This window comes from Gossypium raimondii, chromosome 8 (genome assembly GCF_025698545.1).
Source record: "Gossypium raimondii isolate GPD5lz chromosome 8, ASM2569854v1, whole genome shotgun sequence".
Taxonomy (NCBI): domain Eukaryota; kingdom Viridiplantae; phylum Streptophyta; class Magnoliopsida; order Malvales; family Malvaceae; genus Gossypium; species Gossypium raimondii.
In genome coordinates, this window is record NC_068572.1 from 62,336,732 (window position 1) to 62,405,298 (window position 68,567).

Consider the following 68,567-nt stretch of genomic DNA (forward strand, 5'->3'; position numbering starts at 1 on the left):
TATGGGTACTCACTATTCACTCTCGTAAGTTTGAGTCGCAAGCTTTGTACTTGATTTATGTCATAAGTTCCAACAAAAGATATAAAATAAATGAAAAGTATGAAACAAATCATATAATTCATATATATGTTTCACGATTCATTATGCAAGTGTTTTTAATTTAAATTTTATTAACCCTTATTCATATTTATTCTAATATAGAGTTGAATATATTTCGATTATTACTTTATTTTAATTATAAGCGGATGAAAGTGTAACCTCTTATACTTCTAAACCCCTAACCATGTTTTCATTTAAGAAACCACCTTCCATAAATAAAAAGAAGAGAAGAAGATGAAGATTGATTGGTTATTGAGCCACTAAAAGAGGCGCGGAGGAGGGTCGCCTAAAATTGGAAATTTGTATTTTTTTATAATAAAATGATTCTCCTTTGAATATTCCAAGTCATCCATTAGTTTGAATGGTAAAGTCTATATGAAGTATGGATAGTAATGTCTATGGATATTATTCCAAATCATCGACTTTATCCACCAACATAGTTGAGCTATTGACACGTGTCTATTTATTTGCTTTTTAGGTTTTTAGGAATTATTGTTAAATTGAAACCAGAAGCATCTATTTTATTGTTTTCGTAAGATGAAAATAAATGTGTGTCTTTATATTTGGTTTATTGGCTATGGGTACTCACTATTCACTCTCGTAAGTTTGAGTCGCAAGCTTTGTACTTGATTTATGTCATAAGTTCCAACAAAAGATATAAAATAAATGAAAAAGTATGAAACAAATCATATAATTCATATATATTTTTCACGATTCATTATGCAAGTGTTTTTAATTTAAATTTTATTAACCCTTATTCATATTTATTCTAATATAGAGTTGAATATATTTCGATTATTACTTTATTTTAATTATAAGCGGATGAAAGTGTAACCTCTTATACTTCTAAACCCTAACCATGTTTTCATTTAAGAAACCACCTTCCATAAATAAAAAGAAGAGAAGAAGATGAAGATTGATTGGTTATTGAGCCACTAAAAGAGGCGGCGGAGGAGGGGTCGCCTAAAATTGGAAATTTGTATTTTTTTTTATAATAAAATGATTCTCCTTTGAATATTCCAAGCTGTCCATTAGTTTGAATGGTAAAGTCTATATGAAGTATGGATAGTAATGTCTATGGATATTATTCCAAATCATCAGCTTTATCCACCAACATAGTTGAGCTATTGACACGTGTCTATTTATTTGCTTTTTTAGGTTTTTAGGAATTATTGTTAAATTGAAACCAAGAAGCATCTATTTTATTGTTTTCGAAGATGAAAATAAATGTGTGTCTTTATATTTGGTTTATTGGCTATGGGTACTCACTATTCACTCTAAGTTTGAGTCGCAAGCTTTGTACTTGATTTATGTCATAAGTTCCAACAAAAGATATAAAATAAATGAAAAAGTATGAAACAAATCATATAATTCATATATATTTTTCACGATTCATTATGCAAGTGTTTTTAATTTAAATTTTATTAACCCTTATTCATATTTATTCTAATATAGAGTTGAATATATTTCGATTATTACTTTATTTTAATTATAAGCGGATGAAAGTGTAACCTCTTATACTTCTAAACCCTAACCATGTTTTCATTTAAGAAACCACCTTCCATAAATAAAAAGAAGAGAAGAAGATGAAGATTGATTGGTTATTGAGCCACTAAAAGAGGCGGAGGAGGGTCGCCTAAAATTGGAAATTTGTATTTTTTTATAATAAAATGATTCTCCTTTGAATATTCCAAGTCTGTCCATTAGTTTGAATGGTAAAGTCTATATGAAGTATGGATAGTAATGTCTATGGATATTATTCCAAATCATCGCCTTTATCCACCAACATAGTTGAGCTATTGACACGTGTCTATTTATTTGCTTTTTAGGTTTTTAGGAATTATTGTTAAATTGAAACCAAGAAGCATCTATTTTATTGTTTTCGAAGATGAAAATAAATGTGTGTCTTTATATTTGGTTTATTGGCTATGGGTACTCACTATTCACTCTCGTAAGTTTGAGTCGCAAGCTTTGTACTTGATTTATGTCATAAGTTCCAACAAAAGATATAAAATAAATGAAAAGTATGAAACAAATCATATAATTCATATATATTTTTCACGATTCATTATGCAAGTGTTTTTAATTTAAATTTTATTAACCCTTATTCATATTTATTCTAATATAGAGTTGAATATATTTCGATTATTACTTTATTTTAATTATAAGCGGATGAAAGTGTAACCTCTTATACTTCTAAACCCTAACCATGTTTTCATTTAAGAAACCACCTTCCATAAATAAAAAGAAGAGAAGAAGATGAAGATTGATTGGTTATTGAGCCACTAAAAGAGGCGTATGAGGAGGGTCGCCTAAAATTGAAATTTGTATTTTTTATAATAAAATGATTCTCCTTTGAATATTCCAAGCTGTCCATTAGTTTGAATGGTAAAGTCTATATGAAGTATGGATAGTAATGTCTATGGATATTATTCCAAATCATCAGCTTTATCCACCAACATAGTTGAGCTATTGACACGTGTCTATTTATTTGCTTTTTTAGGTTTTTAGGAATTATTGTTAAATTGAAACCAAGAAGCATCTATTTTATTGTTTTCGTAAGATGAAAATAAATGTGTGTCTTTATATTTGGTTTATTGGCTATGGGTACTCACTATTCACTCTCGTAAGTTTGAGTCGCAAGCTTTGTACTTGATTTATGTCATAAGTTCCAACAAAAGATATAAAATAAATGAAAAAGTATGAAACAAATCATATAATTCATATATATTTTTCACGATTCATTATGCAAGTGTTTTTAATTTAAATTTTATTAACCCTTATTCATATTTATTCTAATATAGAGTTGAATATATTTCGATTATTACTTTATTTTAATTATAAGCGGATGAAAGTGTAACCCTCTTATACTTCTAAACCCCTAACCATGTTTTCATTTAAGAAACCACCTTCCATAAATAAAAAGAAGAGAAGAAGATGAAGATTGATTGGTTATTGAGCCACTAAAAGAGGCGTAGGAGGAGGGTCGCCTAAAATTGGAAATTTGTATTTTTTTATAATAAAATGATTCTCCTTTGAATATTCCAAGCATCCATTAGTTTGAATGGTAAAGTCTATATGAAGTATGGATAGTAATGTCTATGGATATTATTCCAAATCATCGACTTTATCCACCAACATAGTTGAGCTATTGACACGTGTCTATTTATTTGCTTTTTAGGTTTTTAGGAATTATTGTTAAATTGAAACCAGAAGCATCTATTTTATTGTTTTCGAAGATGAAAATAAATGTGTGTCTTTATATTTGGTTTATTGGCTATGGGTACTCACTATTCACTCTCGTAAGTTTGAGTCGCAAGCTTTGTACTTGATTTATGTCATAAGTTCCAACAAAAGATATAAAATAAATGAAAAGTATGAAACAAATCATATAATTCATATATATTTTCACGATTCATTATGCAAGTGTTTTTAATTTAAATTTTATTAACCCTTATTCATATTTATTCTAATATAGAGTTGAATATATTTCGATTATTACTTTATTTTAATTATAAGCGGATGAAAGTGTAACCTCTTATACTTCTAAACCCCTAACCATGTTTTCATTTAAGAAACCACCTTCCATAAATAAAAAGAAGAGAAGAAGATGAAGATTGATTGGTTATTGAGCCACTAAAAGAGGCGGCGGAGGAGGGGTCGCCTAAAATTGGAAATTTGTATTTTTTTTTATAATAAAATGATTCTCCTTTGAATATTCCAAGCTGTCCATTAGTTTGAATGGTAAAGTCTATATGAAGTATGGATAGTAATGTCTATGGATATTATTCCAAATCATCGACTTTATCCACCAACATAGTTGAGCTATTGACACGTGTCTATTTATTTGCTTTTTAGGTTTTTAGGAATTATTGTTAAATTGAAACCAGAAGCATCTATTTTATTGTTTTCGAAGATGAAAATAAATGTGTGTCTTTATATTTGGTTTATTGGCTATGGGTACTCACTATTCACTCTCGTAAGTTTGAGTCGCAAGCTTTGTACTTGATTTATGTCATAAGTTCCAACAAAAGATATAAAATAAATGAAAAGTATGAAACAAATCATATAATTCATATATATTTTTCACGATTCATTATGCAAGTGTTTTAATTTAAATTTTATTAACCCTTATTCATATTTATTCTAATATAGAGTTGAATATATTTCGATTATTACTTTATTTTAATTATAAGCGGATGAAAGTGTAACCTCTTATACTTCTAAACCCCTAACCATGTTTTCATTTAAGAAACCACCTTCCATAAATAAAAGAAGAGAAGAAGATGAAGATTGATTGGTTATTGAGCCACTAAAAGAGGCGGGAGGAGGGTCGCCTAAAATTGGAAATTTGTATTTTTTTATAATAAAATGATTCTCCTTTGAATATTCCAAGTCTGTCCATTAGTTTGAATGGTAAAGTCTATATGAAGTATGGATAGTAATGTCTATGGATATTATTCCAAATCATCGACTTTATCCACCAACATAGTTGAGCTATTGACACGTGTCTATTTATTTGCTTTTTAGGTTTTTAGGAATTATTGTTAAATTGAAACCAGAAGCATCTATTTTATTGTTTTCGTAAGATGAAAATAAATGTGTGTCTTTATATTTGGTTTATTGGCTATGGGTACTCACTATTCACTCTCGTAAGTTTGAGTCGCAAGCTTTGTACTTGATTTATGTCATAAGTTCCAACAAAAGATATAAAATAAATGAAAAGTATGAAACAAATCATATAATTCATATATATTTTCACGATTCATTATGCAAGTGTTTTTAATTTAAATTTTATTAACCCTTATTCATATTTATTCTAATATAGAGTTGAATATATTTCGATTATTACTTTATTTTAATTATAAGCGGATGAAAGTGTAACCTCTTATACTTCTAAACCCCTAACCATGTTTTCATTTAAGAAACCACCTTCCATAAATAAAAAGAAGAGAAGAAGATGAAGATTGATTGGTTATTGAGCCACTAAAAGAGGCGTATGGAGGAGGGTCGCCTAAAATTGGAAATTTGTATTTTTTTATAATAAAATGATTCTCCTTTGAATATTCCAAGCTGTCCATTAGTTTGAATGGTAAAGTCTATATGAAGTATGGATAGTAATGTCTATGGATATTATTCCAAATCATCAGCTTTATCCACCAACATAGTTGAGCTATTGACACGTGTCTATTTATTTGCTTTTTTAGGTTTTTTAGGAATTATTGTTAAATTGAAACCAGTAAGCATCTATTTTTATTGTTTTCAGAAGATGAAAATAAATGTGTGTCTTTATATTTGGTTTATTGGCTATGGGTACTCACTATTCACTCTCGTAAGTTTGAGTCGCAAGCTTTGTACTTGATTTATGTCATAAGTTCCAACAAAAGATATAAAATAAATGAAAAAGTATGAAACAAATCATATAATTCATATATATTTTTCACGATTCATTATGCAAGTGTTTTTAATTTAAATTTTATTAACCCTTATTCATATTTATTCTAATATAGAGTTGAATATATTTCGATTATTACTTTATTTTAATTATAAGCGGATGAAAGTGTAACCTCTTATACTTCTAAACCCTAACCATGTTTTCATTTAAGAAACCACCTTCCATAAATAAAAAGAAGAGAAGAAGATGAAGATTGATTGGTTATTGAGCCACTAAAAGAGGCGTAGGAGGAGGGTCGCCTAAAATTGGAAATTTGTATTTTTTTATAATAAAATGATTCTCCTTTGAATATTCCAAGCTGTCCATTAGTTTGAATGGTAAAGTCTATATGAAGTATGGATAGTAATGTCTATGGATATTATTCCAAATCATCAGCTTTATCCACCAACATAGTTGAGCTATTGACACGTGTCTATTTATTTGCTTTTTAGGTTTTTAGGAATTATTGTTAAATTGAAACCAAGAAGCATCTATTTTTATTGTTTTCAGAAGATGAAAATAAATGTGTGTCTTTATATTTGGTTTATTGGCTATGGGTACTCACTATTCACTCTCGTAAGTTTGAGTCGCAAGCTTTGTACTTGATTTATGTCATAAGTTCCAACAAAAGATATAAAATAAATGAAAAGTATGAAACAAATCATATAATTCATATATATGTTTCACGATTCATTATGCAAGTGTTTTTAATTTAAATTTTATTAACCCTTATTCATATTTATTCTAATATAGAGTTGAATATATTTCGATTATTACTTTATTTTAATTATAAGCGGATGAAAGTGTAACCTCTTATACTTCTAAACCCCTAACCATGTTTTCATTTAAGAAACCACCTTCCATAAATAAAAGAAGAGAAGAAGATGAAGATTGATTGGTTATTGAGCCACTAAAAGAGGCGGAGGAGGAGGGTCGCCTAAAATTGGAAATTTGTATTTTTTTATAATAAAATGATTCTCCTTTGAATATTCCAAGTGTCCATTAGTTTGAATGGTAAAGTCTATATGAAGTATGGATAGTAATGTCTATGGATATTATTCCAAATCATCACTTTATCCACCAACATAGTTGAGCTATTGACACGTGTCTATTTATTTGCTTTTTAGGTTTTTAGGAATTATTGTTAAATTGAAACCAGAAGCATCTATTTTATTGTTTTCGGAAGATGAAAATAAATGTGTGTCTTTATATTTGGTTTATTGGCTATGGGTACTCACTATTCACTCTCGTAAGTTTGAGTCAAGCTTTGTACTTGATTTATGTCATAAGTTCCAACAAAAGATATAAAATAAATGAAAAGTATGAAACAAATCATATAATTCATATATATGTTTCACGATTCATTATGCAAGTGTTTTTAATTTAAATTTTATTAACCCTTATTCATATTTATTCTAATATAGAGTTGAATATATTTCGATTATTACTTTATTTTAATTATAAGCGGATGAAAGTGTAACCTCTTATACTTCTAAACCCCTAACCATGTTTTCATTTAAGAAACCACCTTCCATAAATAAAAAGAAGAGAAGAAGATGAAGATTGATTGGTTATTGAGCCACTAAAAGAGGCGGCGGAGGAGGGGTCGCCTAAAATTGGAAATTTGTATTTTTTTTTATAATAAAATGATTCTCCTTTGAATATTCCAAGCTGTCCATTAGTTTGAATGGTAAAGTCTATATGAAGTATGGATAGTAATGTCTATGGATATTATTCCAAATCATCAGATTTATCCACCAACATAGTTGAGCTATTGACACGTGTCTATTTATTTGCTTTTTAGGTTTTTAGGAATTATTGTTAAATTGAAACCAGAAGCATCTATTTTATTGTTTTCGAAGATGAAAATAAATGTGTGTCTTTATATTTGGTTTATTGGCTATGGGTACTCACTATTCACTCTCGTAAGTTTGAGTCGCAAGCTTTGTACTTGATTTATGTCATAAGTTCCAACAAAAGATATAAAATAAATGAAAAGTATGAAACAAATCATATAATTCATATATATTTTCACGATTCATTATGCAAGTGTTTTTAATTTAAATTTTATTAACCCTTATTCATATTTATTCTAATATAGAGTTGAATATATTTCGATTATTACTTTATTTTAATTATAAGCGGATGAAAGTGTAACCTCTTATACTTCTAAACCCTAACCATGTTTTCATTTAAGAAACCACCTTCCATAAATAAAAAGAAGAGAAGAAGATGAAGATTGATTGGTTATTGAGCCACTAAAAGAGGCGGAGGAGGAGGGTCGCCTAAAATTGGAAATTTGTATTTTTTTTATAATAAAATGATTCTCCTTTGAATATTCCAAGTCGTCCATTAGTTTGAATGGTAAAGTCTATATGAAGTATGGATAGTAATGTCTATGGATATTATTCCAAATCATCGGCTTTATCCACCAACATAGTTGAGCTATTGACACGTGTCTATTTATTTGCTTTTTTAGGTTTTTTAGGAATTATTGTTAAATTGAAACCAGTAAGCATCTATTTTATTGTTTTCGAAGATGAAAATAAATGTGTGTCTTTATATTTGGTTTATTGGCTATGGGTACTCACTATTCACTCTCGTAAGTTTGAGTAGCAAGCTTTGTACTTGATTTATGTCATAAGTTCCAACAAAAGATATAAAATAAATGAAAAAGTATGAAACAAATCATATAATTCATATATATGTTTCACGATTCATTATGCAAGTGTTTTTAATTTAAATTTTATTAACCCTTATTCATATTTATTCTAATATAGAGTTGAATATATTTCGATTATTACTTTATTTTAATTATAAGCGGATGAAAGTGTAACCCTCTTATACTTCTAAACCCCTAACCATGTTTTCATTTAAGAAACCACCTTCCATAAATAAAAAGAAGAGAAGAAGATGAAGATTGATTGGTTATTGAGCCACTAAAAGAGGCGGCGGAGGAGGGGTCGCCTAAAATTGGAAATTTGTATTTTTTTTTATAATAAAATGATTCTCCTTTGAATATTCCAAGTCATCCATTAGTTTGAATGGTAAAGTCTATATGAAGTATGGATAGTAATGTCTATGGATATTATTCCAAATCATCGCTTTATCCACCAACATAGTTCAACTATTGACACGTGTCTATTTATTTGCTTTTTAGGTTTTTAGGAATTATTGTTAAATTGAAACCAAGAAGCATCTATTTTATTGTTTTCGAAGATGAAAATAAATGTGTGTCTTTATATTTGGTTTATTGGCTATGGGTACTCACTATTCACTGTAAGTTTGAGTCGCAAGCTTTGTACTTGATTTATGTCATAAGTTCCAACAAAAGATATAAAATAAATGAAAAGTATGAAACAAATCATATAATTCATATATATGTTTCACGATTCATTATGCAAGTGTTTTAATTTAAATTTTATTAACCCTTATTCATATTTATTCTAATATAGAGTTGAATATATTTCGATTATTACTTTATTTTAATTATAAGCGGATGAAAGTGTAACCCTCTTATACTTCTAAACCCCTAACCATGTTTTCATTTAAGAAACCACCTTCCATAAATAAAAAGAAGAGAAGAAGATGAAGATTGATTGGTTATTGAGCCACTAAAAGAGGCGGCGGAGGAGGGGTCGCCTAAAATTGGAAATTTGTATTTTTTTTTATAATAAAATGATTCTCCTTTGAATATTCCAAGCTGTCCATTAGTTTGAATGGTAAAGTCTATATGAAGTATGGATAGTAATGTCTATGGATATTATTCCAAATCATCAGCTTTATCCACCAACATAGTTGAGCTATTGACACGTGTCTATTTATTTGCTTTTTTAGGTTTTTTAGGAATTATTGTTAAATTGAAACCAAGAAGCATCTATTTTATTGTTTTCGAAGATGAAAATAAATGTGTGTCTTTATATTTGGTTTATTGGCTATGGGTACTCACTATTCACTCTCGTAAGTTTGAGTCGCAAGCTTTGTACTTGATTTATGTCATAAGTTCCAACAAAAGATATAAAATAAATGAAAAAGTATGAAACAAATCATATAATTCATATATATTTTCACGATTCATTATGCAAGTGTTTTTAATTTAAATTTTATTAACCCTTATTCATATTTATTCTAATATAGAGTTGAATATATTTCGATTATTACTTTATTTTAATTATAAGCGGATGAAAGTGTAACCTCTTATACTTCTAAACCCTAACCATGTTTTCATTTAAGAAACCACCTTCCATAAATAAAAAGAAGAGAAGAAGATGAAGATTGATTGGTTATTGAGCCACTAAAAGAGGCGGCGGAGGAGGGTCGCCTAAAATTGGAAATTTGTATTTTTTTATAATAAAATGATTCTCCTTTGAATATTCCAAGTGTCCATTAGTTTGAATGGTAAAGTCTATATGAAGTATGGATAGTAATGTCTATGGATATTATTCCAAATCATCGACTTTATCCACCAACATAGTTGAGCTATTGACACGTGTCTATTTATTTGCTTTTTAGGTTTTTAGGAATTATTGTTAAATTGAAACCAGAAGCATCTATTTTTATTGTTTTCGAAGATGAAAATAAATGTGTGTCTTTATATTTGGTTTATTGGCTATGGGTACTCACTATTCACTCTCGTAAGTTTGAGTCGCAAGCTTTGTACTTGATTTATGTCATAAGTTCCAACAAAAGATATAAAATAAATGAAAAGTATGAAACAAATCATATAATTCATATATATTTTCACGATTCATTATGCAAGTGTTTTTAATTTAAATTTTATTAACCCTTATTCATATTTATTCTAATATAGAGTTGAATATATTTCGATTATTACTTTATTTTAATTATAAGCGGATGAAAGTGTAACCCTCTTATACTTCTAAACCCCTAACCATGTTTTCATTTAAGAAACCACCTTCCATAAATAAAAAGAAGAGAAGAAGATGAAGATTGATTGGTTATTGAGCCACTAAAAGAGGCTATGGAGGAGGGTCGCCTAAAATTGGAAATTTGTATTTTTTTATAATAAAATGATTCTCCTTTGAATATTCCAAGTGTCCATTAGTTTGAATGGTAAAGTCTATATGAAGTATGGATAGTAATGTCTATGGATATTATTCCAAATCATCGACTTTATCCACCAACATAGTTGAGCTATTGACACGTGTCTATTTATTTGCTTTTTAGGTTTTTAGGAATTATTGTTAAATTGAAACCAAGAAGCATCTATTTTTATTGTTTTCGTAAGATGAAAATAAATGTGTGTCTTTATATTTGGTTTATTGGCTATGGGTACTCACTATTCACTCTCGTAAGTTTGAGTCGCAAGCTTTGTACTTGATTTATGTCATAAGTTCCAACAAAAGATATAAAATAAATGAAAAGTATGAAACAAATCATATAATTCATATATATTTTTCACGATTCATTATGCAAGTGTTTTTAATTTAAATTTTATTAACCCTTATTCATATTTATTCTAATATAGAGTTGAATATATTTCGATTATTACTTTATTTTAATTATAAGCGGATGAAAGTGTAACCTCTTATACTTCTAAACCCTAACCATGTTTTCATTTAAGAAACCACCTTCCATAAATAAAAAGAAGAGAAGAAGATGAAGATTGATTGGTTATTGAGCCACTAAAAGAGGCGGGAGGAGGGTCGCCTAAAATTGGAAATTTGTATTTTTTTATAATAAAATGATTCTCCTTTGAATATTCCAAGTCATCCATTAGTTTGAATGGTAAAGTCTATATGAAGTATGGATAGTAATGTCTATGGATATTATTCCAAATCATCAGCTTTATCCACCAACATAGTTGAGCTATTGACACGTGTCTATTTATTTGCTTTTTAGGTTTTTAGGAATTATTGTTAAATTGAAACCAAGAAGCATCTATTTTATTGTTTTCGAAGATGAAAATAAATGTGTGTCTTTATATTTGGTTTATTGTTTTCGAAGATGAAAACAAATTATTTTAGTTGTTGTTTAGAATGGATCGTGACTAATTTTTATTATGTAAACAAGTTTTGAATATTTTATATGATTGAGAGACTTGTATGGATGATTATATTGAATTTAGAGAGCAGTTAAATTATTCAAGTGAAAAAGTTATTTTGTAATAGTGCATTTGATTGTAAAATCTTTTGTTGTGATTTTATAGGCTAAGTTCTCGGTGATAGATCTAGTCTTCAAGGTACAAGAGTAATTAAGGATTTTAAACCGGGATGTGTTAGAATTATGTTCAATGGTTGTAATTGTTGAAAAATAGTGGATTCTTCTCATTGAATTAGGCATAGTAGGCATAGAGAAATTGAATTGCGTCAACAACCTTGTTATCCTCTATTTTAATTTTGGTATCACAATGCTTGCAGAAGTACCCACCTCTGCAATCACTTTTGCTCGTAATTGCGTAAATAACATTGTTATCCTCTTTTTTTGCCATTGTTTTTATAATTTAAAAACTTTTTTTATAACTTTAAAATGTAAATTTTAGGATTTTAGAGCTTTTTGATGTTTTTAGATTTTTAAAAAACAAAATTTAGAATTATTGTTTAAAAAATTTTAAAAGTATGAAAACAATATTTTTAGTTATAGTCAATTTTGTTATTAACCCTTTGAATTAGCGTGTCACAATCCTCTTAACAGGAGTTAAAGGATGGGTGACCAAAATATAACAATTTAATAACGGTAGTAACTATGACATAAATTTTGAAAGTTAGCGACTAAAATATAAATTTGAAGTTTTTTAGGAATTATTGTTATAAGTTGCCCTGATTTTAAATTGAATGAGAAAAAGAGGTATTAGTTATAGAAAGCAGTAGAATGACAGACAACAAGCATCTATTTTTATTGTTGGTTTAATGGCTATGGGTATTCGTACTTGATTTATGTCATAAGTTCCAACAAAAGATATAAAATAAATGAAAAAAGAGTATCAAACAAATCATATAAAAACAGGTTTATAATTCGTATTTTTCACGATTAATTATGTACGTGTTTTTAATTTAAATTTTATTCTTTATTCGATATGATTGGACAGCATATAATTACTGTAGTAACTAAAAAATGACTAAATCCCTAAACATGTTTAATTGTAATGTAAATTATGGTTTCAATTTAAGAAACCAGCTTCCATAAATAAAAAGACTGGTTGTTTATTGAGCCACTAGAAGAGGCGGCGGAGGAGGAGTCGCCTAAAATTGGAAATAAAATGATTTAACGTCCTTCTTTCTCCTTTGAATATTCCAAGTCATCCATTAGTTTGACTAGTAAAGTCTATATGAAGTATGGATATTATTCCAAATCATCAACTTTATCCACCAACATAGTTGAGCTATTAACACGTGTCTATTTATTTGCATAAATCGAGCCAATGGTTTTGGAATACTTTCTATGGGAATGGGTATATCCTTTTTTTTGGGGTCAAATAAATCTGAATTACTATTTTGGTACAAAATAATTGATAAAAATTTATAATTTAAAAAAGAAAAGAAAAGAAGTAACAAATGTTATAAATGTTCCATATCTTCAATTATTTACCTCAAAATTTGTTTTATGATCAATTTTTTAAAATTAAATAAGATTGATTAAAATATTCACCATATAATTCAAAATTTTAAACATTTTATTTTCAAACTCGTATTCCTTAATAAATAATATATTTTAAACTATCTTGTTAATACTAATTTCTTGATAAATATGTTTTTAAATTAATTACTTTTTTTTTCAAGATTATCTTAAAATTTTTTAAGTTTGTGTTTGTTTAAATATTGAAATAATAGTTGGTTCACTACTCGTGTGGAGTTTTTAAATTCCACAAGCAAGATTAAGGTTGCCTGTAAAATAAAAAAAATATTTTTAAAAAGAGACATTTGACAATTTTTTAAGGTTGCTTGTGATGGAAAATGAATCACACGCGCTTTTTTTAATTAAGTGTTATAGTCGGTTTGTTGACTCCTATTTTTAGCAAGACTGTTAGACAAATAAGTTTGTCTAATCTTTATGGGGTTATTCTATTTTCATTAGTCTGTTAGTGGAGGATCTTACTTCCACGATTTAATTGCATAATTGTTGAAGTTAACGATAGTGAGTTGATTTTGATTATCTTCCTCTCTTGTGTTAAGAATTCCTTTAAAGTTTGTCATCAATGGTATTAGAGCCAGGTTTAGCGTGTTTTGTATTATGTTCCAAATACGATGTCACAACATCCGAGTGATTACGATAAATTTGTTCAACCTGCTCTTCCTTGCTTTGATGGTCATTATAATCATTAATGGGGCATGTTAATAGAAAATTTCTTAAGGTCAAAAGAATATTGGTCTGTTGTTGAGGATGGAATCCAAGAGCTAGAAGTTGGAACCAGTTTGACAGATGCACGGAAGATGGAGACTAAATTCTTAGAAATAACAATATATGGACTAATATTTAAATTTGTAAAAAGTACAAGGACTTATGATATATTTTAACATTTTATTATGTTTATACTATAATTTAATTTGAATATTTGTTAATGCCAAAATGATAATAATAACATGACATAATAATGATAATGATGATGATGTGTGAAAATAAAAATACTTCACATTTAAATTGATTATAATTTAAATTTATATATTCCATATATCATAATATTAATGAATTTGAGTTTATATATTCTATATATTATAATATTAACAAATTTGAGTTTTTAGTATTTCTTATTCATTTAGTTTTAATTTTGGAAGTGATAATTTTGGAAGTGATTTGGTGATGGTTTTGACCTCGTCCTCTCCAGGTTTAGTGGATATTCGATTCTTTTGCCGATTTTATCTACTACTTTAGATCATCCGAGATTAATTTTCTCATAGTGTTAAATGTTTGCAATCACTCCAAATAACCATACTTGAGTTGTGATGGAGACGATTGCTAACTTGCTATATATTATCGATTTTATAGCATAATATTTAAAAGTAATTTTTTCCGCCATACTAAAATTTTAAATATTTTAAGAGTACAATTTTAAAAGCGAAGCTGGTCAACTTGCCCTAAAGCAAATGGCGAAAATGCGTCGAAATTATATTGAAGTGAGAAATGGGGAGTGGGAGTCAAGATATTGATGTCTGTAATAGGCGGCCATCGATTCATATCCGTCGTTAGATATAAATATATTAATCATTTTTTAAAATATTCGATATTTTTATGCAATATAAATATACCCTTGAGGGATTAGTTTAGTGTCAGATTGAGCTAAATCAGTAAGGATAGTCATTTTGCAACTCTCCTAATTTCTTCATCATTTAAAGAAGGAAACAAAAGCATGGATCCAAGCTTGAGAGAAGTAGCTGGAACAGGAGATACTGATGCCTTGTACGCTCTAATTCGAAAGGATCCGAACATGTTGGAGCATATTGATCAGATTCCTTTCATCGATACTCCACTTCACATAGCAGCAAATGAAGGCCAAATTAAGTTTGCAATGGAGATGATAAACTTGAAGCCTTCGTTTGGTCGGAAGCTAAACCAAGACGGGTTTAGCCCCATGCACTTGGCCTTCAAAATGGGGCATACCAAGCTAGTGCTTCGACTGTTGCAGACCGATAAAGACCTGGTTCGCGTCAAAGGAAGGGAAGGGATGACCCCTTTCCATTGTGCAGCTGCAGCGGGGAACTCTAATCTTTTATTCCAGTTCCTTGAAACTTGCCCTGAATGCGTTGAGGATGTCACGGTTCGCAACGAGACTGCATTACATCTTGCTCTGAAAAACGACCACACCGACGCTTTTAATTTCTTACTTGGATGGCTTCGAAAGAACCGTCGTGGAGGAGGCAAGGATTTGGAAAGAAAGGTTATGAATTGGAGAGATGATGATGACAACACTGCGTTGCACATTGCAGCTACAAAGCAACAACACCAGGTATAGATGCATTATAATGATAAGTTGCGTATATTCCTTTGATAATCTTACTAATGACTGTTTATAATATTCTACGCAGGCAGTACAACTGTTGTTGGATTCCTTTTATGGGTTAGATGTAAAAGCTAAGAACTCGGAAGGCTTGACAGCTCGAGAAATCATAGAAAAAGTTGGAAGACAAGGGTTGAACATGAGTAGCGCCGAAGACGATGATAAGACCACCGCCAAGATTAAGCGCATTAAGAAAAGAACTAGTCGGTCTGAAAGAGCATTAGTAAGGTTGATTCGTACAAAGAATGGGTTGTCGGAGAACATGATCAACGCAACACTGGTGGTAGCGGCGCTGGTCATAACAGCGATCTACCAATCATCTTTAAGCCCACCGAGAGGTCTTTGGCAAGGTGATAACACGAGTAACCCCACCACCACCTCAAACCTTACTACTACCACTAAATTTAAACTCTTTAACGACAAATACGCTGAAAAACATTCTAAACGTGTGTTGGGTAATGAAACAATGAAAACTGGTACGGCAATCATGAATCCCAACTTGTTTTTAGGGTTTTGGTTATTCAATTTTATAGCATTTGGGCTTCCGGTTCTTCTAACCGTTTTCCTTTTATACGATGTAGCTCGTATTCTTCTTCTCCCGCTTTATTTTCTATCCGTCTCCTACTTTAACTGCATGACAATAATATCTCCGTCCATGTTTTGGGCAAACCTCAACTCTGTTGTCATGTGGACAGCCATTATTCTCCCGTCTGTCTTAGTTTTTGGAGGCGTATGGTTATGTATGCTGCCAAAGCACCGGGAAATCAGACAAATACGCAGACGTGTCCGCAATGACAATAATATCGGAATAATTCAGTACTTGCGAATGTCAGTCTAACTTATATATTATATTTATGTACCCTTTTCCATTTTCTCTGTATTAATATCTTTTCTTTTTGAAAAAAGAAAAAACACTATGTAATTGCTTTGGATAAATTTAATAAAAACAGATATATTTGAAGTATTGTTTGTTTAAAATCCACTGATTTCTAAATGTGTTAATATCATTTTCGAGTTATTAATTAAAAATATCTTTAACATAAAGATATATGTAATAATTACATACTTATTATTTTATCTATATAATAAAAAGTTATTGATTAAAAGATGAATTAAAAATTAGAAAATAATATATTTGTTAATTAAAAAGTACTATTTTTTAAAAAATAACATGAGATAAAAATATAAATATCGTAGGAGATGTCTCAAAAATAAAATGACTAACATTTAACTATTTGATCAAATGAATTAATGCGTCAAGTTATTAAAAATATATATTTTATCCTACAAGATGCATTTTACAAAATCAACTTATTTCTATAAATATTAAAAAATCTACCTAATACTCTAATTATTTTCTAAAAGGACATATATTGCTAGTGTACCCTAAAACTAGGATGCGCCACGCTTTCTAAAGCAAATAATAATAATACATTAATCTAAATTTCATGAGCCCTTTTCTTAATTCTAAGAAATAAAATCTCTCAAATAAAAATAATAAATAAAATAATCTTAAGTCTCGTATGCGAAATTGAGTTTTTGTGTCAAATTTGTATATTCGTTATAGAAATGATAAATTAAGTAAAATTCATGTCCAAAATTAATTAAAATAAATAATAAAATATATTATCATCTATATTTTATAATATTAACTATCATTTAAATATATATTGTCTACTTTATAACATAAATATTTTATCTTTTAAAAATACTCTTCTTCTTCTTTTTACAAACAAAGACTGGACATATTTATTGAAGTAATACAACAATGAGAATAAAAACAAAAACCAGCCAAATAAATATAAACCCTAGGACTTAAAACATTTTTCATCTAAAAATAAGAATATTAAAATACTGAAAAACCTCCAAATTTACCGTTATCTACATCCATTACTAATCGTAGACAGTGACAAAGACACTCGACAGATGATAAGCAAAAAAAAAGTACTCTTTTAACTACAATACTAAAAGCGTCCGCTAACCATTTTTCTATTAAGATATTAATCAAGACGGATTAACTTAGTGTTAAATCGAGTAAGTCTAGGGGTGGGCGGTGCATTTAGTTTACTTTTTGTCTCACGCTACAGTATCGTTACAGTATCTAATCTCACCGCCACCGCTGTTTTTATACTAACCGCAGGTAAACCCACCACCCATCCAAACTCACCCTAGATTAAGTCCGTGGATGAATTTCCACATCTTTTTTTAGGCATTAAATTGAGAGCCAATCAGGACCTTCCCCTAATTCCCCTTACCAATCTATAAAAAATTGGATCTTTGGTTTGATTTTATCAATAAAAGAAATTCCTTCCTCGGTTTCTTAAATTTGATAACTTTTATTATATAATATAATTTTGTTCACTTTTCATCAATAATAGAATAGAAAATAGATAGTTGCTTCCTATTTCAGCAATATAAATAGTTACCATGTGTTTTTATGTTTTTAATTTTTAATATAATTAATGTTATAACCCTCCTTATGAAGCTAGTTAATGTAAAGAATAATAATTCTAATTATCTATGCTTAAAATTAATTCAGTTGTGCTTTCAATCAATGTATGATTTTGATATTGCAAGAGGTGTCCAGCTATGTGGTGAGATCTTGAAGGTGTGTCTTTGTAACAACTTGAGAAGCTTTTTGGACTTTTTTCTTCTTCTTTTAGGTTTATTATTAGTAAATGAATTTTTGCTGCGAAAAATTAGCCTAAAAACAAAATATAAAAATGATAGGAAATATGTTAATTTTAGACGACAATTAATGACATTGCAATATTACTTAACAACATGAACAATCCCCACCATCGTATTGTCATTCCCAAGTAATGGCGTATTCTCTTTACTCGGAAAATATCCCTCCTAACGCTGGCCGAAATTGGTTGAAACATTATGCAGCTAATTTGGTAAGATAATGGACGTGTTTATTGCATCAAAAAGATTTCGTTAGGTATGGTAGGTTGGAAGAAGCAAAGAGAGCATTGTGGAGTCTAGATGGAAGGTGGTTCTCTAATCATAGATTGACAGTCAGTATGGCGAAGTTTAAACCTAGAGATGATTTGTGGAGGAAGGCAAATGGGAGAGAGGTCAGACAACATACATAGAATATGGAAAGAAGATGTGTTGAAGGAAATACGGGGCCGCATGCAAGTGAGATTATGGCAAATAATAAACAACATGAAGAAAATGACCCAATCAAGTTGGACGAGATGGTGGAAGATTTATGAATTTCCAGAACAAAGTAGTAGAGGGAGCCATTGATGGAGAGAACTTGAAGTGGCTTGAAAAATGTATTGTGGGTAGAATGAGAAACAATGCTACTGTGGGGTTATGGGGTGATACTGGAATTTATAAAATTGGAGTCCAAAGATTATCGGGTAATGATTTGTATGAATTGGAAGCCAATGAATGGGGAGATGTTTTGCAAGTGTTTCAGAAAGTTGAACGGTGGACAACAAAGATGAAAGAGTAAGGTGGTTATCCTGTTACGAGATTCCAATACATGGTCTTCGAGGAGGAAGTAGTTAAACAACTTGCTGCTATTGAATAGTAAAATTGGTTTGATTTATTATTTTTGGTGCAAACAATCAACACTCAAACGGTCAATCGGCTGTCGGGTAGAGCACGTGCAAAACCAACCTAGCATATGAGAATATATCCAAAAGAAGAAACTTATCCAAGTCCAACCCCCCACAAGTTCCCAGTCGGCTCATCCCATTGACCTTTCCACAACTTCGAATTGATTGGTGCAATGCGAGGTCCAATATTGGAAGGAGAATGGAATCTTAACCGTGGGACCACACTTAAGCCGGCGTCCTAAATGATTAGATGCGTGGAAGACGGTGGGTATTCTTTCACCCAATAACATCACTACATATACACAAACCATGTCTGCCCATCTAGTGGGCTACTTGTGATAAAACAGGAAAGCAATGAAAAATAATAATATAAAGAAGAGAAAAACAAAATCCTACACCTAATATAATTTTTCCTAAATACAAGAAAACAAGTTTTGGGATAGAAAATCATATCGAAGATTAAACGATTCAATTCATTTAGATTTGAACGTTAATTAAATGATTAAACATTCAAATCTCGTTAAATTCATGAACACAATTTACAAGCTTTTTATTAGTTAGAATATTCTCTAATGCTTAAACGGTATCAATTCAATCGATTTAGTTCTTTTATTAAGAACTAAGAACTGTCAGAGACATTTTAAAAGGGTTACGTATAGCATGGGAGAAAAAGTTTTGTCAATTAGAGATTAAGAGTGATAACACTCTTCTGATGGAGATGATTGCAGAGAGAGGAGCAGTTGATAGTTAGTTGATGGAATTACATTCTATTCATGGAATGATGCATTGAGATTGAAAGATTTGTTTTCGACATATCCCAAGAACTCACAAGATTATAGCGACAAGATTCACTGAGGTCCAAGTATTTAAAAATCCACTTTATTTTGTACAAGATTTAGAACAAGCAGATTACATTAGCGTTACACAGACTAATACGTTATCTTAATAGTATTATTTTAATTTACGAAAATAATAATAATGGAGCCCATGCATGGTTTTGGAATCTTTTCTATGTCACAGCTCTGGGGATGGGGTCAAGACACAACTATCCTTTTTTGAGGTCAAATAAATCTCAATTAGTTTTTTTAACCCTCTGTATATTTATCTAATAAAATTTTGATATAAAATTTTCCACATTTCATAATGATCGAAGAAGTGTAAAAAAAGTTGATAAAAGTTTATAATTCAAAATTGTTCCATATCTTGGATTATTTACCTGAAAATTTGATATGTTATATAAAAATTTATTTTATGATCAATATATATCAAGAAAAAAATTGATTAAAAATATCCACCAAAATGATAAGAATGTACATAATTCAAAATTTTAAACATCTTATTTTTAAACTGATATTCCTATGTAAATTATATATTTTAAAATATGTTTTAATACTGATATTTCTTAAGAAATTTGTTTCTAAATTAAATATTTTTTTCAGAATTATCTTAAAATTTTTGAAATTTATGTTTGTTTAAATATTGAAATAATTTTGATACGCTGCTTGTGGAAAAAGATTGACAAAAAATAGTAAAATATTAAAAAAAGGACACATACTACCAATACACAAAATATATTATCTATTTTATAACATATTACTTAAAATAAATATTTTATTTTCACAACAATACTAAAAATATAAATTTTAGAGTAAAAATTTTTGAAAGCGAAGCTGGTCAACTTGCCTTTAAACAAGTGGCGAAAATGCGTCCAAATTATATCAAAGTGAGAAACAGGGAGTGGGATTCAAGATTTTGTCGTCTGTGATAGGCGGCCACCGATTTATATCCCTCATCAAATATAGATATATTAATCATTTTTTAAAATATTCGATATTTATATTCAATATAAATCTACCCTTGACGGAATAGTTTAGTGTAAGCTTGGTTTAAATCAGTTGAGGTTTCAAATAAGGATAGTTTGCAACTCTCCTAATTTCTTCATCATTTAAAGAAAGAAACAAAAGCATGGATCCAAGCTTGAGAGAAGTAGCTGGAACAGGAGATACTGATGCCTTGTACGCTCTAATTCGAAAGGATCCGTACATGTTGGAGCATATTGATCAGATTCCTTTCACCGATACTCCACTTCACATAGCAGCAAATGAAGGCCAAATTAAGTTTGCAATGGAGATGATCAACTTGAAGCCTTCGTTTGGTCGGAAGCTAAACCCAGACGGGTTTAGCCCCATGCACTTGGCCCTCCAAACGGGGCATACCAAGCTAGTGCTTCGACTGTTGAAGACCGATAAAGACCTGGTTCGCGTCAAAGGAAGGGAAGGGATGACCCCTTTCCATTGTGCAGCTGCAGTGGGGAACTCTAATCTTTTATTCCACTTCCTTGAAACTTGCCCTGAGTGCGTTGAGGATGTCACGGTTCGTAACGAGACTGCATTACATCTTGCTCTGAAAAACGACCACACCGACGCTTTTAATCTCTTACATGGATGGCTTCGAAAGAACCGTTGTGGAGGAGGCAAGGATTTGGAAAGAAAGGTTGTGAATTGGAGAGATGATGATGACAACACTGCGTTGCACATTGCAGCTACAAAGCAACAACATCAGGTATATATGCAATATAATGATAAGTTGCGTTCCTTTGATCATTTTATTAATTATGACTATTTATAATATACTATGCAGGCAGTACAACTGTTGTTGGAGTCCTTTTATGGGTTAGATGCAAACGCTAAGAACTCGGAAGGTTTGACAGCTCGAGAAATCATAGAAAGGGTTGAAAGACAAGGGCTGAACATGAGTGGCGCCGAAGACGATGATACCACCACCGCCAAGATTGAGCGCATTAAGAACAGAACTAGTAGGTCTGAAAGAGCATTAGTAAAGTTGATTCGTGCAAGGAATGGGTTGTCAGAGAACATGCTCAACGCAACACTGGTGGTAGCGGCGCTGGTCATAACAGCAATCTACCAGTCATCTTTAAGCCCACCAAGAGGTCTTTGGCAAGGTGATAACACTATCCGCACCACCACCTCAAACCTTACTTCTACTACTAAATTTACACTCTTTAACGACAATTACGATATAGCAAGTTCTAGACATGTGTTGGGTGAAGAAACAAGGAAAACTGGTACAACAATCATGAACCCCAACTTGTTTTTAGGGTTTTGGTTATTCAATTTAATAGCATTTGGGCTTCCAGTTCTTCTAACCGTTTTGCTTTTATCCAATGTACCTAGTATTCTTCTCATCCCGCTTTATTATCTATCCGTCTCCTACTTCAACTGCATGACAATAATATCTCCTTCCTCGTTTTGGGCAAGCATCAACTATGTTATCATGTGGGCAGCAATTGGTCTCCCGTTGCTCTTAGTTGTTAGAAGCGTATGGTTATGGAAGCAGCCAAAGTACAGGGAAATCAGACAATTACGCAGACTTTTCCGCAAGTAAAATAATGTTGGAACCATTCAACGGTTGCGAATGTCAATGTTGTTTATATGTTCTCTTACGTTATGTACTTTTTTCCATTTTCGGTAAAAAATTTATGTAATTGTTTTGGATAAATTTAATAAATAAGATTACTTTTTCCAACAATATCTTTGTCCTTTGCAACAGAAAAAAAAAACATAGAAAAACCAACCATCCTATTTTATAATTTAAAAGAATATTTTCCTTTTTGTAAAAGAGATATTTTCGAAGTATTGTTAATTCAAAATTAACAAATTTTTAATAAATCGATATTATTCTCTAAATATTTTCTAAAAAATACAAATTCATAAACAACAGCTATATTCTTTTTCGTTGTGATTTCGGCAATATAAGGCCGAATTAAATTTGTAAAAAGGGGTTACGAAGATTGTATCAAGAAACGATTAGAAGAATATAAAAAAAAAAACAACACAGAGAAAAATAGCAATTTGGAGAGGTGATTTTCTCTTTGGGATTTTCTTTTCATTTTTTCCTTTTGATTTACTGTTTTTTGCATAAAACAAATAGAAAAGAAAAGGAGGAACCATACCTGGGAGGCGTGCTTCCGAAGCCCTTCCTTGTTCTGTGCAGGGTGCAGAATGAAGGAGTAGAGGGCTTTTGGGAAGAAGCGGCGCACGCAGGAGAGGAATAACCTAGGGGTTTTTTTTTTTTTTTTTAAACCTTTAAATGGCTTTTATGCAGCATACAACACGGCACCGTTTGGAGCCTGATCAGTGGTTTCAAAACGGTGCCGTATAGGCCTGTACCCATGCGCGACCCGATCCGACCCTGAGAGGATCCGCGCGTTTTGTAAATGGTTTATTTTCTCGTTTGATCCTTCTTGTTTTTCAAAATGTGTTTAATTATTTTTTTCTTTTTAAATTCAATCACAAGTTTTATTTCTGTTCTAATTTAATCCCCTATCTGTTATTAGTTATTTATTATTAATTATTTTTACTATTATTTTTATTATTGTATAATATCATTTTATGGTGTTATTATTACCATTACAACCATATTTATGCATACATTTTTTGAAATATACGTACATTTTTTATAATTTATATATGTACATACGTTTTTATATTACACAATTTATATACGTATCTTTATATATATTTAAATACATATTACTTTAATTTTCATAAATATATATATACATTTACATTTTATAATACATATACATTTTCCAAACTTTATAGTCCATACGTATATACATTCATTTTCTATAATATACATATACGTACATTTTTTGAAATTATTATAAATATTTTTTTTGCATATTTCATTTTTTATATACATATACTTATATATACATATTTTAATACATGCATATACATATTTTCATAGTTTACTTATATATTATACTTATACATTTTTTATATTTTGTAAATATAAGCCGACCGAGAGGTCTTTGGCAAGGTGATAACACGAGTAACCCCACCACCACCTCAAACCTTACTACTACCACTAAATTTAAACTCTTTAACGACAATTACGCTGAAAAACTTTCTAAACATGTGTTGGGTGAAGAAACAATGAAAACTGGTACAGCAATCATGAATCCCAACTTGTTTTTAGGGTTTTGGTTATTCAATTTTATAGCATTTGGGCTTCCGGTTCTTCTAACCGTTTTCCTTTTATATTCTTCTTCTCCCGCTTTATTTTCTATCCGTCTCCTACTTTAACTGCATGACATTAATATCTCCGTCCATGTTTTGGGCAAACCTCAACTCTGTTGTCATGTGGGCAGCCATTATTCTCCCGTCTCTCTTAGTTTTTGGAGGCGTATGGTTATGGATGCTGCCAAAGTACCGGGAAATCAGACAAATACGCAGACGTGTCCGCAATGACAATAATGTCGGAATAATTCAATTCATGCGAATGTCAGTCTAATTTATATATTATATTATGTACTCTTTTCCATTTTCTCTGTATTAATATCTTTTCTTTTTGAAAAAAAAACACTATGTAATTGCTTTGGATAAATTTAATAAAAACAGATATATTTGAAGTATTGTTTGTTTAAAATCGACTGATTTCTAAATGTGTTATATTACTTTCGAGTTATTAATTAAAATATCTTTAACATAAAGATATATGTAATAGTTACATATTTATTATTTTATTTATATAATAAAAAGTTATTGATTAAAAGATGAATTAAAAATTAAAAATAATATATTTATTAATTAAAAGCACTATTTTTAAAATAACATGAGATAAAAATATAAATATCGTAGGAGATGAATTAAAACCGAGTCTCAAAAATAAAATTACTAACATTTAACTTTTGATCAAATGAATTAATGCGTCAAGTTATTAAAATATATATATTTTATCCTACAAGACGCATTTTATATTTCTTTCTCCAAAATCAACTTATTTCTATAAATATTAAAAAATCTACCTAATACTCTAATTATTTTCTAAAAGGACATATATTGCTAGTATACCCTAAAACTAGGAAGGGTGCCTGTGGTGCGCCACGCTTTCTAAAGCAAATAATAATAATAATAATAATAATAATAATAATACATTAACCTAAATTTCATGAGAGTTTGGTGTCCCTTTTCTTAATTCTAAAAAATAAAATCTCTCAAATAAAAATAATAAATAAAATAATCTTAAGTCTCGTATGCGAAATTGAGTTTTTGTGTCAAATTTTTGTGTAATTTGTATATTCGTTAGTTTCCGACTTATTGAACAATAATTGTATTTATATAGAAATGATAAATTAAGTAAAATTCATGTCCAAAATTAATTAAAATAAATAATAAAATATATCAATTAAGCACATTATCATCTATATTTTATAATATTAACTAATTTAACTATCATTTAAATATATATTATCTACTTTAACATAAATATTTTATCTTTTAAAAATACTCTTCTTTTTTAAAAAAAAAACAAAGACCGGACATATTTATTGAAGTAATACAACAACATTGTAGAAATGAGAATAAAAAACAAAAAACAGCCAAATAAATATAAACCCTAGGACTTAAAACATTTTTCATCTAAAAACAAGAATATTAAAATACTGAAAAACCTCCAAATTTACCGTTATCTACATCCATTACTAATCGTAGACGGTGACAAAGACATTCGACAGATGATAAGCATTAAAAATTACTCTTTTAACTACAATACTAAAAGCGTCCGCAAACCATTTTTCAATAAAGATATTAATCAAGCCGGATTAATTTAGAGTTAAATCGAGTAAGTCTAAGGGTGGATTTGGATGGGTGATTGGGTGCTGTGCGGTACGTTTAGTTTACTTTTTGTCTCACGCTATAGTATCGCTACAGTATCTAATCTTACCGCCATCGCTATTTTTACACTAACCGCAGGTAAACCCACCGCCTATCCAAACTCACTCTAGATTAAGTCCGTAGATGAATTTCCACATCTTTTTTTAGGCATTAAATTGAGAGCCAATCAAACCTTCCCCTAATTCCCCTTACCAATCTATAAAAAATTGGATCTTTGGTTTGATTTTATCAATAATAAATTTGATAACTTTTATCATTATCATTATTTTGTTCACTTTTCATCAATAATGAGATCAATTGTTTCGCTAATAGAATAGAAAATAGATAGTTGCTTCCTATTTCAGCAATATTATAATGGTACCATGTGTTTTTATGTTTTTAATTTTTAATATAATTAAAGGATGCATTGTAATGTAAAGAATAATAATTCTAATTATCTATGCTTAAAATTAATTCAGTTGTGCTTTCAATCAATGTATGATTTTGATATTGCAAGAGGTGTCCAGCTATGTGGTGAGATCTTGAAGGTGTGTCTTTGTAACAACTTGAGAAGCTTTTTGGATTTTTTTTCTTCTTCTTTTAGGTTTATTATTAGTAAATGAATTTTTGCTGCAAAAAATTAGCTTAAAAACAAAATATAAAAATGATAGGAAATATGTTAATTTTATACAACGACAATTAATGACATTGCAATATATTACTTAACAACATGAACAATCCCCACCATCGTATTGTCATTCCCAAGTAATGGCGTATTCTCTTTACTTGGAAAATATCCCTCCTAACGCTGGCCGAAATTGGTTGAAACATTATGCAGCTCATTTGGTAAGATAATGGACGTGTTTATTGCATCAAAAAGAAATAGAAGAGGTCGTCGGTTTTGTTTCGTTAGGTATGGTAGGTTGGAAGAAGCAAAGAGAGCATTGTGGAGTCTAGATGGAAGGTGGTTCTCTAATCATAGATTGACAGTCAGTATGGCGAAGTTTATACCTAGAGATGATTTGTGGAGGAAGGCAAATGGGAGAGAGATCAGACAACATACATAGAATATGGAAAGAAGATGTGTTGAAGGAAATACGGGACCGCATGTAGGGAAGAATGCAAGTGAGATTATGGCAAATAATAAACAACATGAAGAAAATGACCCAATCAAGTTGGACGAGATGGTGGAAGATTTATGAATTTCCAGAACAAAGTAGTAGAGGGAGCCATTGATGGAGAGAACTTGAAGTGGCTTGAAAAATGTATTGTGGGTAGAATGAGAAACAATGCTACTGTGGGGTTATGGGGTGATACTGGAATTTATAAAATTGGAGTCCAAAGATTATCGGATAATGATTTGTATGAATTGGAAGCCAATGAATGGGGAGATGTTTTGTAAGTGTTCAGAAAGTTGAACGGTGGACCACAAAGATGAAAGATTAAGGTGGTTATCCTGTTACGAGATTCCAATACATGCTTGGTCTTCGAGGAGGAAGTAGTTAAACAACTTGCTGGCTTGCTGCTATTGAATATTATAATTGGTTTGATTTATTATTTTTGGTACAAACAATCAAGACTCAAACAGTCAATCGACTGTCGGATAGAGCACGTGCAAAACCAACCTAACATATGAGAATATATCCAGAAGAAGAAACTTATCCAAGTCCAACCCCCCACAAGTTGCCAATCGGCTCATCCCATTGACCTTTCCACACCTTCGAATTGATTGGTGCAATGCGAGGTCCAATATTGGAAGGAGAATGGAATCTAAACCGTGGGACCACACTTAAGCCGGCGTCCTAAATGACTAGATGCGTGGAAGACGGTGGGTATTCTTTCACCCAATAACATCACTACATATACACAAACCATGTCTGCCCATCTTGTGGGCTACTTGTGATAAAACAGGAAAACAATGAAAAATAATAATATAAAGAAGAGAAACAAAATCCACACCTAATATAATTTTTCCTAAATACAAGAAAACAAGTTTTGGGATAAAAATCATATCCAAGATTAAAGGATTCAATTCATTTAGACTTGAATGTTAATTGAATGATTAAACATTCAAATCTCGTTAAATTCATGAACAGCTTTTCATTAGATAGAATATTCTCTATTTCTTAAATTTAATTCTTTTATATTAAGATCTGTTTGAGACATTAAAAATTGGTTTAATTTACCAAAATAATAATAATGAGGCCCATGGTTTTGGAATCTTTTCTATGTCACAGCTATGGGGATGGGGTCAAGACACAGCTGTCCTTTTTTGAGGTCAAATAAATTGATTAAAAATATCCACCAAAATGATAAGAATGTACATAATTCATCTTATTTTTAAACTGATATTCCTAAGTATATTATATATTTTAATACTGATATTTCTTAATAAATTTGTTTCTAAATTAAATATTTTTTTTCAAAATCATCTTAAAGTTTTTGAAACTTATGTTTGTTTAAATATTAAAATAATTTTAATACACTGCTTGTGGAAAAAGTTTGACAAAATATAATAAAATATCAAAAAAAGACGCATACCAATACACAAAATATATTATCTATTTTATAACATATTATTTAAAATAAATATTTTATTTTCTAAAAGTAATTTTTTACCGCAATACCAAAAATATAAATTTTAGAGTAAAATTTCTGAAAGCGAAGCTGGTCAACTTGCCTTGAAACAGATGGCGAAAATGAGTCCAAATTATATCGGAGCGAGAAACAGGGAGTGGGATTCAAGATTTTGACGTACTGTATAGGCGGCCACCGATTTATATCCCTCGTCATATATAGATATATTAATCATTTTTTAAAATATTCGATATTTATATTCAATATAAATCTACCCTTGACGGATTAATTAGTTTAGTGCAAGCTTGGTTTAAATCAGTTGAGGTTGCAAATAAGGATAGTCAGTTTGCAACTCTCCTAATTTTTTCATCATTTAAAGAAAGAAACAAAAGCATGGATCCAAGCTTGAGAGAAGTAGCTGGAACAGGAGATACTGATGCCTTGTACGCTCTAATTCGAAAGGATCCGTACATGTTGGAGCATATTGATCAGATTCCTTTCATCGATACTCCACTTCACATAGCAGCAAATGAAGGTCAAATTAAGTTTGCAATGGAGATGATCAACTTGAAGCCTTCGTTTGGTCGGAAGCTAAACCAAGACGGGTTTAGCCCCATGCACTTGGCCCTCCAAATGGGGCATACCAAGCTAGTGCTTCGACTGTTGAAGACCGATAAAGACCTGGTTCGCGTCAAAGGAAGGGAAGGGATGACCCCTTTCCATTGTGCAGCTGCAGTGGGGAACTCTAATCTTTTATTCCACTTCCTTGAAACTTGCCCTGAATGCGTTGAGGATGTCACGGTTCGTAACGAGACTGCATTACATCTTGCTCTGAAAAACGACCACACCGACGCTTTTAATCTCTTACATGGATGGCTTCGAAAAAACCGTCGTGGAGGAGGCAATGGTTTGGAAAGAAAGGTTGTGAATTGGAGAGATGATGATGACAACACTGTGTTGCACATTGCAGCTACAAAGCAACAACATCAGGTATATATGCAATATAATGATAAGTTGCGTTCCTTTGATCATTTTATTAATGATTATTTATAATATTCTACGCAGGCAGTACAACTGTTGTTGGATTCCTTTTATGGGTTAGATGCAAACGCTAAGAATTCGGAAGGCTTGACAGCTCGAGAAATCATAGAAAGGGTTGAAAGACAAGGGTTGAACATGAGTGGCGCCGAAGACGATGATACCACCACCGCCAAGATTGAGCGCATTAAGAAAAGAACTAGTAGGTCTGAAAGAGCATTAGTAAAGTTGATTCGGGCAAGGAATGGGTTGTCAGAGAACATGCTCAACGCAACACTGGTGGTAGCGGCGCTGGTCATAACAGCAATCTACCAGTCATCTTTAAGTCCACCAAGAGGTCTTTGGCAAGGTGATAACACTAGTATCCCCACCACCACCTCAAACCTTACTACTACTACTAAATTTAAACTCTTTAACGACAATTACAGTGAGTATCGTTTTAAATTTCTGTTGGGTGAAGAAACAAGGAAAACCGGTACTGCAGTCATGAATCCCAACTTGTTTTTAGGGTTTTGGTTTTTCAATTTTATAGCATTTGGGCTTCCAGTTCTTCTAACCGTTTTGCTTTTATCCAATGTACCTAGTATTCTTCTCATCCCGCTTTATTATCTATCCGTCTCCTACTTTAACTGCATGACAATAGTATCTCCTTCCACGTTTTGGGCAAACCTCAACTTTGTTGTCATGTGGACAGCCATTCTTCTCCCGTTGCTCTTAGTTGTTAGAAGCGTATGGTTATCGAAGCAGCCAAAGTACAGGGAAATCAGACAATTACGCAGACTTTTCCGCAAGTAGAATAATGTTGGAATCATTCAACGGTTGCGAATGTCAATGTAGTTTATATGTTCTATTATGTTATGTACTTTTTTCCATTTTCTCTGGATTAATATCTTTTCTCTTCGGTAAAAAAATTATGAAATTGCTTTGGATAAATCTAATAAATAAGATTACTTTTCCCAACAGATCATATCTTTGTCCGTTGCAACCAAAGAAAAAAAAACAAAGAAAAACCAACCATCCTATTTTCTAATTTAAAAAATTATTTTCCTTTTGTGAAAAGAGATGTTTTTGAAGTATTGTTGATTCAAAAGTAACAAATTTTTCAACAAGTCAATATTTTCTCTAAATATTTTCTAAAAAATGACAAATTCATAAACAACAGCTATATTCATTGTATTCAAATGAATCTTAATAAAACCCTGTTCATCATTGATGTCTAAAAGGATTTTTATCCCATTTCAAGCTAAAAGCAACTATTTTTTAAAAGCCAAATTAGCTTTTCAAAACCATCTTTTTAAGTCAAATCAAAACTTCAAATTTCGTTTTACTTTTCTAAAGCTAGTTTTGAGTGTCTAAATACAATTTTATCTCTCATTTATATTAACTATATAAGCTAAATATAATTTAAATTAAATTTTACAAATAATTTATATTAATTACTTAAAATAACTCAAATTAATATTTCGTAGATTATAATATTAACAATGAGTAATAATAAATAAATTTATTATATTTATAATATAATCTAAGTTGAATATTGTTGATACCAAAATAATAATAATAATAATTTACATTTGTGGTTGATGATAACCTTTCTAAATTTCGTTTAATATATGATTTATGCAAATAAGATTGGCAACTTAAGTTTCGACACGTCCCGCAAAAGTATAATAGACCGGCAAATTGCATTGTCAAAGTTGTTCCTAATGATTTAAATAGGCCACATGATCATGCTTGATTTTTGTTTGAAAAAGATGCTCATCGAGCAATGGTTAATGTAGGCTCCCGTCAATAGCTAGTTCCTTAAACTTGTGTATTTTCTACAAAAAAGATATATTTTACATTTGTGTCAATTCCAATGGCTATGCTTGGCTCGTAACGTATTTTGAGCCTTGTCTTTTATGGTTCTACAAATGGGTGTTAAATCCATCAAAAACAATATTCATAAGCCTGAACAATAAATAAATAACAGCACAAATAGTAGAGTCAATCCCATAGAAAATAACTATCGAGATTGGTTAAGATTGTTTTTTCATCTTATTAGACCCATCACTTTGCATCATTCTTTTACTTAAGGTCGAGCAATTAAGACATACTTCATAACTAATTTTTTCCTAATTTATTCATAACTAACTAATTTTCAAGTAAGTGATAGTTAGTGGTTCATGTCATTTTGCAACTCTCCTAATTTATTCATCACTTGCATTATTTAAAAGAGTGCTATATAATCATTTTGCAACTCTCCTAATGTATATATATACGGTGATAAGTTGCGTATATCCCTTTGATAATTTATTAATGGCTGTTTCTACGCAGGCAATGGAACTGTCGTTAGATTCCTTTTGGTCGTTAGATGTAAAAGCTAACAACTCGGAAGGTTTGACAGCAGGAGAAACCATTGCAAAAGGTTAAAAGACAAGGCTTGAACGTGAGTGGCGAAGAGGATGATACCACTGCCAAGATTAATCGCATCAAGAAAAAAACTAGTTGGATTGAAAGAGTATGTAGTATGTACAACGAGGATTCGTGCAAGGAATGAATTATCGGAGAACATGATCAATGCAACCCCGGTGGTTACGACGCTGGTTATAACAGCAATCTACCAATCATGTTTAAGTCCACCGGCAGGTGCTCGGCAAGATGAAGGTGATCACAGTATCTCCATCTCAAACACTACTCTTCCCCTCGCTGTCAACAAACACGATGAATCCTTTTTGGGTCTAGGATCAAGACAAATTGGTACAACAATAATGAATCCTCTATGGTATTTATTGTTTTGGTTTATTAATATTTTAGCATTTGAGCTTCCTGTTCTTATAACAGTTTTGGTGCTCACTAATGTTCCTTTTGTACTTCTCCCGCTTTCTTATCTAAGCGTGTCTTAGTATTACTCGATGGCAACAATATCACCCATGATGATGTGGGCAATAGTCAACACCATTCTCACGATAATAGTTTCTTAGCTCCCGACTTTCGTTTATTTTAAAGTCATACAATCATATATGTCCCAAAATTCCAAGTAGTTCAAACACTTACGTAGAGTTTTTCGTAGTGACAGCAATGTCGGAGTCATTCAACGCTTGAAAAGGACAATCTAGTTTATATTGTACTATACTTTATGTACTTATATATATACACATATGTATAAAAAAATATGAAATATGCATTTATATATATACACATGTATATAAAAAAATTAAGAAATAAAAAAATGTAAAGTATGTATATAAAAAAATTGAAATATGCATTTATATATATACACATATGTATAGAAAAATATGAAATATATAAAATATATGAATGTGTGCGAGTAATATACATAAAAGTATAAACGTATATATACTTATCATAAAATAGGTATGCGTATATAAACATATTTTGAAACTATAAGATATGTAAAACACATTTAATGTCAAACGTACACACATATGTGTAATGAGATATATGTATATGTATTTACAAAATAAAAAATATATAAGTATAATATATATAAGTAAATTATGAAAATATGTGTATGTATATATTAAAATATGTATATATAAGTATAATATGTATATAAAAAATGACATATGCAAAAAACAAATATATATTTATAATAATTTAAAATAATAATAAAATATACGTATATACGTATTATAAGAATGTATGCATGTATTTAGGATTATAAAATATGAAAATATATGCGCATATGTATATGTATTATAAAATGTACATATATATTTTAAAATTATAAAACACAAAACAAACAAAAACAAATGTATGTACGTATATGAAATATAAAATGTATATGCATATATTATAAGAAGTATGCACAAATACATGGTTATAATAATAATAATAATAATAATAATAATAATCATAATAATAATGATGCAATATAACAGTATTAATAATATATTAAAATACTTAAAAAACCCAAAAAGACAGATTAAGGATTAAATTGAAAATAAACGGAGTTTGGGGGCCGAATTAAAAAATGGAAAACACAAAAAGGGACCAAATCATAAAGCGCGAAACAGGAAGAAGACCCAAAGGGAAATATCCCCAAGCTAATCCAACGGCGTCGTTCATGGTCTATGGACCAAATTGAAACAAGAGAGAAATTTTGTGGCCAAAATTGAAAATATGTGAAAAAAACTTCATTGAAGATGGCACAAAAGAAAGGGGACCGATTGCGAAAATATCTCCACCAGCGAAAACACGCGGGTCACCTAGGCCTGTCGGGTCACACACGCGGGTATAGGCCTATACGGCGCCGTTTTGGGGCCACTGAAACAGGCCTAAACGACGCCGTTTCATGCCCTTTATAAAAATCAAAAATTTTCTAAAGGATTCATTTTTTTCCCTTCTTTTACAGAAAACAGATGAACCCTCTGCTAGGATTCTCATTTCCCTTTGCCGCCGCCGCCAACAGGACCGTCCCACAGCTTCCGTTGCCGCCCCAGTCTCTGATTGCGACGAAGAGGGGAAAGATTCAACAATACTAGGTAAATTTTTCACCTCTTAATCTTTTCTTTTTCCTTTTTTACACACGATGAATAAACAAAAAGATTCAAAAATAGAAACAAACAATCGTTGCAAAAAATCACCTCCAGTATACTGTTTTTTTATTTTCTTCTATTTTTTCTGTATCAATCCGTTTTTCTCTTTTCAATCCCCCCATTTACGAAAAAAAAACCCCTTTTATCACTTTTTTATCTTTCTGTTATGCTAACGTGCTCGCGGTTTGTGGTTTGTTGCTGGAAGATCGTGCATGGTGGGCGACGTGCTGCGATGTTGGGACGTGGGTGAGGTTGCTGCGGCTGCTGGTTTTGCTGCTAGCTGCTAGCTGCTAGGGTTTCTAAAACTTTAGGCTAATTGGGCCTAGTAATTGGATTAGGATTGGCCCAAATTTTATTGGATTTGTAATTGTATTTAGTTTTAGTATTTGGTTTGGGCCCCGGGCAATAATTGGGTATTACACCCTTGACGGATTAGTTTAGTGTAAGCTTGGTTTAAATCAGTTGAGGTTTCAAATAAGGATAGTCAGTTTGCAACTCTCCTAATTTCTTCATCATTTAAAGAAAGAAACAAAAGCATGGATCCAAGCTTGCGAGAAGTAGCTGGAACAGGAGATACTGATGCCTTGTACGCTCTAATTCGAAAGGATCCGTACATGTTGGAGCATATTGATCAGATTCCTTTCATCGATACTCCACTTCACATAGCAGCAAATGAAGGCCAAATTAAGTTTGCAATGGAGATGATCAACTTGAAGCCTTCGTTTGGTCGGAAGCTAAACCAAGACGGGTTTAGCCCCATGCACTTGGCCCTCAAAATGGGGCATACCAAGCTAGTGCTTCGACTGTTGAAGACCGATAAAGACCTGGTTCGCGTCAAAGGAAGGGAAGGGATGACTCCTTTCCATTGGGCAGCTGCAGTGGGGAACTCTAATCTTTTATTCCACTTCCTTGAAACTTGCCCTGAATGCGTTGAGGATGTCACGGTTCGTAACGAGACTGCATTACATCTTGCTCTGAAAAACGACCACACAGACGCTTTTAATCTCTTACATGGATGGCTTCGAAAGAACCGTCGAGGAGGAGGCAATGGTTTGGAAAGAAAGGTTGTGAATTGGAGAGATGATGATGACAACACTGTGTTGCACATTGCAGCTACAAAGCAACAACATCAGGTATATATGCAATATAATGATAAGTTGCGTTCCTTTGATCATTTTATTAATTATGACTATTTATAATATTCTACGCAGGCAGTACAACTGTTGTTGGAGTCCTTTTATGGGTTAGATGCAAACGCTAAGAACTCGGAAGGTTTGACAGCTCGAGAAATCATAGAAAGGGTTGAAAGACAAGGGCTGAACATGAGTGGCGCCGAAGACGATGATACCACCACCGCCAAGATTGAGCGCATTAAGAAAAGAACTAGTAGGTCTGAAAGAGCATTAGTGAAGTTGATTCGTGCAAGGAATGGGTTGTCGGAGAACATGCTCAACGCAACACTGGTGGTAGCGGCGCTGGTCATAACAGCAATCTACCAGTCCTCTTTAAGCCCACCAAGAGGTCTTTGGCAAGGTGATAACACTATCCCCACCACCACCACAAACCTTACTACCACTACTAAATTTAAACTCTTTAACGACAACTACAGTGAGTATCGTTTTAAATTTCTGTTGGGTGAAGAAACAAGGAAAACTGGTACAGCAATCATGAATCCCAACTTGTTTTTAGGGTTTTGGTTTTTCAATTTTATAGCATTTGGGCTTCCAGTTCTTCTAACCGTTTTGCTTTTATCCAATGTACCTAGTATTCTTCTCATCCCGCTTTATTATCTATCCGTCTCCTATTTTAACTGCATGACAATAATATCTCCTTCCACGTTTTGGGCAAGCATCAACTTTGTTGTCATGTGGACAGCCATTCTTCTCCCGTTGCTCTTAGTTGTTAGAAGCGTATGGTTATCGAAGCAGCCAAAGTACAGGGAAATCAGACAATTACGCAGACTTTTCCGCAAGTAGAATAATGTTGGAATCGTTCAACGGTTGCGAATGTCAATGTAGTTTATATGTTATCTTATGTTATGTACTTTTTTCCATTTTCTCTGGATTAGTATCTTTTCTCTTAGGTAAAAAATTTATGTAATTGCTTTGGATAAATTTAATAAATAAGATTACTTTTCCCAGCAGATATCTTTGTCCTTTGCAACGAAACAAAAAACAAAGAAAAACTAACCATCCTATTTTCTAATTTAAAAAAATAATTTCCGAAGTACTGTTGATTCAAAATTAACAAATTTTTCAATGAGTCAATAAATTCATAAACAACAGCTATATTCATTCTATTCAAATAATTCTTAATAAAACCCTGTTCATCATTGATGTCTAAAAGGATTTTTTATCCCATTTTTTAACAGCCAAAAATTGGCTCTTTTTTAAGTCAAGTCAAATCCCTGTTGATGATATTGTGCTCACTGGCAGCTCTGGGCAACACATAAGTGAGGTAGTCAGTCAGCTTCACAATAAATTTTCCCTCAAAGATATGGGTGAACTCAGTTTCTTTTTAGGGATTGATGTGAAACGCTCAGCACATGGAATGTTGCTTAGTCAGAAAAAATATGTTACTGAGCTACTGCAAAAAGCTGGTATGGTTGCGGCCGCAGCCACACCCACGCCCATGGTGAGCTCCCCCAAGCTGGTTGCTTTAGACAACAGCCCTCCCTTTTCTGATGTTCACTAATATCGCAGTCTGGTTGGTATGCTTCAGTATGTTTGCATCACTCGTCCGGATTTATCGTTCTGTGTTAATAAGTTGAGTCAGTTTATGAATGCTCCAACTGATACTCATTGGCGAGCTGTCAAACAAGTATTGAGGTATTTGACTGGCACTTTGGACCATGGCCTGTTTTACTCAAAAGGACAACCAGAACTGGTGTGCTACTCTGATGCAGACTGGGCTTCCTCTGTGGATGATCGTCGCTCTACGTCTGGTTATATTGTGTATATAGGGACTAATCCGGTTGCTTGGTGCTCAAAGAAGCAGACAGTGGTGTCCCGATCCTCAGCTGAAGCAGAATACCGCAGTCTAGCCAACTGCGTGTCGGAGTTACTGTGGATCAAACAGTTGTTGGACGAGGTAGGCATCTCAGTGTCAAAAACTCCAGTAGTATGGTGTGATAATTCAGCTACAGTTTCAGTGGCTGAGAACCCCACACATCATGCTAGGATGAAACATGTTGAGATAGATCAACATTTCGTACGAGAGAAAATTCTTGCTGGGTTACTGCAAGTTAATTTTGTCCCGTCGGCTCAGCAGATTTCTGATGTGCTAACAAAGCCCATTACACCTAAACGTTTTGGGTTCTTCAGGAGTGCTCTTCGAGTTATGTCTTTTAATGATCATGAGGTTCAAAAGTCAAACAAACTAGGGGAATGATAGAGCAGTTAATAAAGTTGTTAGCAGTTTGTAAAACGGTTACTCTTCAGTTAGTCATCAGTTAGTAGTTAGTTGCATGCGTTGTTGTATAAATATGTGGAGAGTCAGTATGTACATAATAAGAAAGTTTATGAAATGAATTACAGTTGATTCGTTCATTTCTTGTATTACTCTTTGAGTAATTAGTTTCACACTTGGCTCCCGACTTTCGTTTATTTTAAAGTCATACAATCATATACGTCCCAAAATTCCAAGTAGTTCAAACACTTACGTAGAGTTTTTCGTAGTGACAGCAATGTCGGAGTCATTCAACGCTTGAAAAGGACAATCTAGTTTATATTGTACTATACTTTATGTACTTGGTTTCTTTTTTTTAATTAATGCTTTCTTTTTCTTTATGTAATTGCTTTGTATAAATTTACTTTTTCCAAGAGATATATCTTTATCCAATGAAAAGAAAAAGAAAACTCATGGATCTAATTTTTTTAACTGAAAAAAACTGCTTTTTTTTTTTAAGAGACCGACAACCTTCTTTTCAAATTTTCATCTCAACGAATCAGTATTGTTCCTGAATCGAACTTAAATTTTGTCTCTCAATTTTACGGACAACCGAAATACTTAGGCCACCTAAAGAGACAACAAATGCACAATCGAGCCGAATAACATGCAACTTTGATAGAGATAATGAACAGTAAACCTCATAAGGGTTCGAAGTACTTTTATGCTTGCCTTTCTAGACTACTCCGCTTTGGAGCCCAATATGGCTCATTTTCTTTCTTTTTGTTCTCTTTGTTCCATTCTGCATAGTCAGCTTTTGTGCTTGCTTGAGTTTTGCGGTTTCAGGTCCTTTTAACTTCTACAAGCACTAAGATTGTCTACACTAGATCACATTCATGTAATTTGGGCTCACAATGAACCTGATTTTGTCTGGACTCATTGCTCTTTATTTAAGTTAGACTTGGACCTTTCATTTTTTTTTATATGAAAATTGATTGCTCGGGAATTTAGTTAAAACAAACCATGTCAATGTTACCTTTAAAAAACATGTTAATTTTGTTAGAAAGCACACAAAGTTTGGTAAAAGTATTGTACACGTCCTTTCCCTATTATAGTCTGAAATATATTTTGCTTTAAAATGAGCAAAAATAAATCTTTAATAGTTAGAAAAACGAGTAAAATGATCATTTTGTAATAATTGAATAAAACTATTAAATGCAACGGTACTTCGAATTAAGCAACAATGAGTCCCCTTATAAAATTATTTTCCTTTTCAATTGTTATGGAAATAGGGATGACATCAAAAAATTTTGAGGGACTGAGATAAAATTATAAAATTTTAGAGAAACCAATGCTATTTTTCTGCTTAAATTAAATTATTAAAATTTTATAACGGCCAAAAATAAAAATTTTCCATTATTCAAAAAGATTTTAAAAAAACTTAAATGAAATAATTTATTATTACCAAAGGCTAAGTTTGCAATTAGCTCATTCTGCCTGCCCCTTTACTTCATCTTTGTATAAAAGTCACCATTTTACTCAATTTTCTAAGGACCTTTGGGCTGAATTTAAGAGTACAAGGACCAAAATGCACTCTGCTCTATAGTATAGGAACTTGTACCACACTTTTACCAACAAAGTTTCGTTGAAACGAAAATAAGTTTAGAAATCCGGTGGTCCAGAAAGAAAAAAAAAAAAACAAAAAACAACTGCAACAGCCATGAGTAAGTTCATGTACTGTCTCAACTCTTCGAGTCTTCGAAAGAACCAAGTTATTGTAGAAAGATAAACATAGGCAAGTTAGGGTCGTTAACTGCCACTCACATGGGACGTCTCTACCTGCCATGCAAACCCCAACCCGACAACACAGGATAAATGTTCATCAGGCTATGGCGTAAAAAACATGCTGACATCTCTTTATCATTACATAATTATTGTCATACTCAGTGAAAAACAAACATATATATGTCATTGCCTTGTAAGAAAATCTGTAGAGATGGGATTGGAGGATTTAGGGGAGAAAAAAAAACATGATTTTTGAGTACTGCTGTTTTACTTGTTGCTGTACCGTGGACTATGAGTTTTGTTACTTTTGGCTAATTTTTGTTCACAAATTGGTGAAGTTTCTTTGTCTTTCTAGCAACTTTCACTTTCTGGGTATTCTTTTTCCTCCTCTTGTTTTGACAACTTGCGTGTCTCTGGCTGGAAAAATAAAAACAATGAAATAAATCCAAAGGTATTGTCATTTTTAGGGTTCAGGCATCACTTCTTATTATGCCAGATGGCCTATTAATCAAAAGGGTAAACTACACTAATAGCTACCCCAATTATTAGTAGATTTGTTTTTGTCATCAAATTAAGAAAAAGTTAGTATAATAACAAATTTAACTTTCAATATTTATAAATTATATCAATTTAGTCTTGAATCTAAAAAAAATTTAACCCTCAACGAGATTTACGCATGGTGTTTATTGGGGTTTTTTTTTTCTTTTGCAGCTTTACTTTTCTATATACAATGTATAAATATTGAGAGTTAAAATTACTGTTATACCAATTTTATATAAAAATATTGATATAAAAATATGATTTTTATAAATAATTAAATAATTAAATATAATGATATCAAAGGTAGAATCATTCTAAATTCAAAATATCGTAATATTTGCAAACAACCAAAGGAGAGCTAGTGGTTCATTATCATCACAAGTAACTATGAAACCCATGACACCTTGATAGATGTTGGGCACAATTTGTTTTGGGGGTAAAAGGCATGAACAATGCCAATGGTACCTAAAAGAAAATACATATTCAATCTATGCGGCATGAGTTTATTCGAAGATATAAAGATTTCAAGTAAACCAAAATTTAGCCAACTTAAATAGGATCAAGCAGAGATTTAGTTTAAAAAATATATATATTTTAGAATCATTTTTGATCCACCTAAAAGTTTTCATTTTACTGTTAAAAATAATAAAATAATATTTAATAATTAAATTTAAAATTATTATTTAAATTAAATTAGAGTCAGACCAGATCAACCCGAAGTACAAATGTCCATATCCAATCCCAACCCAACTACTAACAGCTGGAATGATCTGCTTAAATCCCACCAATTTTAATAGTTATACCTTTAGAATTTCTTGATACAATTTTTTTAGAAGTCTTTTTGGCACATTATGAATTGGGGGAGTGGATGATATTGCTAGGTTTTTTCTTTTAATTCTTATGTTTGGTTTGATTATTAGCATAATAATACAAGAAAAAAAGTTCATTAATACATATATATTACAATAATTAAACATGCACTAAAATAGTTAATATAACTTTAAACTTGAAATTATATTCTTTAAAATAAGCAAAAATTCCTTCTCTTTTCTAAAATAAATAATGTGAGTGACTAAAATTTCTAATAAAAGTTAATTTATTTCTAAGTCATGTACAAAAATATGGTGAATTAATGGTACTCCTATCAAATATAGTTATCTTACTGTTAATGTTGTATATAAAGGTTATAACTCATACTATATTTGCCATTGAAGTGCTGGCACTAAACCATGTATGAGTTGTGTTTAGATTTATTTAGATTTGAATCTCATTGTATGTGTCATTAAATTATTTGGTTTGATTCGAGATATATCCTAGATCTATAATTTTAACTAAAAAATATGTTAATTTAATTATTGTCTCTTTTTTTATATTTTTATGTTTAATTTATAATTTATGTTCGAGGTTCACGGTTGTCACTTTCAATAAGTAACAATGTGATCTCCAAGATTTATGTTTGAGATTCATAGGTAACAATGTGGTCTCTAATATTCGAGTTTATATTTTTTTAAATTATAATATATTTTATCATTACACTCAACCATTATCGATAATTGTTAATATAAATGTGGGTATGATAAGATAATCCCCAAATAATGAAACAAAAAATAATAACAATGAGCACCGAGAATCTAACTTCCGCCACCGCGGATGATATCATTGCTTGCGACATACAATCAAATTTATGTTTTATTTGAAAAACCAACCAAAAACAAAACAGAGAGAAAGTTGGTTTCACTTTTAATAAAGTTGAGTTCGGTGTTTATAATTTTTTAATGAGTTTAATCTCATTGGCTAAATTATTTTTACTAAAATTTCGGATATTATTTTTATAATTATTAGCTAATCAAAATCAAAAGCCCTTTAATTCATTGATTAAAAGAAGAAAAAAATAAAGGTAATAATCTAATCTAATTTTTAACACAAATCTTTTAGTGAATATTCCTAATTTAGTATATTATTTTTTAAGAAAAATTACCAATTACCGATTTCAATCAAATTTGTTTTTATTCAAGACGTTGAAAGAAAACTCATCAATAAAAAGACAAACAAAAAGTAATAATAACAAAAGAGCAAATGCCACCGTAAAAAGCAATGGGGCCTACAGTATCAATTTTTGTTCTTTTTTAAGTACAAATAAATGTTAATAAAACACATGGCATAAACGCGTCTAAATTATATCGACGTGAGACATAGGATGTGGCGGGATTCAAGATTTTGATGTCCCATCCATTCGTAATACTTGATGTTTAGAGATTAAGTCTTATCTCGATTAGCATTAATGTTATTGTTAATATAGATATATATAAATTTAAACATATTAAAATATGTTATACTCTTATTTAAAAGTTAAGAAAATTTGACGATATATTCTGTACTTTGCTAAAAATCGATCCCAAAATAAAATTAATGTTATAAAAATTATGCATATATATATATATGGAATTATTTGGGAGTGTCTACAAAAGTTAAATTGTCCACTACGAAAATGGAAATAATAATAATAATAACAAACACCCAAGTGGGTTTGTCTGTAAAGCCTCACCACTATTTTTTCTAAACATTAATTATTATATAAATTAAATATATAACTTTGCCTAATTAATTAAGAATCAAATTTGATTTGATGCGTAAATTTTAATTTGACGTAATTATATTCAAAAATTTAAATTGTGGTTCATAAATATATCTGAAATTTTAATTTTGATTTAATTGTACATTTTAAAAATTAAATACATATATTTATTTTCATATTAGATTAATATAATTGTTTATTTATACAGTATATATGGTGCTAATTTTTCAACAATGTTGTTAACTATTTCTAAAAATTAAATAAAATCAAAATTTCATGTATAAAAATCGCATAAAATCAAAGTTTATGTATGAGATTGTACATTAAATCAAAGTTCATGTATAGTTTTGATATTTATCCCTTTTATAATTCATGATATGCTTTGTTATTTTATATTAGAGTTAAGATTTAGTATTTGAGTTTGGCTTCAATGTTCAATTTGGTTCTTGAGCTTCTTCTTTTTTTCTTTTGTCCCATAATACCATTTGATCTAGGTACCAAATTGAACATTGAATTTACCAAATTCATGTAAGGAATTGAGACAAAAAAATCTCAGACACCAAATTGAACATTAATAAAACTCAATTACCAAATGATATATTAACCCTTTATACCATAATCAACTCGAAATTGTAGTTTAATATAGGATAAATCTCAAAACTACAAAAATTTTGATCTGAGCAATTTTATACATGAGATTTTTATTTGATTCGGTTTTCACAAATCACTAACAACAATTATCATTATAGAACCATTGTATTTTTACAAATTGCATAAACAAATAAGTATATTTATCTAATATACAAATAAATTGATGTGTTTATTTAAATGTGTACAATTAAATCAAAATTAAATATTGATATATACGTTTAAATCACAATTAAAATTTTATGTGTATGATCACATCAAATTCAAATTAATATATGAAATTAAAGTTTATATGCAACTTAAAGATTCAAATTTACATTTTTTTTTAATGTTGTGCCATCTGTTATATCTCTGCTTTTCAAAAGATTTTATACACTGTCCTTTATCTGCTATTAGCAAAACTTTTGTTGAGCATTCAACAACATAATTATTAAGACAGTGAAAGAGAGAGGGCTGAGCTAAGCCACTCATATATAGAATATATGGCAGAAAAGGATTGGATTATCCATCCTTAATTATAAGATTGTTTTGTCTCCTAATGAATGTAGTAATGCACGAGGGAAAATCCTGGAAGCACCCCATTGTTTTTTTTAACCTAAAAAAGAACAAAAAGAGATGAAATATGGTGATGGCGATGCTTATAGCCTTATTATACAAAGAAACTTACATATTTATGGAAAATTAAAAGATAGTGTGTGTATTCCTAGTGGGGAAATTGTTGTCTTTGTCGTTTTATGTAATTTTCACCATCTGCTATAAAGCAAGCAAAACACAGCATTGATGACTATCAGAGAATTTACAGCTTTTTAATGGCATTTTCTTTTACTTTCTTTCTCAGTAAGAAATAAAGCTTGTAGGTAGGGTTAATATTGAATCGTTTGGATAGAAGAACTTTTAATAAAATAATGGATGGCTTAGTGATTATATCAATCATTTAGTGATTTTTAAAAATTTATCGTCCGAGATTAAAATTTTGACTAATTTATCTGATTTTTAAGCTTCACGTATTTTCCTTTCTACCAAAAAGAAAAGAAGTTCACAACAAGATACACCAACCATAATTTAAATCCAGCGTCGTATTCGCACCAACCAAAATTTAAGAAACTTCCCTCTTCTATCCATTCTAAAACACTGTACGTAGAGTGGATTTTCATTGGAAGAGATCCACTAAACAGAGACAAAAAAAAAAAACAGAGTTTCAGGCCTTTTAAGGAAATAGCCAAAAAGGCTCAAAATGAAAAGAAAAGAAAAGAAAAGCTCACATTAATTAATTTAAAAAAACACTAATAATCCCATAGCAAATTTTCTTCGAAACTGTACCGGCAATCTTCCAAGCTTTGAAGCCATGGAGGAGTGTAAAACAACCCATCCACTGAGTCTATAAACATGAACTCATCCTTCAACTCGACCGACTCATAACTCGTCTCAAGACTCGGCAGCTCCACTATCTCACTTAACTCATCCGACCCTGAAGACAAGTCCATCTCAGAAACCAAAGACGACAACGACGACGACGATGACAATGTGGAAGAAGAAGACGGATGAGAGTCGAATCGTTCCATTTGAGCAGCTTTAGCCGCGGCGGCTTGGACGTCGCGGGGTGCTAAAGACACGGGCCGAGGCAACGAGTTAGCGAGTTCAGGGAAGTTGAGAATCGCTGAACTACCTTTGACACTCAAAGCGGCGACGTCATGCGCGCGAGCCGCCATCTCGGGTGTCGGGAAAGTACCGAGCCAAATACGCGATTTTTTTCGCGGTTCGCGGATTTCGGATACCCATTTGCCCCAGTTTCGCATTCGGACGCCATGGTAAACCGGGTGCTTGCTTGAATCCCTCGTTCTTTTAACCTTGAGACTGTTGGTTGAGTTAAGGGCGGAGTTAGTACGTGAATGAGTTGACCCAGGAGATGAAGGTGATAACGGTGGAGAAGAGAACGAGTTGGAGCTGCTCTCTGTCTCGGTCATTTTTCTTCCCTCTAAGTGGTGACTGACACTAACTGACTAACCCGCCGCCAAGGAGAAGTAGAATCTGGTTCTTAAAGAACAGGGGAAGTTGAACGAAAGTATAGATATATGTTACGGATGGAAGAAGAAGCAGAGAATAGAAGAAAAAGACGCCAATGGGAAGTGAAGTACAGTACAAAATTTATTTTTTTTGTGGGGGGTTTATTGTTCCTCTGCAAAGGTACGTTGATTTAAATTAATGAATGAAAAGACTGTGGGTGAGCTTTTTGAAGATGAGATAGTGAGAGAACAGAGCCACTTGGAGCTTAAACAGGCAAGGAAAGAGATGATGGTATAAATAATATTAAGAGATATTTATTTTGGGTTATGGATATAAATTGATTTTATGTTTATTTTAATCCGATTATTATGGATTTAAGAAAAGGAAATTTGTATAAAAATTAATTATTATGTAATTTTAAATATTAACGTATTTTTATTTTTATTCTTATTTTGAAAATTTAATGTTTTTAGTTTTAAATTTAAAAGGTTTAAAATTATACATAATCGCTTAAGATTTTTAATCAAAAATTAACTATTTATATTAATTAATAGTATTATAAAAATATAAAAATTAAGTTATGTTAAAATTGAAATATAGAAATTAAATTTGAATTTTAGTAATAAAAAGGAGAAGAAAGAAAGCAAAGTGCATGGAAGGTACTACTTCATAGAATTATAAAGGAGAAAAAAGGAAAGAAACGTAAGTCGTGAATCACGTGACAAATAAAGAAACAAGAATTGTGTAATAGATGTAAATTTTGATTTAACGTGTAATTTGATATATGAATTATAGGGTAAGGATGGTATGAAATAATAACGACATGTTATCTGTATCTATTTTTAATAGTTTTATGCCACGTTAAAATATTTATCCTGAAAAAAATTAAACCCAAATTAAACTTGAAATTGGGATGAAAGTGTTGATGTGCCATAAAATTACTGGAGATTGATAATATCCATATTTCATACAATCCATTCTCATGAATTTTATATATGATTTTGGTTGTGATTTAAATATATATATGAAACTTTTATTTTAGTTTAATTATGTATGTTTAAAGAAACAGAATTGTGTAACAAAATATAAGGATAAATTTTAAAATTATACAAAATAATTTGATACATAAATTTTGATTAAGTGCAATTATACATATAAAACTTTAATTATAATTCAAGTATATACATGAAATTTTATTTTGATTTAATAATGCATATTTAAAGTTCTTTTTATTTCAAAAATATATATACATATTTAAAGAAATAAATACATTAAATCATTTTATATTGGATAAATATAAATATTTGTATATGCAATATATAAATAAAAATGATTCAATATCAATAATTGTGTTAACAATCTGTGAGAATTGGAATTAGATAAAAAATTCATATATAAAATTGCAAAAAAAAATCAAAGTTCATGTATGAAATTGCACATTAGACCAAAATTCATGTATAATTTTAAGATTTATCTCAAAATATATCATACAATTACTTTACTCAATTAGTACTTTTAATTCTTCGTTCATTATACTTTATACTGATTCGATTTTACATTTTAATTATTTAAATATATATTTATATTGTACTTATAAATGCATTCTATTTACCATAGTTAAACTCTAAAAAAAAAAAACAGTCGTGAATATTTTTTGTAAATAGTTGAAAGTTGTTTTTTGTCAATTTTCCCAAATTTTAATTATTCATCTTGCTAATTTACTTTTTAAATTTAGACTTAATTCTATTTACCAGATAAAAGTAAAATAATATTACCATTATTAAACAAATTTATTTTACAAAGAAATAATGCTACTTTTTTTATATATATTTTAGCTACTATAAGTCTATAATCATATTTAAAGGTTTATAAATCGAAATTAATTTCGATATCCATGTTAATAATTAATTTATAAAATTTTGATACAACCATATTTCCTAAAATTTGTAGTCTAATATAACCTTTTTAAACTAAATAGCACAACTGAAACTTACAATGAATAGTATAAGAGATCAATTTCCCTACTGAGGCAAAGCAAAATTTCCCGTAAATTCCCATTAACTCATACAATGCTCACAAGAAATGGGCCACTCTTGCTACGTACTCTATGCTTCAATGGGGTCCCTTCATTAATTATATATACATACAAAACTTTGTCTTCTTCTCCACCCTTCCAATTCAATCATCCTCTCTTTACCATTTCCCCCCTCTTATTTCTCTATAATTTATGCAAATGTATCTCCATCACTAGTTTCGTACGTGCCAATAATACAACTCTTTCCTAATAATAAATTATTATTGGATAGCATACTAGGGTTTACCTTTGATTTTTGAGATTGAAGATAATGGTTGAATATAAGTATATCCACTCTTCTTAATCTAATATATGTTTGAAATAGTATCATGGTGATTTTTGTACTAAAACTCAAATTATATTTTATTCCTTTTATTAAAAAATATAAATTAGTTCCTGTACATTAGATCAAGGAGCAAATTGGTCATCTCTGTTAAAATTTTCATCCATTTGTACTGTTAAAAACTTGTGTGGCTAACAGAATAACTAAACAATAACATGTGATGTACATGTAAAATGATCAATTTTTAACAGAAAAATAATTTTACTGTTTAATCTAATATATACAAACTAAATTACTCATTTTTTAACTACTAATTGTTTTAACTTGTATGTAGAATTTTGGTGGTTCTTGATGGGTTCACCGTAAACACCTTCTAATAAATTTGTTAATGTATGTATAAAAAACAAAACTTGAGGACGACATTTAATTGAGGTCACAAGTTGGAAGCAGCAGAGCAGCCTTTTACCGATACGTTTAATGGGTCTGAATTGGCCTATTTAAGAATAAATGCTATCGTCTGATGTTTTCACCACCCAATGACTTACAAGGATACAAACAAGGGCTTTTTTTAATTTCTTTTTTCAATATAGTAAAATGATTAATTATATATCCAAATAGGTTTGTTTAAAATTAATTTTAAAGCTGATTGAAGTTTAATTTAATTGGTATTATTATTATGATAATGACTCAAATATATATTATTATTTTTATTTAAAAGTTGAAGATTATAAGTAGTATTAGAATTAACTATTAAATATATTTATTTTCATATTTAATTAATTATTTACCTATATTCAAATAATTTTAAAAAAAAATCTTTTATGAATAATTGGTTTTATCATGTGAAAATTATTATATCGGAGGACTAGGGCTAGGGCTAAAATCTGAGGACTGCACTGCACATTCTTAATTGATAACAACAATTAATTAAATACTATCCAAATGGCGATGGAGACAATGAAGTCATTGCGAAGCCAACCACTGCTCTGAATTAAAGTGAAAACGTTTTCAATGAACCACTTAAATTGAGGAAAAGGAAAATTTGAAAAGACAAAAATATTAGGCCAATACCTCAGTGGGGTTAAAATTAAGATGACTTGGGGTTATGTATAAGAATGTTTAGTGTGCTGTTTGATCTCTCTATTCAAATAACACAATGCTATTGTGTTCTTAGTATATCATCAATTCAAATCATTAAAAATGATAAACAAAACATCAACATTTTAATTTGTTGATACGTGTTATCAACTAGGAAGAAAAGGCGATGGAGAGAAGTTTTGGTTTGCTTGCGAGGCTGTGATAGGCGGAGAATCGGTGCTATAAGAGAGGAGGAGGAGGAGGAGAAGGAGAATGCTCTAAGGTTGTTGTGTAAGGTTCTAAGGAGAAATTAATGTCGATTCTTAGTTCCTCGTGCACTCAAGTTTCTATAGGGGTTCACCTCTTTGTTCTGTAGTGCTACTTAGCCGATAGTACAGTGTCCTATATAGTTGTGTGAGTTCGTTAGATGGCAATGCCATTACAGTTTAATTGTTGCCAATGAGTGCCTGACATTCCCGTCTATTGAGTTATGCCTGGATCGTTTTAGTGACAACAAATTATCTCTAAGTTGACTCAAACGAAATCTGTGAAAAATTATCTGTATTTTATTTTAAATGAAGGATTGTTTGAAAAAAATTATCTACAAACCATTTCTCAAAAAAAATCATCTGCGAAGTATCCAACAATTTAGCATGTATTAGGGTGGAGATATAACATAAGTTTAATGTAGTTATATATTTGTTTAGCACGAAAAATGTAACTAAAATATCCTTTTCTTTATCTATATTATATCTGGTAAACTAAGTAGGGGACCCATAAATTTCATGGGTGAATGTCTTTCGATAGTGACACCTCATATTTTTTGGTCCGTTTTATTGTAACAAAAAATTATTTTTCTAGTAAAGATGTCATCTCAAAACATTATTATTAAAATAATGATGGTGATGATGATATTTTATAATTTGATGAAACTGCTAGAGAGGCGAGAGCTGGCCAAGTTTTCACCATGTATTTGTCATGCTAGAAAGCTTGATTGATGCATGGGCTGTCTTATTGACTACAATAATTAATAATAGTGTACTACTTTTTCTTTAAAGGTATTCTTAATGTACTACTTTGGTCACACATATTTAACACCAATCAAAGCTATTTCTATTTAAATCAAGAATTTTGGGATATGAATATAAAAAGATTATAGAAGTTTTTGTATTAAGAATTAAATTAAATTATATTTTATTTATTTAAAAGTTAAGTAAATTGATTTATATATGTTAGACCAAATAAATTAAAGAGTAAATTGATATTTCTACTAAATTAATTCATGTATGGTCAAAACGGCATGTCATGTATAATTATTTAATTATTTTGTTAATTACGCTGATTTTAATAGTAAAAATGAAAAGATATCAGATTGCTTTTTTATTTAATATATAAGGATTAATTTACTAATTTTTTAATAAAGAAGACATATATAATCTAACTCTAAGTATAAATACATCAATTTTTTAACCGGAAAAACGAGATAACCCTTTGTTTAGCACAAAACAGTGACTTTGGCTGTTCATGTTTTGGTGTGGTTAATTATGAATTATGATGGCTTTGATATGAAGGATTATTGGTTTAACATGAAAAACAAAGCAAAGTTTCGATCAAGTTGGTAAATTGGAGATTTCAATTAGGCTTAATACATAATTCAGTATATAAGTTTGATACTTTCATCCTATATGGTACCCGTATTTGATTAAAAAATTATACAATTTGGTACTTGAAGTTAATAGTGTTAAATTTTACGTGTTTAATTCAATCTTAGTGTTGATTTGATGAAAATTAATAAACTAATAATAGTAGCAATTTATTCTCACCAAATCAACCTTAAAATCCAAATAAGATTACATATGTATTTAACAAATTAAACACAAAATTAAACAAATTCACAATCAACACTAAATTTATTCAATTAAAAAATAATGAAAATTCAAACCTAATAATATTAACAATTAACTTTTATATAAGTACAAAAATAGATCAAAAATAGGTATCAAATAATATATATTAAACCTTTTAGTTACCGATAATCCTCAAGTTCTTAAATAAAAATTGATCCAAAACAAATAACAACATTACTCTCATCTCACCTTTAGTTATTGTGATTCTATGTTGCTCCGATTTTTTTAAAATATTCAAAACCAGATATATTCCAACATAGGTATTAGAATACGGTCATTCCAAAAATCAAGAGTATACATGAAAAAAATTAAAAATATCCACCTTCAACACATGCTCTAATCCAACATTCATGTTCGAGTTTGAATAACATAAGGTTAAAGGGTTAAAGCCCCACAGATTCTTACATTACATGAATTAAGTCATAATTTTACTCATAATTATTTATCTTAACCATTTTAATAGAATCAATTATCATAAACACTGAACTGAGTAAATAACAATCAACTTAAATCAAAATAGTTAAAGTAACTATAAAATAAATTTAGGGAAGAAAATTCATACATTTACGTAAAATGATACCTAAACCTACGATCTCATAATAAAATAGCTAAAGGCGGTAGTGCTTTATACACCTCATACATGCAGCTTAAATTCTACGTACTTGGTCATTTATAATCACCACTGCTCTTAGTTTATATGTTGAATTCATGTGGTTGTACTTAGTATAAGGATATCATCCTAATTGCTCAGATGAAGTTATAGACTTTGCCAAGAGGAATGGAGATAAAATTTTAACATTTTGAGGGGATGGAAGATAAAAATTTATTTTAAAAAAAAATTAAATTATTAATTTTAATAAGGGGTTAAAATTAAAAAGTTCTTAAAATGAAAATTCAATTCAATACTTGATCCCTACCTGTCCCTACCTGTCCAACACATTTTCGGAGATATACCCTTTCAAGGACCCTATAAATCTGTATATATCCGTATCCAATCATCCAAGTAATATAGGAAGAGGCAGCCTTTCCCATAGAGATGGAGTATCACCCCTCATCTTCTAATTATAATTCTACAAAGAATAATGCATGCAAGGGGCAAAGCCACCATAAAACTTGTTTTTCTTACTACTACTCACTATGACTAAATTGGCTACCCCTGAAGTTCAGCCTCACAGCTGTGACTAAACTCACTACTGTCTGGTTTAAAAGCTTTGAGTTTTGCAATAAAAATGTGTTTCTAAATTGGAAAAACAAACTCATACAACATGTAAAAAAGTAGTAATTTACAGTTTAACAGCAAAGCATAATTTGATCCTTTATATCCTTTCGTGTGAAAGTCGCAAGAAATCTGATCTTCGAATCATGAAACATGAACAATGATGCAACAAAACATGTCAGGAAAACTTGTTCTTTGCTTATTATTTCCATTAAATTAGAAAGAAAAAAAAACATTAAAGAATGTCTTGTTCTGTCATTGTGAATGGGTGTTGAAATCGAAGTATATATTCTTAGTAATACAGCAGTACAAACACTTTGGTTTCTTACCCTTTCCTTCTCTTGGGACTGAAAATGAAGTCGTCGCTGTCATCATCGGCATCATTGTTGATTCTTTTCTTGGCTTTTACATCTCCGTTTTTTGAACTCTCGGGTTTGTTGCTTGGTTTCGAAGGTTTAATCGGAGTGCCGGCCCGGATTTGCTTCTGCCTTCTCTGCTTCTTTTCATACGCTTTTCTAGCTCTCTCAGGGGACAACAAGCCATGTTCCATCATCCTGCAAATCGAATTCTCTAAATAACCATGTTCTATTCACAAGTAACAAATATAGTATATCTGTCAGCACGTTAACCGGCCCGTTTTTCCGAATACTCAATGAATGCTTCATCCAACATTTTGTTTTGCTTGGATCTTTCACTGAAAATGCGACCTTTTCTTAGAACATTTCATCCATTCATGTTGTTATAGCATCGATTCTACGATGCCGGACCCCAAATCTAATCCATGTCTCTCTACCCTACCAAGACTAATATAACGATGACCGATTAACTGATGTTAGAAAATCGAACCATATGGAAACAAAATCAATAAGTTAAGCAAACTGCAGTAGCATAACTCATTGCATATATAGAAAAGAACAGCTTCGGTTTCAGGTCACTTATAACAGCAACTGTAAGGGCCTAGTAATGCATTCATGGCCAACATAATCATCTCATACAACCTTAAAATACTGAAAATTGGACCATTTCAACTTGTTGGTATTTGTTTTAGACATATATAAATATACAAGTGGTTCTATGATTCATTCTCTAATGAACAGCAATTTCCTATATATATACATAAGTGTTATTACAAGGAAGAAGCCTCACCAAAATTCTGCCATTTCACTTGTTGGTATTTGTTTTGACAAAGATTCATAAAATATTCGTAATGGTTCTCTCTGTCCAAAAAAAAAAAGACATTAACATCAATTATTAGAAACATGTTTATGGACAGAACCAAAGATTTTGAGGTAATAAAAGAAGACCAACCTCTTCTGGAGGATCATGTTTTTGACCAGGCAAAGTATAAACTTTTTTCTCCCTAACTTTAGTTTTTGTAGTAGCAGTGGTTTTTGATGAGCTTGAATTTGTTTTCGATTTTACCTTTAAAAAAAAAGTGAATTTCATACATTTTAGGGACAAAATAAACCAAACCCAGATCATTAAATTGATCACAGATAATCAAATTAAACTTAGAAATTAACAATTCACTGTAACAAAAAATGAAAACCCAGATCATCAAATTTAAGAAACAATCAACCAATCAATTGTAAAGAAAAGACAACAAATCTAAATAAATTACCTCTGCTTTTGTTATTACAGATTTTTGTTTGGAATCAACAGGCTGTTTTCTTGAAGTTTCGATCTTCTTTTTGTTGATAACAGCATCAAATTTTGGCTTTGAAGAACCATCTTGACCACTGTTCTTCGCCTTAACTAAATTGGTTTTGGTCTCTGTAGCCATTTTTTTTCAATTATTTGCTAATATGCTAAGCTGATCTAATCAGATCTATTCTTGTTCTTGCCTTCATTGAAGAATCTTTTTCATTTATTTTGGGGCTTGTTGAAATTATTAAATGACGAAAAAAGAAAAGAAATTAGGTTGCTATGAAGATTAAAGATGAAAATATAAAATAAAAGTTAGGAACTTTTGATGGTTATCGTCCTTTAACGACTTTTTAAGATTGTCAATACTTACATGCTTTCTTTTTTTAATTACTGAGATATGTGGGTGAACTCGAATTACTTTAGTACCCCTTCTGGTGTTATTAACTCAAAGGTTTAATTGCATTTAACGTTCCCAAACTATTAATTAAAATCTAAATTGGTCCAAATATCGTATTGTATTAATCAAGCCCTTTTGTTAGTTTAGCTGGCAATTTAAGTAATACATGCATTTCAGCATATAATGTGGAGCTTATTTAAAATACATACAAGAGCGGTTACAATGGGGGACAAGGGTCTTGGAACCCCTAAATCAGAAATTTATACATTTGAGTCTCTTTAAAATTGTAATTTTATATGTTAATACATGATAAAATTATATTTTGACTCTTCAATAATAACAAAATTTTGATTCATTTATTCTAAAAAAATTAAAATCATAAACTAATATAATGGTAAATTTGCGTTTTGACTCTCATAAAAATTTATAATTCAACTTCAACCCCGAAAAAGAATTCCCAGCTTCGCACTTGAACACAGATTAAATTGCAAATAAGTGTACTTATTGCATGAAAAACTTGAATACGATGTGTTAAGAAAATAACTAGTGCCAATAAAACTTAGAATGACTATTTTAAGTTTTAACATGACAAATCCAAATGTTTATACAAAAGATTTGCACGTGTTTACAATTTGATCAATGTGTTTAAATTATATTTCATATCATATTTGAGTTGATATTTAATACTCAAACTAATTAATGACTAGGTTGATAGAATAATTCAATAAAAATATTTTAAAGTTTGGAGGCCAATTTAGTATCTAAGTCATGATTAAAGGACGTTTTGTGAAATAAACCCTAGATGAAATGCTTTGGTTGTTAAGGGATAAAATAGTCGATTCAGAAATTATATGAAAGATAAGAAAGGTATCTTTTCCAACAATTTTTCGGCATTTACATACGTATTCTTTGCACTAACTTTCATGTAAGGGACGATTTAAGCCACGTCATCGGATAGTCTTTTGTCGGGACACGTGGCAGGAAAACCATGCATCTTACTGGAAAAAGAAATCTTAGACGTTGTCGGAAAATTCCATTTGTCTTTCATTTATAATGCATGGATCTCATCTGCATTTTCATTATAGAAGTTATTAAATTAAAATAAATCCACACTTATCTTCTAACAGCATTATTCTATGGAATTTTTTTTATATCATTTTTTTTAAATAATGTTTAATTAAACAACAGATAACTCGTTTAAAAGGGTTTGTTATGATTTTACTGTTATTTAATTAGTGAACCTGTTTCCTCGTATTGCCAGAATAAGAACATTATGGGCCAGAAAGTTACATTATTACGGCCATAACCAGAACTTGTTTCTTGGCATCCAACGGAATCTAAAGTTAAAACATGTTAAATCAAGGAGCCTTCATTACTACTTAAAAACAGGAGCCTTTTATTATTTTTCTCAATATGCAAAATATGATACTTCAATGTGATCCCATAAATCCAATTTATAATGTTTAGAGGAAGGATGTTATTAGGTCATTTGACGACAATGTTGCCCCTGCATTGGACCTTCATCACCTTTTTGTAGTGCTGAAATTGATGCATGTTTGATGCATTCGCATCGGGCTGGGACCATGGAGTAGTGATTTTCTCTATGATGTCTGAGGAAGAAATACTATCGGGTCATTTTCCAACAATTTTGCCAGCCAAAGGCAGTGGACCTTAGGATCAAATACGTAAAACAAAGCAACTTCTATTGCCTTCATCACCTTTTTGTAATGCTAAACCGATACATGTTCGATGCATTGGCGTAAGCAAGAGAACAAAGTAGTGATTTTATCTACCATGACTTAGGAGGGGCTATGATCGGGTGATGTTGGACTAAGGATCAAAAAGAAAAAGAGAACACCTTCTATTGCCTTCATAACCTTTCTGTCATGCTTATAAAAAAAACCCATGTTCGATGCATTGGCATAAGACGAGATGACAAGCAGTGATTTTATCTTATTATGTCCAAGGAGGGGGATACCATTCGGGCCATTTACCGACAATGTTGCCAGACACTGACTTGGACCTTAGGAAGTGAAAAACAAAAGGCCTTCTATTGCCTTCATCACCTTTTTGCAATGCTAGCATCCATGCATGTTCCATGCCAGGATCAAAGGAGCCATTTTTTAAATCTAAACTCTACTTAATAATGCATGAATGATGATAACCAAGAGAGGGTAAAACTCTGCTCAAAGCTTCTTGATTTCGAATTTAAACCACTGACTCTGAGCTACCACTAAACGATTGTTGGACTTCCACAGTACCTCAGTGGTATCCGAAGGCAAGCATCGTTGCCTGTGATTCTATCCCCCTTGACAGCTTCACCTATACTATCGGCCATGGCTCTTCATTCACTCTACCTGTAAGAACAAAATAAAATGATTACAAGCAAATCAAACATAGAACATAATCGAACAATACATTAATGACCATATTTAAGCTCTATATTTAATACCAAGGCATGAACAGATAGCCAAAAAAATCGACAGTGTTATGGCATTTCAGATTCCAAGGAAAACAATAAAGTAATGACTAGAAAGACGTAAGAAACAAACTGATGCAATTACCTCAATCATCTGAGGTATAAACCTCCGAGATTGATACTCCAAATGTATATTTACAAAAATATCTTCATATCACTTCAATTTTAGCAGTGACTGCTATTGATCAATTAAATTCTTCTGACATCCACTGGCAAATGAGAGACAACTGTATGGTCAAGCCAACAAAACTTAACGTAATGTACGGTAATGTAAGTTATGACAATTGACAGAATCCCCAAGAACTTACAAGATTGTACGAGTACCTGAAACTCTACACTACAGTACTTTTTCAGATTCTGGAGGACGCGGGCACCTAGATTCAAATTGATCAAGGTAAACATCCAGGGCTTTGATCCAAATTTATGAAGTAATGAGAAAAGAAAGCAAATGCATCCTGAATTAAATGAGATACAAGGTCAAAACAACCGTATCACACAAATGAAACTTTATCATCTACTAACAGAAGAATGGAGAAAAACACTTTACACATCATCCATCGAACAATTAAACACGAAACTGGCTTAACCATTGTCCCCATGCATGCAGAAAAAAACCAGGCTTGATGGACCACACTCCAGCACAATCCCATATATTTGCTCTCTCATGGTCACCTCATGGAAAGCATATAATAGTGATACGATCTGCCATCTCTCCACAAAAATCTTGAGCTATCCAAAGTCCAAACTCCATGATACTTGAAACACCAGCTCTGGGCTCTCTACAATTCAAAGCTGAAATCACGACCTGAGGTTAGCTATTCATATAGAGTATATCCATTCACTTCCTAGAAAGTAGAAATTCATTAAAAATGGTTCCGAATAAAATAAAACGGTTTCTAAAGATGTCACCTGTACCAATCACTTAGTTGAAGATATTCTATGGAATGATGGCATCCAGCTGCTTGAAGCACCAGTTTTGTTCCCATGTCCACGGCCATTATTTGTAGCTTCAGTTGGCCCCTCTGCTTTGGGTTGACTCTTTTTCAAGGCACCAGAACGAGCAAATGAAGTGGAAGGTATTGCTGTATTGCTCCCCATCTGCAACAGTGACATCTCAAAGCAGTTATTTTAAATTGATCGACTGATGGTGAAGTTACATCATACTAAAACTAGTAAACAGAAATGGCAAGGCCTAAGACACTTCAAAACATGCCACATTAATTTCAATTCAATTCCTTTTTCTATATTTAAACAGGCAGTTTATAAGTATACATGAAACATGATATAACATGCTTCATCAGGCAACTTACATGTTTCTCACCCATATTTTGATTAACCGATGGTCTAAACTGCATACGAACATCTGGACGACCAAGGTTACTTGGTCCTCTGTGCTCCATAACTTCACCTGAATAAGAAGCATCCTTGATTCCTGGAATTCAAAAATAAGGCAAGATGTGTGTCATAAAAGAAAAGTTCCAAAATAAGTTAAAAATGAAAAATATCTTCCGCAGGAAGAAACTAACTAGAAACCATGAAAGATTGAAACTATAAGCAGAAATGCCCCATTCTCCATAAGATGGAAATAACTACAAGTTACCAAACTGAAAATTTGTTAAAAAATTATAAACAAATTCTTGGAGTATGGACCTTTAAGCTTATCTGTAGTCATTGCTTGGCTGTTTCTTGTTCCAGAAAAAGGCTGCACATCCTGGAAAAAAAATATCAGGTGAAACAAGTATTACCATAAAAGATTGAGTTAAAAAACCGACCAGAATATGAAGCAGCCTCCAAAGATTGTCAAGCAACTATAAACAAATCCCTCTTGATAAATTTTTGGTTAGAGAAGTCATGGAATATTTAGGCCAAAAATATTCATGAGATGCAAGTCTTTTAATTGACAGAACCAAAGACAAAATAATAACAAGGAATTAAGAAAATACTAACAGATGATTGAGGATGTGTCTTTGTCCTTTGTGTCTGCTGGTACTTTAGAATTGTCCAGTCAAATATGTAATCAGACTCATAACCTGCAACATAGAATATGAGGAAGTTGAAAACCAGAAAATGCAAATATCAATTTGATGTTGTCCACACAGATACATGGTGTTGCCATTACAGCCAGACAGGACTATAAAATACAAGGTTATCAATTTAGAATCTAGGTTCATCAAATATTATTAATTGTCAACATAGCAACCCAAACAAGCAACATGGAAGAACATGAGAAGAATGGTGAACTTAGCAGTTGATTACCTTCTCGGGTAAACAAATCTTGAAACAAACGCTTCAAGAATCCATAATCAGGCCTCTGATCAAATGTTAAAGAGTGGCAATAGTGAAAGTATGATGCAAACTCCACAGGGTGCGACTTGCACAAGACCTTTTGAGCATGAAACAAATGATAGGTAAGCAATGAACAACAAAAGATGCTCAAAACATTTTTCTTTCATGTGAGGGGAGATATCAAAGAAGGAAATACCTCTATTGGCGTTGATAACTTCTTCTCACATATTTTATCATACTTCTGCTTCTTTGTAGCAGCCTTTAGACCCTGCCAAGGAAGACTAAATGCAGAAATTAACAAAATCAGTCAGACAACAGTCAGAAGCACAGTACTAGAAAACATTTGAATACATGAAGTCATCAGGATGAATGAGGTACAGATTAAAGCAAAATCAAGGCTCTTACAACCCCTAACGTAATTGAGTAGCAGAAAAAGAAAGGCAGATGAATTGGGGCATACCTTCCCCTCAAGAAATACAAAAGAACATAGCCAAGTGATTCCAAATCATCCCGACGGCTTTGCTCTGTGGAGATTAAAGAGAAAGTCAAGACACCTTTAGAGCTCAGCTGCAATATTAAAAAAGAACAGGGAAAAAAAGCAACAATCCTTACCAATTCCAAGATGAGTATTGCAACTAGCATAACGTGCAGTTCCTGTTAAATTTTTATTCTCCCTGTAAGAATTATAAAGAAAAAACACTTCTTAGCCAAGGGGGGGAAACCACTAATAAACAGATCAAGAAAAAGAACATGCTTAAAACTGAATTCTTTTACAGGCTTAAACATAAAAATTTAAATGGATCAGAAACAGAGCATCATCAAGTAAAGTTGTCCAGTTTACTAACACGTTAAAAAGGAAAGCCAACCAGATATTACACAAGAACTTGGTAATTGGATTACTACCTGTAAGGAATATGTCTATTTGTGTTGGGATCACGATATCTTTTGGCAAGACCAAAGTCAATTATGTAGACCTGATGAGGGAAAAAAAGAGTTATGGAAAATAAATAAAGCAGAAAGTAAAACAAGAGAAGTGTCATCTGTGCAAATCAAGCATTGAAGAAATGTACCTGATTTGCTTTCCTGCCAAGACCCATGAGGAAATTATCTGGTTTGATGTCTCTATGCAGAAACCCCTTAGCATGCATAAATTCTATTCTTGCAATCTACAACTCATCAAGGGAAAAAAAAATTCAAAAGGAGCATTATGCAAATAACAAATAAAGAGAAATTATCAAATTGTCATACGAGGATGAAGATCTGGACAACTCTTATTTGCAAATTCTTTAACTGTTTACCATTTGATCAGCCAACATTAAGACTGTTTTCAATGAAAACTTTCTCCCACAGTAGACAAATAAGTCTTCCAGGCTTGGTCCCAGCAAGTCAAGAACAAGCACATTATCTTCGCCATTTACTCCACACCATTTTATGTGAGCAATGCCACCTAAAAACAAATAAATTTGTGCAAATACCAATTGCATTAGCATAACTGAAAGAACATTTAAAAAGAAGTTTGCATTCTCAACATAAAACTACCAAAAAAATTTCCTTACTTCCTCCTTGAAGAATATTATACAGCTTGGCTTCATATAGCAATTGAGGATGTTTTGTCTGCCTGTTTTCCTGACAGCAACACAAAAAATATAAATTTCACTAATTTATATCAATTCAGTTTTACTCTCACAGGAAGTAGCTGTTTCATAAACATGATGAAATCTACAAGCACTTGTTCAAGTATACAATCAAGCTGAAAAATCAATTTTACAAATTTAACAAAATACTTGGCTAATTTCAAATTAGCCAAAAAAATGTTACAACAATTACAAAATCAGATAAATTTTCTATTACTCAATTAGTATCCACCTTAAAACCTTAATATTACAGCTGAATTTTTTTTTCTTTTAAACCATTCATGGTGAAAGAAACAAACAAAAATCAGAACTTGCTAACAAATTTCTAAGTGAAGACTTACAATCTTTACCGCGACAGTTTCACCCGTCTCGATATGAGTAGCTGAAACAAATCAAAACCAAACGAAAAAATAAATAAACATGCATCAAATTGATAAAAAAAATTGAGATGAATTAGCATAATAAAAGAATAAATAGAGCTAAAAAAACTGAAAAATACCAAGAAAAATTTCACCGAACGATCCACTTCCGATTTTGCGACCTAACTTGTACCTCTCTCCGACGATCCTCTCCATATATCAGCTGGAATTCTTTCTCTTTCGATTTTCTCTCTGGATTTTCCCGAGAATCAGTCGATTTGCTGATGGATTTGTGAAAGGGGGAGAAAATTAGGGCAAAGCAATTGAGAAATTGATAAAGCAAAAAAGGAAGATTTTAGAGATTTCGAGGAAAGGAGGTGGAGGACGAAAAATGGTGACCTTTTTTTGAGGAGGGTATTTTGGAGATTTCGATTAATTTGGAAATATTTTCAACGGAGATGACGATTGGGAAAAGGAAGTCGGTAACGGGTAAAAAGGATTGGGACCGTTTTGAAATTTTAAAGAATGTGAGGGACGTAAAAAAAAAATAGATTGACCAATGCAAATTATGCAAATTGTCAAATAATAGGGAAGGATTTGTAATTTATAGGATTTATGGGGTTGTTATTCCAAACTTAATTTTTTAAATAATACTTCTAGTTTTAATATTAGGGTAATCTACGCCTAATATTATTAAACTATTAGTAAGTTTACGTTTTGATCACATGGACTTTAAAAAGTTACAAAATAGTTATTGAACTATTTGAAAGTTTTCATTTAGATCACCGAACTATTCAAAAGTCTTTTATTTAAGTTAATGGGTTGTTAAGGTGTTTTTTTTTTAAATTCAGTTAGCAAATTCCAAGCAACGATTGGATGACCGATACGGTGCATCAGTACCCATCAAAGATTAGAAGAACACACCTTAGATCCAAGTCGATCTGACAATCAGTGTTGAATATTGGATAAGAAATTTGTTTGGATTTGGGTTTATAGATTGATGATGATATTCAAAACTGTTTCATGAAAAAAAATTGAATTATAGAAGAGAAATGAGAGGATAGTGCAGGTGGTGTGAGAATAGAAAATAAGTTTAACAACCCAATGATATAAATAGAGTCTTTTGAATAGTTTAATAATCAATTTATAATTTTTTAAAGTTGAATGACAAAAATATAAACTTAGACAAAAAAAAGTTTAATCCAAATATTTTATTTAAAAAGGTACAAATTTGAATTTATATATTTGTTTAATATAATCACATGGTAGATCGTGATTTAGTATCAAAATCAATAATTTCATCACTTTTAAAATGTTAGTATAAAAATCACTAATTGAGTCATTATGATTCAATATTAAATTATATCGATTAAACAAGTTGATTTGATTGAATTTTCCATCCATTAGAGACACTTGGTTTTCAATGTAACTAGAAAACACGGACCACACCACCTGGCCCTGGTGCAAGGATGAAAATTATATGAATATTTATTTACAGATATTATTATTTTAAAAAATAATATGAAGTACCTAGTGTTTTAAACTGGGTTAAAATAAATATTTAGAGATATTATTATTTTAAAAAATACTATGAAGTACCTAGTGTTTTAAACTGGGTTAAAATATTTAAATATATGTCATTTTATATTACATTGATTTTATTACAACTTCTTTAAGACGTTAAATTGATCATGAAAGTTATTAAAATCAAATTTTAATAAATTTTATATAAAAGGTTTCAATAAAAAACTGAAAATAAAATAAGATGTTTAAAAATGAGCAAATTTATTTATTTGTATTTTACCAAGAACAAAATTTAGTCAAGCATAGATAAACATCCTTAATATATTAATATTTAGGTCATATCTTATTGTTTTTATCGTAATTTTTATTGAAAATATATTTATTACGCCATTTTGAGTAAATTTATATATCTGATAAATACTTCAAAATATAAATCATTTTAAAATATTATAAATATAAATAACTAAAAAAGTATAAAATAAAATAAAAATAAAGTGTTTTTTAGTGGGTATTGATTTACATTTTACACGTTAAAGATACAAAATGAATGTGGCGTACAACCATGCGGTTCGTCGTTATTCATGGAAACTGCACTTTGTTTTTTATAACTGAAATATCGATCATATTCAAGCTTTAGTCATACAGAGAATACCAGCATCATTTCTTTTTTTCTTTTTTAATCCTCATTTACACTCTCAAGCAAACAATTCCATTCCATAGCCCTGGGGAAAAAATCCCACCATGGAAACTCCTTCAGATGAAAACAACAAGATCAGAGAACCCTTCCTTTCTTCCTCTCCATCAAAGGGTGGTTTCAGAACACTGCCTTTCATCTTAGGTTCGTCGCCCCAAAAAATCAAAAAATCTTTGGATTCAATGGTTACTTTATGATTTTTATTTTTTATTTTGATTCAACTTTGTGACAGCAACGGAGGCTTTTGAAAGGGTGGCGACTATTGGGTTATCACCGAATATGATAGTGTATTTGAGGAGAGAATTCGGCATGGAAACAGCTAAAGCTGCTAACGTGATCTTCTTTTGGTCAGCTGCTACCAACTTCACTCCGATCATTGGTGCTTTTATTGCCGATTCTTATATGGGAAAGTACCGTATGATCGGATTCGGATCCGTCCTTTGTTTTCTGGTAATTCAAATCCCCTTTGAAAACCTCAAAACTTTTTTTGGTATAACGATAAACTTAGCCTTCAACATTTATGTCTTTTGTCAATTTAGTCCTTTTTCTTTTTTGAAGCTAAATTTGGCCCTTATTTTTTTAATTAAAATGTTGGCGTGCAACTCGCATAATAATTCACGAATACTCATATTGATATAGTATTCTTTCTTCTTATATATCAAGTCAATAGAAAATTTAAAACTTAGAAAATATTCAAACAATAAAAATTCAAAAATTTAAAAAGGTTATAAAGCACATAACGATTATCATGTGAATTGCTATATTTAAAATTTTAACGTTTTAATTTGTATTTTTATGTTTTTGGTCATCATTGGCATTTCTATTAAAAAACAATTTAGATGATCTAAATTTACTCTTTTTTTTTGTTGAAGGCCAATTTTAACTAAAAAATATGAGTCAAATTGACAAAAGAACTAAAACATGTTTTAAAGGTTGCTGTTAGGTGTACAATGTTGTCACTTTTGTTAATGTTTTATGGCATAATGACTTATTTGGTTCTTCAATTTTATAAAAAATATTGTTTTAGTATTCCATTTAATTTTTAAATTTTTTTCAAGTCCTTAAACTTGTATTTTTTGGCAAATCAGCCCAAAATGGATGGAAAAGTTAAACTTTTGTTAACTCTGTTGATGTGACATACATGTGGATTGTCACGTGGACGACATATATGCATTTAATTAATATTCAAATAAATTTTAAAATTTATTTTTAAAATTTAAAAATTATTAAAAAAATATAAAAAGTATAAAAATATTTTTAAATTTTTTAAAAATTAATTAAATGTCGATACATTATCTACATATATGCTACATCAACAATGTTAATTTCTTATATATTTTTGGTTGATTTGATAAAAACGAAAAATTAAATAATTAATTAAAATAATTTTTTTATTGAAGGGTCAGATAAGTGGTGGGGAGAGGGGCGTTTATCACTTTCATAGCATTTCTAGGTGGGATGTTGAAAATAACGTTTTGTCAGCTCCCTCCTCTTCTATATTTGTTTCTCATATTATATGTTACTCGAATCTAGATTCGATACCGGAAGATATCTTTTTAAAATAAAAATCGGATTTCGAGGGGAAATAAAAGTTTTGGAATCCGATTAGAATCGGGTTTAGATTTCGAAAAATTTATCTAAATAACCCTGTTTTATATTTGAGTTAACTACGTTTATTATCACTAAATTATATTTTGACGATTTAATTTTAAAAAATTATTAAATAATTTAAGAGTTTTTATTTAAACCACTGAATTATTATAATTGTTGTTGTATGATCTTTCCTATTCGTATAATCTACATTAATTGAAAGCTCTCTTTCATTTTTTTCATCTACAGTTTAATTTTTCTTATGAAACAACTTTAAACGTAATAAACAAAGAAAGGGAAAAAGAGTTTTCAAACTGTGCAAATAGAGAAGGCTATATATCGGCGATTATAATAGTTGAGTGACTAAATTGAAATTAGACCCCTCAAATTTCTAAAAATTCTAATTAAGCCCTACAAAAGTTTCTAAAGTTTTAATTAAACACTTCAAAATTTTCAAAAATCTCATTAATCTTCTTAAAAGTTTTTAAATATTTTAATTAGAACCCTAGTTTTAAAAAAATTAGTTAAACCCCTTAAATTTTTTAAGATTTTAATTATCCCCTAAAGCGTAACGTAACGTTGATTATCCTTAAAGAAAAAGTAATCAGGCCATAGAAACTGCTCCATCCAGGAGATCCTCATAAAACATTTCAAGTTTTATTTTTGTCTCATTAATCATCTTTTTCTTCATGCTAGGGGATGATTCTATTATGGTCAACAGCCATAATTCCACAAGCAAGGCCATATTGCGACCAATTCAACACCATTTGTGAAGCCCCGACAACACCCCAACTTCTACTCTTATATTGTTCATTAGGCCTAATCTCTATCGGAGCCGGTGGCATAAGATCGTCGTGCATGGCCTTTGGTGCCGATCAATTGGATAAGAGAAACAACCCGGAAAATACAAAAACTTTACAGAGTTTCTTCGGCTGGTACTATGCTACTATCACGTTTTCAGCTCTAATTGCTGTAACTTTGATCGTTTATGTTCAAGATACTTTGGGGTGGGGAATGGGTTTCGGGATACCTGTAATGTTGATGTTCGGTTCAGCTGTTTCTTTCTTCTTAGCATCTTCGTTTTACATCAAGTTGAAAGCTAAGACAAGCTTACTCACTGGTCTGGCTCAAGTTATAGTGGCTTCTTTCAGAAACAGGCGCATTGAGTTACCGTCTCATGCCACTAATGAAGTTTACCATATTAGAAAGGGATCGATGCTCCAAGTGCCAAGTGAAAAACTAAGGTACCATCACAATATCATTACATTGTCTGATCATAATATCAGTCAGTCTACTTAGTTCATGGAACTATACTTAAAAAGTGGCATCCATTCTCTTCGTTTTTGCAACCATCTTCTCTTTCTTTAGCCTTAAGTATGACATCTAGTCATAATATCTTTGGTGAAAGTACCTATGAAGTCCCTCTATTATAGTGACTGGACCAAATTAGTCCCTATACTATTAAATTGATCAATTTAGTCCCATATTATTAAAAAGAATCAAATAAGGCTAAATTGGAATAGAGATAACATTACAGTTTTTTAAAAATAGAGTTAACATTTACGATTTAAAATGACATGAAAATTATTTGGGCTTATTTGATTCTTTTTAATAGTACGAGGACTAAATTGATCCATTTAACAATAATGGAATTATTTTAATCTAGTCCCTATAATCAAGAGACCTACCATGTACATTCACCTAATATTTTTACACTATTATCATTGAAATTTTGAGTTTAGAGCTAATTATTGTATCTTGGTTCTTATAATTAATATTCAAATCTTGGTATTTGTAACCCTGTCCTCTTCCTCTAACCTTGATAAAGGATGAAGCGAAAAAATTTGTATCGGGAGATCCAAACTAGAATTGTAAAATGTTGAGGGCTAAAGCACAAATTTTACCATTTTTCACTATAACTTTATAAATTTTAAGAGCCTAAAAGGAACCAAGGGCCAAGTCCCTTGCCTATACGGAAATCTCTCTTTCTACATGTTTAACAGAACTTGACAAATGTTGCCTACATTAACTTAATCATCTGTGTCTTGTCCATTTTATTTTCTTTGTAATCTGCCCAGGTTTCTGAATAAAGCTTGCGTGATAAAAGATCCTCAAGAGGACTTAACCTCGAATGGAGATGCTTCAAACCCATGGAGTCTTTGTACAGTAGACCAAGTGGAGGATCTAAAAGCATTGATCAGAGTAATGCCGCTTTGCTCTGCCGGAATCATGATGTCCGTCAACGTTTATCAAAGCTCATTTATGGTAATTCAAGCAGGCACCATGGACAGGCACGTAACTCCAAACTTCGAAATCCCAGCAGGTTCATTCAGCATGTTTATGATGATCTCTATAGTTGTATGGATCCCCTTCTACGACCGGATAGCTCTTCCTTTAGCTTCAAAGATTAAAGGAAAACCAGTTCGTCTAGGTTTAAAACAAAGGATGGGGATTGGTCTTCTTTGCTCTGGTTCATCCATGGTAGCATCCGCAATTATAGAGTATACTCGACGGAAAATCGCGATCGAAGAAGGACTTTCCGATGAACCGGCAGCAGTTGTGCATATGTCTGCACTATGGATACTGCCGTTTTATATCCTAGGTGGCTTGGCTGAGCCCTTCAATGGAATTGGACAGATTGAATTCTGTTACTCCGAATTACCGAAAACCATGTCGACCATTGCGGCCAATATTTACGGATTCGGAACCTTCATTTCGAACCTGGTGGCGAGTTTTATAACAAGCATGGTTGACAATGTTACTAAAAGAGGAGGTGAAAGTTGGATTTCAAGCAACATGAACAAAGGGCATTATGATTACTATTATTGCCTTCTTGCTGGCTTGAGCATGCTTAATTTTATCTACTTTCTGGCTTGCTGCAAAGCTTACGGCCCTTGCCATGGAGATGACAAAAACCAGGCAGAGAAATCCAAAAAAGGAGATTATGAGAGCATAGATGATAGTTAAGTTCCTTAGTATACAGTAAGATACATGTGATGTCTAATGAAAATCTTATTGTCTTGATTGAGTACTACACAGAGATAAAAGTTTTCAGAACTAAATATATCAGCCTCTCGTTGAATATGGTAATTCAGAAAAAAGAAACCCCTCCATAATATAGCACAAACCCCAATCACTAAACAGAGAACATAAAAGAGGATTGAAATTTATATGCTTATTAAATATTTTATTTGTAAAGTTATTATTATATCGGTCTAACATTAAAAATATTATAGTATTATTAAATATTTTAATAAAGTAAAAATATTAACACTACTTAACAATATTACAAATTATAAAAATCTATTTATGAAAATCGATTATAACAATTTTTTATCCTAACATTTTAATTAAAAATATTTAAAATTTGTTTTAGCATTTTATGTTGTGAAAATTATAAGAAACAATGCAGAAGCAATATTATGTAATAATTTTAATAAATAAAATGTAATTTAGCTCTAAATATATATCCGATGTTTCAAATAAAAGATTTCAAGTTTTCCTGCGAAGATGGGGTGTAGGAATCTCTATTGTTTGGTCTCATTATCTGTTATGGTCAACAGCTATGATTCCACAAGCAAGGCCCTATTGCGACCAATTCAACACCATTTGTGAAGCCCCAACAACAACCCAACTTCTACTCTTATATTGTTCATTGGGCCTAATCTCTATCGGAGCTGGTGGGGTAAAATCGTCATGCATGGCCTTTAGTGCCGATCAGCTGGATGAGAGAAACAAACTTGCAGAGTTTCTTCAATTGGTACTATGTTGCATCAATGTTTGCAGCTCTAATCCCTGTAACTTTGATCGTTTATATTCAAGATAATTTAGGGTGGAAAATGGGTTTTGGGGTACCTATAATGCTGATGTTCCTTTCAGCTATTTCGTTCTTCTTGGCATCTTCATTTTACATCAAGTTGAAAGCTAGGGCAAGCTTGCTCACTGGTTTGGCTCAAGTTGTAGTGGCCTCTTTAAGAAAGAGGCACATTGAAGTGCTAAGTGAAGTTTACCATATCAGAGAGAGATCGATGCTTCAAGTGCTAAGTGAAAAAATAAGGTACTAGCATCATAATATACATTGTCTATTTTAACTTAATCATCCTTGTATATTGTATCTTCTTTGTAATCTGTCCAGGTTTCTGAATAAAGCTTGCATGATAAAAAATCCCCAAGAGGACTTAACCTAGAATGGAACTGCTTCAAACCCATGGAGTCTTTGTACAATAGATCAAGTGGAGGATCTAAAAGCATTGATCGGAGTGATGCCGCTTTGCTTCGCCGGAATCATGCTGTCCATAACCGTTAATCAAGGTCAATTTATGGTAATTCAAGCAGGAACCATGGATAGACATGTAACTTCAAACTTTGAAATCCCAGCAGGTTCATTCAGCTTGTTTATGATGATCACTATGGTTGTATGGATCACATTCTAGGACCGGATAGCTCTTCCTTTAGCTTCAAAGATTAAAGGCAAACCAGTTTGTCTCGGTTTAAAACAAAGAATGGGGATCGGTCTTCTTTGCTCTTGTGCATCCATGGTATCCTCAGCATGTAGAGTGTGTACTCGG

The 68,567-nt window shown here is 31.1% G+C and overlaps 8 protein-coding genes across 17 annotated transcripts in view; 5 read left to right on the forward strand and 3 right to left on the reverse strand.

Annotated features, from left to right (window-relative positions):
• Window positions 1–14,743: 14,743 nt before the first annotated feature.
• On the forward strand, window positions 14,744–30,314 carry LOC105792982 (ankyrin repeat-containing protein BDA1). 2 transcript variants are annotated; one of them, XM_052634577.1, is made up of 2 exons: window positions 14,744–15,434; window positions 29,380–30,314. In XM_052634577.1, exons 1-2 carry the CDS (start codon window positions 14,838–14,840, stop codon window positions 30,145–30,147), a joined length of 1,365 nt encoding a protein of 454 aa, XP_052490537.1. In that variant the 5' UTR covers window positions 14,744–14,837; the 3' UTR covers window positions 30,148–30,314. The 2 variants fall into 2 exon arrangements, with proteins under 2 accessions (XP_052490537.1, XP_052490536.1); XM_052634576.1 differs by lacking the exon at window positions 29,380–30,314 and adding an exon at window positions 15,514–16,463 and having other exon boundaries at window positions 14,746–15,434.
• LOC105792981 (ankyrin repeat-containing protein BDA1) lies at window positions 20,902–22,606 on the forward strand. Of its 2 annotated transcripts, XM_012621868.2 has the most exons (3): window positions 20,934–21,619; window positions 21,698–22,142; window positions 22,252–22,399. In XM_012621868.2, the coding sequence occupies exons 1-3, from the start codon at window positions 21,023–21,025 to the stop codon at window positions 22,302–22,304; spliced, it is 1,095 nt and encodes a 364-aa protein (XP_012477322.2). In that variant the 5' UTR covers window positions 20,934–21,022; the 3' UTR covers window positions 22,305–22,399. The 2 variants fall into 2 exon arrangements, with proteins under 2 accessions (XP_012477319.2, XP_012477322.2); XM_012621865.2 differs by having other exon boundaries at window positions 20,902–21,619; window positions 21,698–22,606.
• Window positions 28,573–36,036, forward strand: LOC128032052 (ankyrin repeat-containing protein BDA1-like). The gene is made up of 2 exons (XM_052634578.1): window positions 28,573–29,304; window positions 35,105–36,036. The coding sequence occupies exons 1-2, from the start codon at window positions 28,708–28,710 to the stop codon at window positions 35,867–35,869; spliced, it is 1,362 nt and encodes a 453-aa protein (XP_052490538.1). The 5' UTR covers window positions 28,573–28,707; the 3' UTR covers window positions 35,870–36,036.
• Window positions 36,037–43,889: 7,853 nt separating this feature from the next.
• On the reverse strand, window positions 43,890–45,080 carry LOC105792983 (dehydration-responsive element-binding protein 3). Its single transcript, XM_012621872.2, has one exon. The coding sequence runs from the start codon at window positions 44,790–44,792 to the stop codon at window positions 44,112–44,114; it is 681 nt and encodes a 226-aa protein (XP_012477326.1). The 5' UTR covers window positions 44,793–45,080; the 3' UTR covers window positions 43,890–44,111.
• A 6,487-nt stretch (window positions 45,081–51,567) lies between these two features.
• LOC105792984 (uncharacterized) lies at window positions 51,568–53,371 on the reverse strand. Its single transcript, XM_012621874.2, has 4 exons — window positions 53,011–53,371; window positions 52,698–52,811; window positions 52,536–52,606; window positions 51,568–51,943 (listed from the first exon to the last, which is right to left on the reverse strand). The coding sequence occupies exons 1-4, from the start codon at window positions 53,170–53,172 to the stop codon at window positions 51,715–51,717; spliced, it is 576 nt and encodes a 191-aa protein (XP_012477328.1). The 5' UTR covers window positions 53,173–53,371; the 3' UTR covers window positions 51,568–51,714.
• A 1,434-nt stretch (window positions 53,372–54,805) lies between these two features.
• LOC105792986 (casein kinase 1-like protein 3) lies at window positions 54,806–60,600 on the reverse strand. Of its 7 annotated transcripts, none has more exons than XR_008198660.1 (18): window positions 60,332–60,600; window positions 60,174–60,214; window positions 59,755–59,824; window positions 59,497–59,645; window positions 59,269–59,364; window positions 59,102–59,172; window positions 58,811–58,872; window positions 58,659–58,722; window positions 58,395–58,479; window positions 58,169–58,295; window positions 57,860–57,942; window positions 57,563–57,623; window positions 57,223–57,344; window positions 56,822–57,010; window positions 56,460–56,704; window positions 56,237–56,286; window positions 55,998–56,121; window positions 54,806–55,790 (listed from the first exon to the last, which is right to left on the reverse strand). XR_008198660.1 is itself a non-coding variant. In XM_052634671.1 (15 exons), the coding sequence occupies exons 1-14, from the start codon at window positions 60,405–60,407 to the stop codon at window positions 56,831–56,833; spliced, it is 1,287 nt and encodes a 428-aa protein (XP_052490631.1). In that variant the 5' UTR covers window positions 60,408–60,600; the 3' UTR covers window positions 56,345–56,704; window positions 56,822–56,830. The 7 variants fall into 7 exon arrangements, 1 of the variants encoding a protein (XP_052490631.1); XR_008198662.1 differs by having other exon boundaries at window positions 55,998–56,139; XR_008198658.1 differs by having other exon boundaries at window positions 56,221–56,286.
• A 1,683-nt stretch (window positions 60,601–62,283) lies between these two features.
• Window positions 62,284–67,061, forward strand: LOC105792985 (protein NRT1/ PTR FAMILY 1.2). The gene is made up of 4 exons (XM_012621875.2): window positions 62,284–62,553; window positions 62,642–62,859; window positions 64,696–65,243; window positions 66,078–67,061. Exons 1-4 carry the CDS (start codon window positions 62,457–62,459, stop codon window positions 66,964–66,966), a joined length of 1,752 nt encoding a protein of 583 aa, XP_012477329.1. The 5' UTR covers window positions 62,284–62,456; the 3' UTR covers window positions 66,967–67,061.
• A 403-nt stretch (window positions 67,062–67,464) lies between these two features.
• LOC105793495 (protein NRT1/ PTR FAMILY 1.1-like) overlaps window positions 67,465–68,567 on the forward strand; it is a 1,677-nt gene continuing 574 nt past the window's right edge. Inside the window, exons 1-3 of one of the 2 annotated variants that reach the window (XM_052635317.1) lie at window positions 67,465–68,056; window positions 68,135–68,321; window positions 68,433–68,567. The exon at window positions 68,433–68,567 is cut by the window's right edge and continues 574 nt beyond it. In XM_052635317.1, the coding sequence (XP_052491277.1) occupies window positions 68,262–68,321; window positions 68,433–68,567 (195 nt within the window). In that variant the 5' untranslated portion in view covers window positions 67,465–68,056; window positions 68,135–68,261. Of the gene's footprint in view, window positions 68,322–68,432 lie in introns of both variants that reach the window. The other variant, XM_052635316.1, reaches the window with a different exon arrangement.

Coding starts and splice junctions, on each gene's coding strand:
- LOC105792982 (XM_052634576.1), top strand. CDS start 14,838: ATGGATCCAAGCTTGAGAGAAGTAGCTGGAACAGGAGATACTGATGCC. Junction 15,435..15,513: donor CTACAAAGCAACAACACCAG/GTATAGATGCAT, acceptor TATTCTACGCAG/GCAGTACAACTGTTGTTGGA.
- LOC105792981 (XM_012621865.2), top strand. CDS start 21,023: ATGGATCCAAGCTTGAGAGAAGTAGCTGGAACAGGAGATACTGATGCC. Junction 21,620..21,697: donor CTACAAAGCAACAACATCAG/GTATATATGCAA, acceptor TATACTATGCAG/GCAGTACAACTGTTGTTGGA.
- LOC128032052 (XM_052634578.1), top strand. CDS start 28,708: ATGGATCCAAGCTTGAGAGAAGTAGCTGGAACAGGAGATACTGATGCC. Junction 29,305..35,104: donor CTACAAAGCAACAACATCAG/GTATATATGCAA, acceptor TATTCTACGCAG/GCAGTACAACTGTTGTTGGA.
- LOC105792983 (XM_012621872.2), bottom strand. CDS start 44,792: ATGACCGAGACAGAGAGCAGCTCCAACTCGTTCTCTTCTCCACCGTTA.
- LOC105792984 (XM_012621874.2), bottom strand. CDS start 53,172: ATGGCTACAGAGACCAAAACCAATTTAGTTAAGGCGAAGAACAGTGGT. Junction 52,607..52,697: donor AACATGATCCTCCAGAAGAG/GTTGGTCTTCTT, acceptor TTTTTTGGACAG/AGAGAACCATTACGAATATT. Junction 51,944..52,535: donor AGTGAAATGGCAGAATTTTG/GTGAGGCTTCTT, acceptor TTCGATTTGCAG/GATGATGGAACATGGCTTGT.
- LOC105792986 (XM_052634671.1), bottom strand. CDS start 60,407: ATGGAGAGGATCGTCGGAGAGAGGTACAAGTTAGGTCGCAAAATCGGA. Junction 59,173..59,268: donor TTGGCAGGAAAGCAAATCAG/GTACATTTCTTC, acceptor TTCCCTCATCAG/GTCTACATAATTGACTTTGG. Junction 58,480..58,658: donor TTGTATTTCTTGAGGGGAAG/GTATGCCCCAAT, acceptor TTCTGCATTTAG/TCTTCCTTGGCAGGGTCTAA.
- LOC105792985 (XM_012621875.2), top strand. CDS start 62,457: ATGGAAACTCCTTCAGATGAAAACAACAAGATCAGAGAACCCTTCCTT. Junction 62,860..64,695: donor GATCCGTCCTTTGTTTTCTG/GTAATTCAAATC, acceptor TCTTCATGCTAG/GGGATGATTCTATTATGGTC. Junction 65,244..66,077: donor GTGCCAAGTGAAAAACTAAG/GTACCATCACAA, acceptor TAATCTGCCCAG/GTTTCTGAATAAAGCTTGCG.